Raw genomic sequence first — 70,696 nt, 5'->3', positions numbered from 1 at the left:
AGGTTTTGGTTTTCAAGTTTAGGTTTAGATTTAGGTGAGGGAGTTGAGATTAGGATTAGGTGTAGGTTTAGGTTTAGGGATTTGAGAATACATTTAGGTTTTAGGATTAGGTTTAGGTTATAGGTTACAGGTTTAGGTTAAGGCTATAGGTTATAGGTTTAGGTTAAGGTTTAGGTTAAGGTTTAGATTTAGGTTTAAGGATTTGAGAATACATTTAGATTTTAGGTTTATGTTTAGGTTATAGGTTATAGGTTATAGGTTTAGGTTAAGGTTTAGGTTAAGGTTTAGGTTTAGATTTAAGTTTAGGTTATAAGCAATACGTTTAGGGAATTGAGAATAGGTTAAGGTTTAGGTTTAGGAAATTGGGTTTGGGTTCAGGATCGGGTTTAGGTTTGGGTTATCAAGTTTAGGTTTTGGTTTAGGTTAGGGAGTTTAGATTAGGATTAGGTGTAGGTTTAGGTTTGGGGATTTGAGAATACATTAGGTTTTAGGTTTAGGTTTAGGTTATAGGTTATAGGTTATAGGTTTAGGTTTAGGTTTGGTTTTGGCTTTGATTTAGGTTATAGGTTATAGGTTTAGGTTAAGGTTTAGGGAAAGGTGGTTTTGATTTAGGTTATAGGTTATAGGTTTAGGTTTAGGTTAAGGTATAAGTTTAGCTTTTGGTTTAGGTTATAAGCAATTGGTTTAGGGAATTGAGGATAGGTTAAGGTTTAGGTTTAGGAAATTGGGTTCGGGTTCGGGATCGGGTTTAGGTTTTGGTTTTCAAGTTTAGGTTTAGGTTTAGGTGAGGGAGTTGAGATTACGATTAGGTGTAGGTTTAGGTTTAGGGATTTGAGAATACATTTAGGTTTTAGGTTTAGGTTTAGGTTATAGGTTACAGGTTTAGGTTAAGGTTATAGGTTATAGGTTTAGGTTAAGGTTTAGATTTAGGTTTAAAGATTTGAGAATACATTTAGGTTTTAGGTTTATGTTTAGGTTATAGGTTATAGGTTTAGGTTTAGGTTTAGGTTAAGGTATAGGTTTTGGTTTCGGCTTAGGTTATAAGCTATAGGTTTAGGGAATTGAGAATAGGTTAAGGTTTAGGTTTAGGAGATCGGGTTTGGGTTCAGGATCGGGTTTAGGTTTGGGTTATCAAGTTTAGGTTTAGGTTTAGGTTAAGGAGTTTAGATTAGGATTAGGTGTAGGTTTAGGTTTAGGGATTTGAGAATACATTAGGTTTTAGGTTTAGGTTTAGGTTATAGGTTAGAGGTTTAGGTTTAGGTTTTGATTTGGTTTTGGTTTTGATTTAGGTTATAGGTTATAGGTTTAGGTTAAGGTTTAGGGAAAGGTGGTTTTGATTTAGGTTATAGGTTATAGGTATAGGTTTTCGGTTTAGGTTTAGGTTTTGATTTATGTTATAGGTTATAGGTTTTGGTTAAGGTTTAGGTTTAGGTTTAGGTTATAGGTTTTGGGATTTAAGAATGGGTTCGGGTTTAGGTTATAGGTTTTGGTTATAGGTTATAGGTTTTGGTTAAGGTTTATGTTTAAGTTATAGGTTTTGGGATTTGAGAATGGGTTCGGGTTTAGGTTATAGGTTTTGGTTTTGGTTTAGGTTATAGGTTTTGGGATTTGAGAATGAGTTCGGGTTTAGGTTATATGTTTTGGTTTTAGTTTAGGTTTAAGTTATAGGTTTTTGGATTTGAGAATGGGTTATGGTTTAGGTTTAGGAAATCGGGTTCAGGTTCGGGATTGAGTTTAAGTTTGAGTTTTCAAGTTTATGTTTAGGTTTAGGTTAGGGAGTTGAGATTAGGATTTGGTGTAGGTTTAGCTTTAGGGAATTGAGTTTAGCTTATAGGTTTAGGGAAAGCTTAGGTTTAGGTTATAGGTTTTGGGATTTGGGAATAGTTTTAGGTTATAAGTATAGGTATAGGTTAGGTTATAGGTTAAAGTTTAGGGATTTAATTTTAGGCTATAGGTTTAGGTTTAGGTTTAGGTTTAGGTTTAGGTTGAAGTTTAGGTTATAGGTTAAGGTTTTAGGTCATAGGTTTTGGTTTAGGTTAAGGGTATGGTCCCTGCAAATACAGATATAAACACGGCCATCCGACGTAAATTGCCAGGCCCTTCCAATGCTGTCCATAAAAAATGGACAGCTTCATCATGGTCATAATAGCAATTCCCTCTTTCCAGGGAACCCCGCTCTTCCGGATAGCTCCGACGCACATCCGGGTCTGCTCCATCAATTTCGAGTTAATACATAAACATGGTCTGTCCAAATGGTCAAGCCACTCCAATGTTGTCTATAGGAAATGGACAGCTTCATCATGGTCATAACAGCGGTTCCCACCTTCCAGGGACCCCCGCTCAACATCCGGATAGCTCCGACGTACATCCGAGTCTGCTCCATCAATTTCGATCTAATACATTTAAAAACAACATAATTATATCTAAAAGCATTTGGATACCTGGGGAAGGCCTCCCATATTCGTATTGTTGGTTACTCATCCCTTTGTCTATAAGCCACAATCGACCAACACTTTCTATTGCTACCTGTACTCTGAAACCAACACAAATATAACTGGGAAACAATATAAGGAATAAGAAAAAATGAATTTACCTATACACATCATTAAATGTTTCCCTATAAGGAGGTGATATTATATCTTTGATAGCCACAACCTGTATGACAGAGAAAAATGCAACCGATACAGTCTGTTACAATTCAAAGGAGAAAAAAGATTTGTGGCTGCACCGATATTCTAGTACATTACGAACGGCTGCCTACGTACCCAAAAAGTCAGATTGGGATCAAGCCACTATGTAGTTCTTTTTAATTAACCAAGTTACTAAAGGTCATAAATTTCATATTTAACAAAGTATCATTGAACGTCGTCTCAAATCGTTTCTGGTTGGTGCATTTAAAAAAATTCAAATACACAATCAATGCATATTCTTAACTAAGAAAAAGAATGCCATCATTCATCCACATGCACATCAAAGACGCTTACATATACACATCGTATACATAGGCAACTAGACATCATATATTTTAGCTAATTCATGTATTTTTAGCTACAAAAAGTCAAGGGAGAGCTTTTCCACAAATTTCTATTCTTTTCACAATTTGTTATGATAAATCATTGCTTACTTCTAAAAACTATAGCATTGGCTATAAGAAGAAACATGGTTTTGTTTCAATATACTGTTCATTGCAGATATTGTAATTTATGGTTTCTCCTGCTTCACGATGGGAATACTAGAGATTTAAGCTAAAAGTTCTAAAAACTTGAGGAAGGAAACACTTGATTTTTAAGCTAAAAGTTCTAAAAAGTGTGACCCAGCTTGAGTAGCTTTTGGACATTTTTGTCCCCACAATTAGCTTCCTAGGGCTGAAAACTTTCAATACTCAATGGGTTTTGAAAGAAATTTCAAATGAAGTCAAGGGTATATTAGAAACTAAAAAATGTGGCTGTTGCTGGTTAAACAGTTCCGATTTTCCCTAGAAAAGGCTACAACAGGTTTGGATTTTCCCACAAGAAGCATTTCCCACAAAGGTTTTGATATGGTTGCTCCTTTAACACAATTTGGTGATGGTGGCTGGTTTACACCCCCAAATTGCATCCTTCGATTTATTTATGTCATTCATATTCTCAATACAACCACATAGAAGCTATCTACATGACTGTATCAATCTCTTCTACCTATCTACATGTATTTGCATTTGTATACCTCAATGTCAAACTTCAGGTTCATTTGGATGAACCTACTTTCCAACAAGATTACTTTCCACCAGATGGTTGGTGTAGTTCCTAGACTTGAGAGATTTGTACTCAAGGGGCCAATAAAGTAAAATTCAGCAGATGGAAAGTAATGCTTCATACACAAACTAGTAATGTTGTTGTGCTATCATGTACCAGCAAAATCCCAAAAAAAAAGAAGTAAATATGAGCAAGTACCCGTGAAAGTGTTGCATGATAAGAGAAGTAAGAGCAGTCACAAGCGTCTTTGCATTTGGCCTCTCACGAGGTTCATATTGCAAGCAACGAGAAACCAATCGCACCAACTTAGTTCCATCATCATTTGAGATGTGGCCTTCCAAGCAAGAATCCATTAGCATCAGGAAACTCTTACCGCGTATAAGGTTTGTTGACTTGCTGTTTGTTGTTACTAATTATGAACAATAGAATCATGTCTTCTTGTTCTAAACCCATAATGTCAAACTTCCCAGTAAGATTTGTTGCTGAAAACAAGATAGCTCTATCATCTTCATTCACTGCTTCCTTTCCCAACTCGACCAGATTGATATTAGAATGTTTGCCAGGAAAGCAGGAACTAGTCCAATCATAGAACATCATTAAAAAAAAAAAAAAAGAAAAGAAAAAGAAAGACACCATGTATGGGTGGATGCCAATTACTAACAAAATGCATGCAATAGGTACATGTTTAGAAAAAAGAAGCCAATTTCATAGAAAGAACAAAATAAAACACATTATGGGACATGAAATACTAATTCTTGGCATTATATTTCACAACATCTAATAAGCACTTCATACATGTGTGGCATCCAGGCTTGGATAATGCACTTCATTTGAAGACTTCTCAATAGGGAAAGAACTCCAAACAGGATTAACAATCAAACAACAATGGTAAAGGGAAGAAAACTAACTTCTTTCTTGCTCCACATAATTTGGAAAGGTGTTCCTGTGCCAACGACGACATGTTTACCCCAAGAACATGATGCAACTATACTGGATAGTGAATCCGTGTGACACCTTTCAGCTGCTCTCTCAAAACATTTAATTGGCCTCTGCATCCATAAAAATTATTAAGATTGGCTAAACCCTTACCAATAAAAATTCAGTATGGCACAACGGTATTTCTTCCCTTGAACATCATGGAATTTAATATTAATAGACATTGGCAAGACTCAACATTAATCCATCTTTACTTTAAACAATGGGCTTTAAATCAGGACTTGTTAGGTTGATTCTCGAGTCATATGCCACATGTACAAGGCCAGGCTAGGCCCGGACCTAGGCTCATGCCAGACCAAATTAAATTTTAGTATATAAAAGAAGATTAATTCAAATGCATGGCAAAATAGTGATATTTGTGCTTAACCAAGGGCAAGACTAACTTTTTCAGTTGACTAATTAAGGATCTATTAGTGTAAGCAGCTCCAAGTCATGCATAAAATGAGGTGGAGTTTGGGAAATAGAATAAAAGCAAGAGGTTTCTTTTTTTTGGAATACATTCTAGATTCCTTCCCATCATATTTAGAGATGACGGCTGATACATGCACATTCATTTACTACTTTTTTTTTGGTCAAATTTTAAAGATGTTAGTAAAACCAAGGCATGGTTACCCTTTGTTTCCATCTTATGAACTGCAAATGACATTCACTATCTATAATTCCTTTCTAAATCATGGTAAAATAAAAAGAAAGATTAAATGCTCTTACATCAACTGAATATGCACTTCCGAACAGGAACTTAAGAAGCATGGCCCAAAGAAGCGGAGGGGACTGAAACATGAAGGCCACTGCAATACTCTGAAATAATGAATGAAATATTTATTAGCTTAAGAAGCATGGCCCAAAGAAACGGAGGGAACTGCACATGACCACCCACTTCCTTTCATTGATCATCCAAAAAAATGAAGATCAATCAGCTGATTAATAATCAAACTATTGTAATTATTAGTTTAAGTTACTGCTAAAATAGGATCAACGATATAAACAGTTTTAAGTTGTGACAATGCCACTTGTGCAGTTTTTGACATCATGAATATCACCTTAACAACCTAGTAGAGTAACTAACGTTTTCCAAATCAGAAGGGGCAAAAACTTAATTTGGTAGCTTCGCTAACACTAGTTATGCTATCATCTTAAAACAGTCACAATTTGGGGATTTGTTTATAAATGACAAAAAGGAATGGTGTTATTACAAATATGAAAACTAGAGGGGGCTTTGTCTTCTATTGCTAAAAGGAAGGGTTGTATATGCAAAAACCTCTAAAAAATATTTATCATATGAAATACAGAACCATGGTTGATCAAGGTTTAGCTAAGGATCAGCAACATTACTGCAATGCTTCTATGAGGGTTCTGCTCCATGCCCTTCTAAAGTTGGACTAAGATCTCTCTCCCCTTCTGTCAGCATCTGTTCAAGAACACTGGAGAAGAATCTTTTGACTAGTGAAATGTTCAGAATGCAACCAAGATACAAGTACATACAAGCTGGGTTAATCATGCATGTAAATTTTGTTGCGGAAATCATTTTCCACAACTATAGTTGTGAATTGTAACTAATCCTTGCCATAACTGTCCTAAGAAATCAGAGTTTGGAGGACCCCTGACTCAACCTTTCCATAGTTGATCCTCACAAGTCACACCCATGCTCACCAAAGAGCACACCCTTCAAAACCATATTATAAAGGACAGCTAGGCCTTAAAGATGATACACACCAGACGGCGTCTTGAAAGGTATCTAAAAACATGAAGATTTATGAAAATATAAGAGGAAGTATGGATTCTTGCAACACCTCTTGATTACTTCTTTCCACTGTGTACATTTGGAGATAGACAAGGCTGTCTAGTCTCAGTGACTCATGCACTGAGGATGTTTCTGAACTAGCATTATTGATTCGGGTTTGAGATCTCTTTGATGTCACAGTCTCTTTTTCTTTTCTTTTTTCTTTTCTTTTTTTCCATGTGTCATCACTTAATCAACGTGTTCACTATTTTTTCTACTTTGATTACTTGGGGGCTGTTTGGGGCGAGGGATTTTTGGCAGGGATTTGTGAAATCCATGGATTTCAAATCTCCCCTATTTATCGTTTGCAGGGATTTTCAAATCCGTGGATTTCCTAAATGCAAGCCTCCATAAATCCATGCCCCCTCTGCTGTCTATCAAATGCAAGCCATTGCCCTCTCTGCTGTCTATCAAAGGCAAAAAGAAATAGAAAAAGAAAACTAGAAAATTTATGCATTTCAAAATTTGCTAATTAAACAGCAAATGTAACACGAAAATGCTGAAAATTTAGGCAAATGTAGCATGAAGATCGAAAGTTCTACAATTAAAAATATCAAACTATTACAAGTCAACCAAAGATCCAGCAAAACAGGAAAAAAGAAAAAAGAAAATCCAAACTGATTAAATTCGACTAGATGAGCAAAAAATGCAAGAAATTTTATAAAAATTTATAAATTCATGGTCAAAAGAACCAGATCAAACAAGAACATCTGTTCAATCAAACTAAAATGAATCACCGAAAATTTACAGTAAAAATGTAAAAAAAAAAAGGCCAAAAATACAAGATCAAGATCAAAACAACAAGATCAAGTAAATACAACCAAATTCCACTCAATCTAACTTCGAAATCAAATAGAATAGGGAAAAGAAAAGGATCGATACCTCTGCAACATAGGCGGCGAAAGCATTGCTGGCGAACATTCCCGCGAACGAGATCTCGATCTTGGGCTTGAGATCAGACATGGGAGCTGAGCATTAGCGCCGGAGAATGCCGATCTGGTGTCGGAAAAAGCGATCAATGGGGCCATTTGAATGTGGGTGCTCAATGGAAGATGAAAGATGGAAAAGAGGAAAGGAGGGAAAAGGGGCGCTCGATCGATTTGGGATGGATATGGAAATCCTCTTCCAAATAACATAAAATTTTAAAATCCGTGAGTAATGAGTTTTCTACTAAATAATAACACAAACTTTATTAATGGTCGTACATGTATGGGACCAATTTCTGGATGGTTAAGATTGTATTATATAATAAAAATATACAAATATTTACCATTTACAACTATACCGATTTTTTGGATGGTCTGGATAACTCTATAGCTTAGCCACTGTTGTTATAAACAAGTCACCACTATTTTATATAAAATACAAAACTCACAAAGAAAAAAAAAATGAAAACGTGAAGTCAAGCTTTGGATCTAGTATGGCTTTGTGGCCCCACCATGATCGATTTGTTTCATCCATGCCGTCCATCCATTTCTCAACATAATTTTATCATCGATCCCAAAAAATGAGCATGAACTAAAACTTGGGTGGACGACACAATGCAAAAACAATAGTGATTGGACATCCACCATTAAAAATCTAGCCCATCCATTATGTGTTTCCACTTGGATGAGGAGTCATACCAAGTTTCAGACCCAGCCCCACCAAGTGCTTTTATATATTTTAGGCATGTCTTCACATGATTTTAGATGGTATGGCCCATCAAAGTTCTGTATACGGCTGATTTATGGGATATCTTATAATTTAAAGGGGACCCATCAAATGCATGGAATTGATTTTTGACACACGTCATGGTGGGGCCCACACAGCTCGACCTCATGGGGAGTTCCCATGAGCTCGACGTATAGAACATTTTCTATATATATATATATAATATTTAAAAAATATAAAAACCTATGATGTATTTGTTATATCCACATCGTCCATCCATTTTGAGATATCATTTTAAGTCACGAGCAAAAGAATGAGACCGATAAGAATCTGTAGTGGACCCCACCACAGAAAACAATGGGAGGGTGATTCCCACCATTGAAACTATCCTAAGACCCATCATAATGTTTATTTGAAATCTAATTGGTTCAAAATTAAAAAAAAAAATTTTAAAATGGTTTGTGGGGCCATACATTATGGTGGGGCCCACACAGCACTAACCACCAGCCATTGAATGGTCTAGGGGGAGTAGCCAATCTATTCCCCTTATTTGTGGTGTGGTCCATTTAATCTTTGGATATGATTCATTTTTTAGATAATTCTATAAAATGATCTCGAAAAATGGATGAACGGTGTGTGTTGATCCCAAATTTTCGGTAAATCCAAAATTCAAGTGGACCATGCCACACAAAACAGTGTGGAATAATGATTTCCACCGTTGATACCTTCCTTAGGCCCACAATAATGTTTATTTTCCATCCAACATGTTCATAATATCTAAAAGATATGAATGAAGCAAAAACACAAACATTAGCTTATCCAAAACTTCTATCAAATGCACGGTGTTGATGTTCGACACACATCATGATAGGCCCCACAAAACTTACTAACATTAATTCTTAGAGTCTCAGGGTGTCAATAAGTTGAGTCACAAATTTGTCTAGAATATTTAACCCATTTTACATGTCTAGTCCATTCACTCTATTTTACTGATCATTACCCTTAAATTGACTAGTTACTCGCCCCAATCATGTTACATATGAGAAAGATATTGGGCAAACAAGATTGATCAACAATTTGAGTGAATTTTGATTTAAACATCTGAAGTTATTACTCTTCAATCTAGACTGATCGGATTGTCCAAAAACGGTTAAAGGTTGTTCATAATATCAAAAATATATGAATGAATAAAAAACACAAACATCAGCTGGATCCAAAACTTCTATGGCCTCCAAGAAATTTTAAATGGTAGAGGTTCAATCACACTATTTCCTGTGGTGTGGTCCACTTGAGCTTTGGATATGCTTCCTTTTTGTTCTTTAGACCTCAAATTATCTGTTAACGTGGATGAATGGAGTGGATAAAATAAATAAATAACAGTGGACCCCACAGAGTTTACTCTGGTAAGGGTAACGAGTAACCCAAATGTAGTAGAGAAGGGTTTCCTTAAAACATTTATAATCATATATTGAGCCTGCCTAAATGTGATTCACATATCCAACCCACTCATTATGTGTGTCCCACTTGGATGAAGGATCAGACCAAGTTTCAACCGCATCCATGTCTGTATTAACTTATAAACAGATTGGATCTCAAATAAACATCACGGCCGACCCTAAGAAGGTTTCAATAATGGGGGTGTCACTGTCCCACTCTTTTCTATGGTGGGTCCACTTGAACTTTGGATATGCCCCGTCAATCAGATGCACCATTCCATGGTAGGCCACAAGCTTAAAAATAAAGTCAATCCATGACTTGGGTGGGCCACACCACATACTATAGTTGAGAGAGTTACCCTCCCATTAAAACATTCATAATCATTTATTGGGCCCACCTAGATGTGGTTCATAGATCCAGCCCATTCATTATGTGTGTCTCGCTTGGATGAGGAATCAGACCAAGTTTCATACACATCCAAAACTCATGTGGGCCCCACCAAATACTTTTATATGTTTTAGGGATGTCTTCACATAGTTTTAGATGTCATGGCCCACCTAAGTCTCGTATATGACTGATTTTTGGACTTAAAGGGGACACATCAAATGCATGGTGTTGATGTTCTACACACATCATGGTGGGGCCCACACAGATTAACCTCATGGGAAGTTCCCATGAGGTGACCTTATAGTACTATTTCACTATTTAGGTAACTCCTTCATGGGTGTTACTCTAACCATGTAGGGCCCACCTTAATATATTTTATGTATATTGACATCGTCCATATATTTTTCCATCATATTTTAGGATATGATTTCAAATCACAAGAACTCAATAATCTCAGGTGGGCCATATCAATCAAAACAATGATGAATAACCATTAAAAACCTTTTGAAGGCCACAAAAGTTTTGGATCAATTTAATCTTTGTAGTTTTCCTTCACCTAGATCTCCTTTACATTGTCAACAAGTTGGATTGCAAATAAACATTAGTAAAACCTTATGATGGGCTCTTTATAATTTTTAATGGCGAGGTACTATATTATCATTCTTTTCAATGGTGTGGTCCACTTAAGATTTAAATCTACACAATTTTTTATACCCGACCCAAAAATGGGTTGGCGAAATGTATGGGTGGCAAGGATATACAACACATCATCAAAATCTCACTTTTGTTATCTAACTTTTCAATTTTTCTTGTCAAAATACAAAATTTAGTTTTCTTTTTTAAAAAATATTTTTTTTTACATCATCAAAATCTAGTTTTATCAATTTTTTCACAATTTTGTTTAATTTTTTTAATTTTCTTTTTCAAAATATCATTTTTTTAATCTCACTTTTGTTATATAACTTTTCAATTTTTGTTGTCAAAATACACAATCTAGTTTTCTTTTTTAAAAAATATATTTTTTACATATTATCAATTTTTTCACAATTTTGTTTAATTTTTTTAAATTTTCTTTTTCAAAATATCATTTTTTTATCGAATTTTTTTTTTTTCAAAATTATCAACATTATTCAAAGTTCTTAATTTTATTTTTTTTAAAAATCTAGATTTTTATAAAATTACAATTTTTTTTCAAAATTTAAATTTTTCTTAAACATTGTTAATTATTTTTCTAAGCTTCTTAAATATTTTTTTTTTCAAATTTATAATTTTTTTGAGCTTTTTCATTTTTGACCTGAGCATTAGAGACGGTCTTTGACAGGGCTATAAGACGGTTTAGGACAGTTTCTAATAAAGACGGTCCTTGATAGTCTCTAATAGAGACCGTTTAGGGCCATCTCTAATAGAGACAGTCTTTAACAGGGTTGTAAGACGACTAAGGACCGTCTCTAATAGAGACGGTCTTTGACAGTCTCAAATTACAAGTAAAAGACGGCCAAAGACCGTCTCTAATTCAGACGGCCAATGACCGTCTCAGATGGCGGCATATAAGACGGTCAAGGACTGTTTCAGATGACCCATATAAGACGGTCAACGACCATCTTAAATGATTTGTAGACGTTCAAATTTTTAAGACAATATTAAGGACGGTTAGGGGCCGTCTAAAATTTTAGAGACGGTTTACGGCCGTCTCTAAAGCGTCTTTAAACTAAGCAATTTTAGAGACGGTTCAGAACCGTCTCTAAATCCGTCATTTTTTTCCATTTTTCACGTAGTGCCACCTTGGTAGGCTTTTCCTTAGGGGTGAAGTTAGTCGTTTTAGGCTTACTAGCTCTTTCTAAATCTGGACCTTTCGATTGACCCACTTTACACCATCAATCACAACTAAAATTTAGGTCAAATTTTGACCTCAATGACTATAAGATCATATAAAATTTATACCATGATATACGATCCTACACCGTTGAATATTGATCGTCTTAAAGTCAATTCCTTTCTTTTGGGGCAACAAGTGAAATTTTAGATTTAGGCCTTTTCTACCATCAATCAATCACCAAATTTTACATAATCGTTTACCTATCTTAACTAACATTTCTCTCAAAATTGAGCGATGATAATTAAGCCTGGATCGTTAATTGAGATCATGTCCGTTTTGTCACTTGCTAAAAGAATTTTCAAGATAAACCAATTTAAATTTCTGATCACCATAAAATTAATGTACCGTGTCCTTATTCAACGACTCAGTCACCGTGAGTGAACTAAATTTAAAGAAAGATCACAAGAAGAGACAAATTGGAGAAATCCAATTCAAGTAGGATGTGACACACCCCCTCACACGCATCCCTTTACAAATAGGTATGTGTGTCCCTTCTCCACTAAAAAACCCACCTTCCCACCTCCATGAGAGAGAGAGAGAGAGAGAGAGAGAGAGATCCAAGCCTACACGTTCATCCATTCTCTTTCTTCGTGACATTATGATTCATGTAGAAGCCCTTATGCATCGAGATTTATATAGAGTTTGTATCTAAGGATAAGGTGAGGGATTCTTTTAAGGTTATACCCATTTAAGTTAAATTTAAATATAGTTATTTTATTTACGCCCTTTTATATTTTTGTACAAGCTGAATACTCAACTGTACATCTCAAATTATGACAACTATCTCGTATAGTCTGAGAAATGGATGTTCCTTCCTAATGACCAGTACTAGGCATTGGACTATTGTTTAGATTCAACACCCTAGGGGCCACTTGAACTGGCATGTCCTCAATTGGAGGTGGTGCGGTTGGGGTTGAAGGATTGACCCCAGTAATGCGAACACTTTTTCTATTCATAATTAGCAATTTTGCACCAGTAAATTAGAGACAGGGTCCCACCAGGCGTGCCAAAAACTGTTGCATGGTTCTGTTTTCGGCTGTATATATGTGGGCATGCCAGAATTGAAATTGTGGATCAATTCAGACTGAACAATTCTAACCTTAAGTGCCAAGATAGGTATACATGTAACGTATGACCGAGATCTGATGAGATCGGCCGCCTATTCAGTCACTTACTCAATGTGTAAACAGGATTATGCGATATTTAAAGGGGTGGGGTTTATCCTCTATTGATAGGTTGCACCTTTGCCTTCCTACAAAAAGACTTTTTAATGCAGATAAAAGAGATTAAAAAAAAGGATCCTTACAGTCGATTGTAGAAAACAGTTGCAATTTACCTTTTTAAGTGAAGAACTAACTCCAGCTTGCGAGCGTAGATTCAAGTTACAGCTAAATTTACTAGTTACTTGATTAACACTACAGATTACACTATATAATGTAAACAGAGAGTTGAAAGTAAAGGATTACACTAAGGAATGTAATTTACTTGACAAGTAAAGTAAATGATTATATTATGTAATGTAAATTGACTAATAATTGAAAAGATAATTGAAAGGTAATGTATGGTTTGATTGGGTTGGGATGAGATAAAATTTCTGTATTGCATTACTCTTCTATTTATTGATTTAATCCGGCCATTGGATCCTTCTCATGTTCTGACGGTTGCCATAACTGTTTGTTACTACTTGACTTTATCTATTTTTCTCTTTGCCATATGTCATGTAACCACTTCTTCACAGTTGCTTCTTCATTAGCTGCTTAGACATTGATTGGGCACTGTCTGATATGTCTCAGCTGTTGTTTTGTGAGACCTGACCCGAGTTCACATGTTTGCATGTGTGTGTGTGAGTATGCATCTCATGAATTTTGGTCCCGCGGTCCTACCGGTCAAATTTCGGCGACCCGCGACCTTCGAATAGTGATTGCGGTCACCCTTGAGTTTAGTCACGTAGACCCGACTCGGATTAACCCAAGACCTATGCCATTGTGACCGCATCGTCGCCGCGGTTCCAGCGCCGCTTCTCATGCGTAAATCCGGCATGTCCATCAAAAGTTATGGGCCGCGCATTATTTGGACCGTTGATTGCATTTTTGGTGGGACCCACCTGATTGCACATTTCCCCATGTGCACTATTCCCCATGTAAGCCACCTTAGCCTAGCAATGATGGCTTCTTTTCTCAAGAAAACCATGATGAGATTGGCTTCTCTAGGCAATGATGAGCCACCCTATCCCATGAGCAATGATTATTTTCTCTTTTCAAAACTCATCTTTTCCTAAGAAGCAATCATTTCAAGTTTAGAAACTCTCTCATCTCCCTCTCTCTTTCTTCATTTCTCTCTTCTCCTCTTTGCAAATGTCCTCCATTGCTGAATTTTTCCAGCCCTCTTTCCTCTTCCTTCCCCCTAGATCTAACCATCAAAGATCCATCATCACCATTGAACCTCCTTCCTTGAAGCTTAAGGAGCATGGTGGTTGAAGAATCTTGAAGATCCAACAAGTGGGTGAGCATGTAGGATAGATTGCATGATTCTTATTGTCATAGATCTTTTGTTGCTTCATATGGAGAGTGTAGGACTCACCACATCAATGGTGAAGGTCCACCACTCCTTAGATAAGGTTTTTTTTTTTTAGCCATCACTTGCATGCATGTGATCTTGATGGGGCCATTCTCCATGGACCCCATCTTGATGAGATTTCATTTCTTCTTCTCTTCCCCTTTCTATGGTTTGGATGTAATAATTATGTGGCCCACCTGATGTGCCATGCAACCAGAATTTTTAAAATTTTGGGACATCCAGGCCCAAGTTGTTGGACACCTAGGCCCAACTATGCTGCCTAGTTTTGCTGCTTGATTTGGAAAGCTTTTGGGCCTGATTTTATGGATTTTCTTGGGGAAGGGCTGGGCCTGGGAGTTATGTGACACATCAGGGTGGACCCCACCTTGTGGAATCTATGATTTATTTCCCATTTATTAAGTTTTTGGGCTGATCTAGACAACAACATGTTGCTGTCCAGATTGCTGGAATTTTTTATACTGTAATGTATGTGTTGTAGGCCTTGTTTGTGGTCTCCTTTTTCCTGATTTCTTAGAGTTCTCTTTGAGGTGTGGACCCCACCTAAAAGTATGCTAAACCTCACCTTCTATTGTCCCTATTTGATCACCCAAAAGGGTGGGCCAAGGAGGGTGGACGGTCCAGATTTTTCTGGACTGTCCAGCTACACTGTTTGTTGGAAACTCATAAATATCAGCCTGATTTTGAAATGCTGGGCCACCTTTGTGGACCCCACCTTAATGTATACTTGTATAGGAAGGTTGGCCTTGTATTTTTCCAAACTTACATAGACCTGGGCCCACTCAAATGGGGTGCTAAAGTCAGGGACAGCAGCATTGCTGCAGCAGGAAAATAAAAATCTGGACCTTACTGTCCATAAATTGCATGAGTTAAATAAAATATTTTTACTATCCCAAAAATCCTAAATTTTTGTAGGGAGGTGTCCCACCCATAGTAGGACCTATCCACAAAATTTCAGGGCCAAGGAATCCTATTTGGGCATCCAAAAGGGGGGACCAACATACTAGACTGCCAGAAATTTCTGCTGTGCAGTCCAGCAGCATAGTCCCATAAAAATAATATTAAAAAAATAATTTCTAAGAAGGTGGGCCATATTTCTGGATGCCAACTTGTTTTAGGCTTGATGAGGGACCTTGGGTCCAAATTTCAGGAATTTTGGAGGCCCAGAACCCACCCATTGGATGGCCCAAATTCAGGACAGTTATATTCCAGCAATATTTCACCCTGGATAGATTGTATTCTTTAAATTAATTTAAATACTTCTGAGTATCCTAAAATCATGAAAATTTACAGAGAGGTGGTCCACCCATGGTTGGACCTACCTACAAATTTTTGGGGCCAATGAAGCCCTGTGTACACCGTGACAAGTGCTGGAATAACTCACCACGTCCAGGTGTCCCGATTCACCAGATTTTCTTAATGGTCTGATTTATTTAAATTAATTAAAATACTTCTGATCGTCCAAAAATCACAAAATTTTGAGGATTCGTGGTCCACCTATGGGAGGACCATCTTGTAAATTTTCATGGCCATCGGGCCCCTGTACTGATCGTGGTGTGGCTGCAAACTTGGGTCAGTTTTGGGCCAGATACTCAGGCCCGTAGGACTACCCACCACGGGACGCCCCTACCTTGGGCGGTTGCTGGGCCTGTATTCCAGCGGCATGGCCCACTTCTAATGTGTGTTGTGCATTCCCCTCTCATCCGGTGGGACCCACTGTGATATGTGTGGGTCACCATGGGCCAGTAACCCATCTGAATTAAATAAATTTCTGGATTCCAGCGGGCCCAGGAAGTGGGTGGGCTGGAATTCCAACAAGGGGCCCAAATTTGCTCCATAGTGGATTGTTTTGGAGTTGTTGTGGCCCACCAGATTTAAGGGAGTATTGCACACACTCCTTGCCTTATTTCCTTAGATATTTTTGGCCGTAATTAGTGGCTCTTAAGGCTCACCTTTGTGGTGATGTTGGGGGTTAGCCTTAACCAGATTTTTGAAAGTTTATAGACCCAATGGGCTGAAAACCTATTTCTTGAGCCCAAGATCGTGTAGGGCCTGACCTTATTGTTTCACGGGCCCAACGGGCCGTCTACAGGCTGACCGTGTGTATTTATTAGCCGTGATGCCCTCATGAAATGCTTAATTATGGGCTGACTTGCGGGGCCCACATAAATGTATAGTGTGGAGGGCCTTGCTAAGTCTTTGGGCTGATGTGGCAAGGCCCACACTGCAATATAGGCCTTGCCTATGTGTATTCTTGGGTTTATGGGCTGCCCTCAAGCCCACCATAATGTATGAATTAGATGACTTTTGTTTTGGGCCATTTCTTTAGGGCCCATAATATGATATAGTATATGCATGTTTGTGTTAGCAAGTAGGCCTTGTGGACTCGGTTCTTTTAGATAGGCCCACTGATCTTGAGCCTATACTCTCATATATATTGTGAGGGGCTTAGGGGCAATGATACACAAGAAGTCGGGCCCTTGGCTGCCCATTAAACTGACCCTATACTTAGGCCAAAAGTGAGGCCCAACTCACTTGTGTTAAATGTGAAACTTGCCCATGTAAATGAATTACTGGGCTGCCCATGGAGCCCACCACAATATGTGGAATTATGACCTTTGTGGTTGGGCCCAAACCTTACTTGAGGGCCCACTATATGGCTTATGAGTTGGGCTTGGTGTATGGCCTACTAGTCCACGCATTGCTTAGGCCTTAGATCTTTCATTATATGGGTAGTGGTGAGCTACCTCTTGGAAACCAGTTGAGGTTGGATGTCCTCTTGGGTGATCCTAAGGTAAGCTCATAGGTTTCTCTATGGGTGGTTAAAGGCCCACCATAGACCTTAGGCTATTTATTTAAGGCTCAATGTGCATGTATGTGGAACCTACCTTAATGCATGTTTGGTCCAGGCCGTCCAAGCCTTGGATCGCCCGATTGTGGAAGCACTCTCTGCCTTGGGTTGCTGCTGGACTCACAATCCAGTAACAGGCCCACTTGATCTTTTCATGATATATACACACTCTCCATCTGGTGGGGTTCCCCAGTGAGTATAGTTGGCCTTCATGAGATTATTTCCACATACTCAACTAATTTCTGGACCTTAGCAGGCCCAGGAAGTCAAATGGGCCAAAAGTTTATCAAAGGGCCTTCGATGTACAATTTTATGGTTACAACTTTATTTGGCTGTGGGGCTCACCATATTGAGAACTTGTGTACGTGTTACATGCTTATGCTTTCTTATAATTCTTGGGCTTAATCAGTGCATTCTTTTGGGTCACTTTTAGTGATCTTATGAAGACCCCATCTTAAGATCAGAATTTTGGGACATCCAGTGAGCCCAGATTGGGCAGAGACATCCCAGCTTGGCCCAACCATACATTGGGCCGACTCCCACCATTTTGATGGACTTGTGGGCTGAGGTAAGGATAGTATTGGGCCCTCGGTTGCCTACTTAAATTGCTAATTATTAGGCTGATGTAGTGGGGCCCATTTCATCCAAACTTAAACCTATTTTTGGGCCGTATATTGTGTACGCGGGCTGCCCACCAAGTCCAACTTAATGCATGGATTCTATGGCCATTGGGAATTGGGCCTTGGGCCTTAATTCCCCTCTTAGAGCCATGTTGTTAAAAGTGGTATTATATCTTTTATGACCTATTATGAGGAATATATGTATGTGATTACTTTTATTTTTATCTTAAATGTAGGCCTTGGGCCTTTTATCCATATAGTTCATGGTAGATATGCCTTTTTGGGGAATGGTGGTTAAATGTCCCCATTATGGACCCCTCTAGGTCCGGTTGTATTTAAAGTGATTGGATACTTATCTTAGACAGTTGCTAGGCTCATTTCTATATTACTTAGACCCGTAGTTGTATGCTTAGTCTTGTGGGCTACCCCAGGTAAATGGGCCCCCACTAGAGGTGGGATTCCTTATGGATATTGTCTAAGTACCTAGTCTTGGTTCCTTCTTGGATAGGAGGAATGTAATTTACTTTGTATATCGCCGCATAATGCGCCTAGACCCATCTTCATGACCCATGTGCATCATTGTATGCTTGGATGACACTGTGTGTGTGGTTATGATTGTGCCATTGGGCATTGCATGCTGTCTTCCCGAGGGACATAATATTCCCTCTTGAGCATGTTGGATGCTTGGAATTGATGCATAGTTGATTGTGTGATTCATGCATCTGGCATTGCATAATATGAGCATTATCACCCTTGCTTCATCAGGGTTGTAGCCTCCATAGATACATCATGGATGGCTATGTTTGGACACCGGAAATGTTACTTGAGCATACCGGGTGCATAGGATGCCCATGGGTGAAATTCCCAAAACTTCCATAGTACCAAGGATCTGCTCCAACGCCGTGACCGAGTGGAATATATGAGCGCACGAGGGCCTTATACCATTAGGTCGCGACTCCCACTGTCGTGTAGTCGGTTGGATAGGGTGTGGCCTTACTCACTTGATGTAAGGGGGCATTGCTAGGCTGAGTCTGACCGGCTCGTGAATGGGTCCGCTACAGTTGTCGGTGATTGGTTGTCCACAGCGGGTAGTGAGGTCTCTTACGCTCGTTTGGCTATGCGGGTCTACAGGCGGCAGTCATTCAGCGATGTAATGGACCCTGGTGATTTCCTTATGATTGGAAATATACTTGACATACGGTTTGGTTATGAGCACTGGCATTACTTGCATCGCATTAGTATTGGTTATGTAAGCCCCTTCATGCATTGCCTTGGTATGGCGTCCAGTACTCATTGCATCATATTCATGATAAGCCTTGGTAAGGCTAGTGATATTCTCATTGAGCATGTCTCCTTCCTGTATCTCCTATTATTCTTCTGTGCACTATTATCACACACTTACACCACCCTCTAAGCTTCTATAAGCTTATGCACGATTGATGCGTGCAGGAGACTCTAGGTAGGCGCCAAAGTGGCAGAGTTTGGATTAGAGCTGAGCTTGAGGACCCAGTATTGCATCCTTCCTTTCTTTCTTCTATTATCTTATGTATGTCCTTTTGGACCTTATGTAACTTGTAAAAGTTCAAATTCTTAGTGGATTTTGTGATATGTGCCTTTTTTATTCTCAGATTTACTTGTTATGATCTTGGGTATGCTCGTATTGGAAATGGTTATATTGTTATGGAAATCCTCCTTATAGGATCCCAGGATCGGAACCTACTTCAAGAGCCGAGAATGGGGTACTACGGAGGCTGTTGCGGCCAGAACCGGCCATCTGGTTCCTTGTGAATCCGGTTACCGAGTCTGGGGCGTGACAGGAGTTGGTATCAGAGCATAACAAGTAATTTTGGAATAACTAGGGATAACATCACATATCTGCTGCAATCTTAGGACAAGTAGTGTCCCGAGTGCATTTTCCTCATTCCGTTTGAGCCTTCAAGGATTCTAATTCCTAGTTTCCATTACCTTTGTTCTTTCTGTAAACCATGTCGTCTAGTCGAGGTGCCCATGATTGTGACGCCCGTGGCCGTGGTGCCCATGGACATGGTTCTCTTTCTGCTCCGGCGGTCCGAGTGACTTTTACTCCACCACCTGAGATTCCTGTTTCCCCTCTGAAGCCCATTGTACTTATTACTGAGGCTCCCGCCATACTTGTGCCTCCGCTAGAGGCTAGTGCTACCCCCGCTTATCTGACGATTCTTGTAGGAGCTAAGCATCTCCAGCAGTTGATGCAGGTCATCACTGATGTTCTTCAGACTCGTCAACCCGTTCCTAAGATGCCCGATCAGGCGGAACATGAGCGTGTGAGTCCCCTTTTGCGAGATTTGACTCTACAGCGAGCTCCGTTAGCGATGTTTCTACTTCAGGGCGAGGCCAAGTGGACCAGTTCGCAGAGGGATCGTGATCAGAGGAGAGGCCGGAAGAGGCAGGCCCCCTCTGGTAGCTCCCGGCAGCGTCGACAGCAGCAGAGGTGCATAGCCTATTGAGCCGCCAGAGCATCAGCATCGCATGCAGCAGCTTCTTCTTCTAGGGCATTTACTGGCATTTGCTATGGATGTGGGCAGACAGGGCATCAGAGGCGCGAGTGCCCTCTTCCCTTGCGGCAGCGACAATGGCTCCCGCCACCGAGACCCCGACAGCAGTCGAGACTGCAGTGTAGACCTCCACAACAGTAGAGACCGCAGATGCAGAGGGGACAGACACCTCCCTAGCCACCTCAAGCTTGATTTTGCGCGACTTCGAAGGACCCTTAGTTATTAGGGGAGTCGTTATGGGTATTTTTCTTGTCTCCGTATGTATGTCCTGTGTTTTGGTGCATCGTACCCCTTTTGTATCCAAGGGCTTTTGTTTGATCAGATTGCTATTAGAGTCTGCCGTAGAGGATTCTCAGTATCATTTTTGGAAAGATCGCTGTGTTAGGCCGATGATATTATTGTGTTCCATTTTGGTTGGCGAGATGTTCTTGCCCGCTGAATAGTTTTGTATTGCCGATGTTGAGCTTGTTGGCTTGTTTTGTTGTCAAGCCAGTATTTTTTTTTCTTAGTTGCTAGTTTTGTGGCCGAGTGTGATGCTTGTCAGCGTGTTAAGGCCGATCATCTGAACCCTAGTCCCTTTCAGCTGTTGAGTGTTTCAGAATGGAAATGGGAGCACATATTGATGGATTTCATCGCAGGTTTGTCGAGGACTCAGCACGGGCACGATACCATCTAGGTTATCATTGATCGTTTAACGAAGTTGGCTCATTTCATTCCAGTGTGTGCTTCTTGGTCTATGGATTAGCTTGCAAGGTATTTATTAAGGAGATAGTGAGACTGCATGGCTCCTTTTGAGGCATGTTATGGTAGACCGTGCAGATCTCCTAGTTGTTGGGCCGAGATTAAAGAGCGTTATCCCTATTTGCTTGATGATTGATTGCTTGTATTTATTGCATTTCCTTCTTTTGATTGACGATTGATATATATGAGGAGGCTTATGCATTTTATTGTCTCAGTTTTATCAATTTCGAGGACGAAATTTCTTTGTTGGTGGGGAGGATTGTGAGACCTGACCCGAGTTCACATGTTTGCATGTGTGTGTGTGAGTATGCATCTCATGAATTTTGGTCCCGCGGTCCTACCGGTCAAATTTCGGCGACCCGCGACCTTCGGATAGTGATTGCGGTCACCCTTGAGTTTAGTCACGTAGACCCGACTCGGATTAACCCAAGACCTATGCCATTGTGACCGCATCGTCGCCGCGGTTCCAGCGCCGCTTCTCATGCGTAAATCCGGCGTGTCCATCAAAAGTTATGGGCCGCGCATTATTTGGACCGTTGATTGCATTTTTGGTGGGACCCACCTGATTGCACATTTCCCCATGTGCACTATTCCCCATGTAAGCCACCTTAGCCTAGCAATGATGGCTTCTTTTCTCAAGAAAACCATGATGAGATTGGCTTCTCTAGGCAATGATGAGCCACCCTATCCCATGAGCAATGATTATTTTCTCTTTTCAAAACTCATCTTTTCCTAAGAAGCAATCATTTCAAGTTTAGAAACTCTCTCATCTCCCTCTCTCTTTCTTCATTTCTCTCTTCTCCTCTTTGCAAATGTCCTCCATTGCTGAATTTTTTCAGCCCTCTTTCCTCTTCCTTCCCCCTAGATCTAACCATCAAAGATCCATCATCACCATTGAACCTCCTTCCTTGAAGCTTAAGGAGCATGGTGGTTGAAGAATCTTGAAGATCCAACAAGTGGGTGAGCATGTAGGATAGATTGCATGATTCTTATTGTCATAGATCTTTTGTTGCTTCATATGGAGAGTGTAGGACTCACCACATCAATGGTGAAGGTCCACCACTCCTTGGATAAGGTTTTTTTTAGCCATCACTTGCATGCATGTGATCTTGATGGGGCCATTCTCCATGGACCCCATCTTGATGAGATTTCATTTCTTCTTCTCTTCCCCTTTCTATGGTTTGGATGTAATGATTATGTGGCCCACCTGATGTGCCATGCAACCAGAATTTTTAAAATTTTGGGACATCCAGGCCCAAGTTGTTGGACACCTAGGCCCAACTATGCTGCCTAGTTTTGCTGCTTGATTTGGAAAGCTTTTGGGCCTGATTTTATGGATTTTCTTGGGGAAGGGCTGGGCCTGGGAGTTATGTGACACATCAGGGTGGACCCCACCTTGTGGAATCTATGATTTATTTCCCATTTATTAAGTTTTTGGGCTGATCTAGACAGCAACATGTTGCTGTCCAGATTGTTGGAATTTTTTATACTGTAATGTATGTGTTGTAGGCCTTGTTTGTGGTCTCCTTTTTCCTGATTTCTTAGAGTTCTCTTTGAGGTGTGGACCCCACCTAAAAGTATGCTAAACCTCACCTTCTATTGTCCCTATTTGATCACCCAAAAGGGTGGGCCAAGGAGGGTGGACGGTCCAGATTTTTCTGGACTGTCCAGCTACACTGTTTGTTGGAAACTCATAAATATCAGCCTGATTTTGAAATGCTGGGCCACCTTTGTGGACCCCACCTTAATGTATACTTGTATAGGAAGGTTGGCCTTGTATTTTTCCAAACTTACATAGACCTGGGCCCACTCAAATGGGGTGCTAAAGTCAGGGACAGCAGCATTGCTGCAGCAGGAAAATAAAAATTTGGACCTTGCTGTCCATAAATTGCATGAGTTAAATAAAATATTTTTACTATCCCAAAAATCCTAAATTTTTGTAGGGAGGTGTCCCACCCATAGTAGGACCTATCCACAAAATTTCAGGGCTAAGGAATCCTATTTGGGCATCCAAAAGGGGGGACCAACATACTGGACTGCCAGAAATTTCTGCTGTGCAGTCCAGCAGCATAGTCCCATAAAAATAATATTAAAAAAATAATTTCTAAGAAGGTGGGCCATATTTATGGATGCCAACTTGTTTTAGGCTTGATGAGGGACCTTGGGTCCAAATTTCAGGAATTTTGGAGGCCCAGAACCCACCCATTGGATGGCCCAAATTCAGGACAGTTATATTCCAGCAATATTTCACCCTGGATAGATTGTATTCTTTAAATTAATTTAAATACTTCTAAGTATCCTAAAATCATGAAAATTTACAGAGAGGTGGTCCACCCATGGTGGGACCTACCTACAAATTTTTGGGGCCAATGAAGCCCTGTGTACACCGTGACAAGTGCTGGAATAACTCACCACGTCCAGGTGTCCCGATTCACCAGATTTTCTTAATGGTCTGATTTATTTAAATTAATTAAAATACTTCTGATCGTCCAAAAATCACAAAATTTTGAGGATTCGTGGTCCACCTATGGGAGGACCATCTTGTAAATTTTCATGGCCATCGGGCCCCTGTACTAATCGTGGTGTGGCTGCAAACTTGGGTCAGTTTTGGGCCAGATACTCAGGCCCGTAGGACTACCCACCACGGGACGCCCCTACCTTGGGCGGTTGCTGGGCCTGTATTCCAGCGGCATGGCCCACTTCTAATGTGTGTTGTGCATTCCCCTCTCATCCGGTGGGACCCACTGTGATATGTGTGGGTCACCATGGGCCAGTAACCCATCTGAATTAAATAAATTTCTGGATTCCAGCGGGCCCAGGAAGTGGGTGGGCTGGAATTCCAACAAGGGGCCCAAATTTGCTCCATAGTGGATTGTTTTGGAGTTGTTGTGGCCCACCAGATTTAAGGGAGTATTGCACACACTCCTTGCCTTATTTCCTTAGATATTTTTGGCCGTAATTAGTGGCTCTTAAGGCTCACCTTTGTGGTGATGTTGGGGGTTAGCCTTAACCAGATTTTTGAAAGTTTATAGACCCAATGGGCTGGAAACCTATTTCTTGAGCCCAAGATCGTGTAGGGTCTGACCTTATTGTTTCACGGGCCCAACGGGCCATCTACAGGCTGACCGTGTGTATTTATTAGCCGTGATGCCCTCATGAAATGCTTAATTATGGGCTGACTTGCGGGGCCCACATAAATGTATAGTGTGGAGGGCCTTGCTAAGTCTTTGGGCTGATGTGGCAAGGCCCACACTGTCAGTATAGGCCTTGCCTATGTGTATTCTTGGGTTTATGGGCTGCCCTCAAGCCCACCATAATGTATGAATTGGATGACTTTTGTTTTGGGCCATTTCTTTAGGGCCCATAATATGATATAGTATATGCATGTTTGTGTTAGCAAGTAGGCCTTGTGGACTCGGTTCTTTTAGATAGGCCCACTGATCTTGAGCCTATACTCTCATATATATTGTGAGGGGCTTAGGGGCAATGATACACAAGAAGTCGGGCCCTTGGCTGCCCATTAAACTGACCCTATACTTAGGCCAAAAGTGAGGCCCAACTCACTTGTGTTAAATGTGAAACTTGCCCATGTAAATGAATTACTGGGCTGCCCATGGAGCCCACCACAATATGTGGAATTATGACCTTTGTGGTTGGGCCCAAACCTTACTTGAGGGCCCACTATATGGCTTATGAGTTGGGCTTGGTGTATGGCCTACTAGTCCACGCATTGCTTAGGCCTTAGATCTTTCATTATATGGGTAGTGGTGAGCTACCTCTTGGAAACCAGTTGAGGTTGGATGTCCTCTTGGGTGATCCTAAGGTAAGCTCATAGGTTTCTCTATGGGTGGTTAAAGGCCCACCATAGACCTTAGGCTATTTATTTAAGGCTCAATGTGCATGTATGTGGAACCTACCTTAATGCATGTTTGGTCCAGGCCGTCCAAGCCTTGGATCGCCCGATTGTGGAAGCACTCTCTGCCTTGGGTTGCTGCTGGACTCACAATCCAGTGCCCACTTGATCTTTTCATGATATATACACACTCTCCATCTGATGGGGTCCCCCAATGAGTATAGTTGGCCTTCATGAGATTATTTCCACATACTCAACTAATTTCTGGACCTTAGCAGGCCCAGGAAGTCAAATGGGCCAAAAGTTTATCAAAGGGCCTTCGATGTACAATTTTATGGTTACAACTTTATTTGGCTGTGGGGCTCACCATATTGAGAACTTGTGTACGTGTTACATGCTTATGCTTTCTTATAATTCTTGGGCTTAATCAGTGCATTCTTTTGGGTCACTTTTAGTGATCTTATGAAGACCCCATCTTAAGATCAGAATTTTGGGACATCCAGTGAGCCCAGATTGGGTAGGGACATCCCAGCTTGGCCCAACCATACATTGGGCCGACTCCCACCATTTTGATGGACTTGTGGGCTGAGGTAAGGATAGTATTGGGCCCTCGGTTGCCTACTTAAATTGCTAATTATTAGGCTGATGTAGTGGGGCCCATTTCATCCAAACTTAAACCTATTTTTGGGCCGTATATTGTGTACGCGGGCTGCCCACCAAGTCCAACTTAATGCATGGATTCTATGGCCATTGGGAATTGGGCCTTAGGCCTTAATTCCCCTCTTAGAGCCATGTTGTTAAAAGTGGTATTATATCTTTTTATGGCCTATTATGAGGAATATATGTATGTGATTACTTTTATTTTTATCTTAAATGTAGGCCTTGGGCCTTTTATCCATATAGTTCATGGTAGATATGCCTTTTTGGGGAATGGTGGTTAAATGTCCCCATTATGGACCCCTCTAGGTCCGGTTGTATTTAAAGTGATTGGATACTTATCTTAGACAGTTGCTAGGCTCATTTCTATATTACTTAGACCCGTAGTTGTATGCTTAGTCTTGTGGGCTACCCCAGGTAAATGGGCCCCCACTAGAGGTGGGATTCCTTATGGATATTGTCTAAGTACCTAGTCTTGGTTCCTTCTTGGATAGGAGGAATGTAATTTACTTTGTATATCGCCGCATAATGCGCCTAGACCCATCTTCATGACCCATGTGCATCATTGTATGCTTGGATGACACTGTGTGTGTGGTTATGATTGTGCCATTGGGCATTGCATGCTGTCTTCCCGAGGGACATAATATTCCCTCTTGAGCATGTTGGATGCTTGGAATTGATGCATAGTTGATTGTGTGATTCATGCATCTGGCATTGCATAATATGAGCATTATCACCCTTGCTTCATCAGGGTTGTAGCCTCCATAGATACATCATGGATGGCCATGTTTGGACACCGGAAATGTTACTTGAGCATACCGGGTGCATAGGATGCCCATGGGTGAAATTCCCAAAACTTCCATGGTACCAAGGATCTGCTCCAACGCCGTGACCGAGTGGAATATATGAGCGCACGAGGGCCTTATACCATTAGGTCGCGACTCCCACTGTCGTGTAGTCGGTTGGATAGGGGTGTGGCCTTACTCGCCTGATGTAAGGGGGCATTGCTAGGCTGAGTCTGACCAGCTCGTGAATGGGTCCGCTACCGTCAGGCCTTGCTGGTGATTGGTTGTCCACAGGCGGGTAGTGAGGTCTCTTACGCTCGTTTGACTGTGCGGGGTCTGTAGAGCGGAGCAGTGTAATGGACCCCGGTGATTTCCTTATGATTGGAAATATACTTGACATACGGTTTGGTTATGAACACTGGCATTACTTGCATCGCATTAGTATTGGTTATGTAAGCCCCTTCATGCATTGCCTTGGTATGACGTCCAGTACTCATTGCATCATATTCATGATAAGCCTCGGTAAGGCTAGTGATATTCTCATTGAGCATGTCTCCTTCCTGTATCTCCTATTATTCTTCTGTGCACTATTATCACACACTTACACCACCCTCTAAGCTTCTATAAGCTTATGCACGATTGATGCGTGCAGGAGATCCTAGGCAGGTGTTGTAGCGGCAGAGTTTGGATTAGAGCTGAGCTTGAGGACCCAGTATTGCATCCTTCCTTTCTTTCTTCTATTATCTTATGTATGTCCTTTTGGACCTTATGTAACTTGTAAAAGTTCAAATTCTTAGTGGATTTTGTGATATGTGCCTTTTTTATTCTCAGATTTACTTGTTATGATCTTGGGTATGCTCGTATTGGAAATGGTTATATTGTTATGGAAATCCTCCTTGTAGGATCCCAGGATCGGAACCTGCTTCAGGAGCCGAGAATGGGGTACTACGGAGGCTGTTGCGGCCAGAACCGGCCATCTGGTTCCTTGTGAATCCGGTTACCGAGTCTGGGGCGTGACATGTTTGCTAAGAAATATTTTCAAATCTTCAAATACATCAAGCAAAGTTATATAAATCATATGTAATCTACCGTGATTGGCTATCATGAGGAATGACAACAACTAGGATGAACACTTTCCACATGACAATCTCTCCATCAAAGAAATTGCCACATGGGGGTAACAACTTAGTGGGTGTTACCCTACACCTGATCCACACCCTTAACTTTTGCAGGAAGATCATCCCGACAAAAGGGGAGCGGATTGGGTGTTACCAGGGTAACACCTCAATGGGTGTTAGCCTTATAGTGAAGCCCACCTTGTATATCCATGCATCAATCCATTTCTCCAAGCCATTTTAAGATGTAGTCCCAAAATATAAGTAGATCCAAATCTTAAGTGGAGCAAACCACAAAGAAGAGTTGTGTTTTGAGTGCCTTACCATTGGAAATTTAATAAGACCCATCATAAGGTCTGGTTTATATTTATTTACAACCCAATTGTTGATAATGTTAAGTAGACTTGGCTGAAGGAAAGAATTCAAAGATTTGATCCAAAACTTTTGTAACCCATGAATTTCTTTTTAATAATCATTGCCACTATTTTTACTAGTAGGGAACACCTAAGATTTGGATTTTTTTAGAGTTTAAAATTGCTTTCTAAAATGAGAAGAAAAGAAAAATAAATAAATTGAATTTGGATCTGCTGCTCACCACCACCAATAAATAGTACTTTACTACATAGTGATTGGTCGCAGAGGATCCGGATTACTTTGAAAAATAATGATAATAAGAGTATGGATATATGGAAAGTACAAGGTGGACCCACATAGTTAGACTAACACTCGTGTTATTAGGGGTGTACACGAACAGAGTTAACTGGGTTAGCTTGCTCGACTAGACTCGAAAAAGCTCGATTCAAAGCTAAGTTTGAGCTGAGTCAAGTTGATTTTTTTATCTCGAAAAAATTTTGAACTGAGTTCGAGCTTGCCCAAGCTCGACTCGACTCGGATCAAACTCCAACTCGAATCAAACTTGAATCGAACTAGTTCGGTGACTCAGTTACTTTGATATTGATGTTGCTCACCAAGTGTTTGATGAAATGACTAAATGAACTGTTGGCTAGTGGCAAGGAAGGTATGTATATGAAACAAATATCATTTTTTTAAAATTTTGATATTGCCTACAAGGTGTTGATGAAATACTTGTAAACAATTATTGTTGTTTTACATATAGTGAGAAATTGAAAGTGCACAGCATATGTTTGTGAAAATGCCACAGAGGTTCAATTTTTACTCGAACTCGACTCGAATTGGCTCGAGTTGCTGACCGAACTGAGGCAAGCTGGTCAGTCATGCTCGAAGACCGAGCTGAGCCGAGTTCGACCGGGTTAGCTAGTGGCCAAGCCAAGTCGAGCTGAGGCCAGCTCGACTTTGTTCAACTCTGTGTACACCCCTACGTGTTATCAGGGATGCGGATTGCCCGTCTCTAACTGGAAACAGGCGGGAGCTTTGAGTGGCCATCATGATGTATGGGTCTTATCCACACCGTCCATCCATTTTTTCATATTATTTTAGGATATGGGCATAAAAATAGGCAGATCCAAGGCTCAAGTGGACCACACCAATGGAAGCAGCAGTGATAATGATTCTCACCGTTGAAACTTTTCTGGGGCCCACCGTGATGTTTATTTGTCATAAAAACCTATTCAAAAAGTTACATATACCTGAAGGAGAAAATAAAAAATCAGCTCCATCCAAAACTTTTGTGGCCCCCAAGAAGTTTTCAATGGTAAGAGTTTTATCCCCATTGTGTAGTCCACTTGATCTTTGAATCTCCCTCAATTTTGGGCTTATGCCCTAAAATGATACGAACAAATGGATGGATAGTGTGGATAAGACCAATACATCACAGTGGCCACTCAAAGCTCTTGCCCATTTCTGACTAGAGATGGGCCGGGGTAGGGCCTTCGTTTGTACTGTAACGAGCTTTGTTGAAAACTGATTGGCTACTCCCCCCTGCCACTAGCTCGGTGGCTGTGGTCGGTGCTCTGTGGGCCCACCACGATTTATGTGTTTTATCCATTCCGCTCATCCATTTTTATAGATCATTTTAGGACTTTAACCCAAAACTTAGATGGATATAAATCTCATGTGGATCACACCACAGGAAAACAATAGTGATTGGATATCCACCATTAAAATCCTCTTAAAGCCCACTTTACTGTTTATTTAACATCCAATCCATTGATTAGGTCATATAGACCTAGATTAAGGGAAATAAATGAATATTATCTTGATCCAAAACTTTTATGGGCCCCAAAAAGTTTTGAATGGTCGACGCTCATTCAACACTGCTTCCTATAATGTGGTCCACTTGAGATTGGGATATACCTAATTTTTTATCTCATACCCTAAAATGATCTAGAAAAATATATGGACGGCATGTATGAAACATATACATCATGGTGGGACACCCACATAACACCGACTACTAGCCATTGAAAAAGTGTTGTGTTTGCTTTTGTCCCACGTCGGAAATGATAGGAGAAGATTTGGGGTTTATATGTGGATGTATGTGTAGTATTCTTACTTGGAGTTTTGGAGATTGAGACGTTTGGGTTGCACTGGAACACACGCACGCGAGCGAGGGTGAGGGCAGTGTGGTTGTAGTGGCACTAGTTGGTGCACTTTATAGGCGACTAAGAACGGTCAGATTTTTAATCCGAAACGGTTGGCCATTTCTGAAAATGACTAGCTATCTTGAAAGCCACAATGGTCTAAAAACGAACAGGCCATGATGATCCAACAGTCAAATCTTTCGATTCGACGACCAGAAACGGCTGAAATTAATGATCAACAGTTAGAAATATTTTTCAAATGTTATGAACCATTGATGGCCACCAAGCAATGGTCCACTCCTTGGTGCTTATATAAACTAGACTATTCCAGTCCAAATCTCATCAACTCGAATAGAAATCTCTCCCCTTCCATCAAATTCTCCGTATAACATCTCCTTCATAGAATATTGTAAACACATCCACTATTTGATTCTGCCAGAAGATCTGCTGTGTTGAGTTGTTCCTAAGTGGATCCCTTGTGATTGTTGCATGCCAGATCTAGACAAACTTGTCTTATCTTGGAAACAATTCGCCCGTAATCCATCAGCAATTGATAAGGGTGCGAATCACGCTTTAAGGACATCGTATATTTTACGTGATTTAGCCCAGTGAAACAAAATAATCAAACTTTATTTCATTTTATTTTTCATTTTTTGGTATTTCCAATAATCTTAAAGCGTGATTATAGATACTGAAAGTGTTGCATCAGTCAAACTGATGAACTAGGATCTGATTATATTAGACCGGTTCGACGGTTCAAATTTCACTAGGTGGCAAGACAAGCTGAAATTCCTATTGACTGCTCTGAAGATTTTCTACATCTTGGACCCGAATTTCTAGCCTCTGCCTAAAGTGACGGATGCTGACACACCAGAGCAGATCACTAATAGAATCAAGCGACAAGAAGATGAACTGTTGTGTCGCGGCCATATTCTCAACTCTCTCTCTGATCGGTTGTACGATTTGTACACGGAGACCACATCAGTGAAAGAAATTTGGAACACCCTGGAATACAAGTACAAGGCTGAAGAAGAAGGTACACAAAAATTCATAATTATCAGGTATTTTGACTTCATGATGATAGATAATAAGCCACTACTGGCCCAAATCCATGAATTAGAATTAATTGCAAACAAGATAAAAGCTTTAAAAATAGACCTGCTCGAATCCTTTCAAGTTGGAGCTATTATTGCCAAATTGCCTCTGATCTGGAAAGACTATAGGAAGAAGCTACTGCATAAATTCGAAGAATTCACCCTAGAACAAATCCAAAAGCATCATCGTATTGAAGAAGAATCTTGTAATTGAGACAAGAAGGATAACGCAAATGGTGCACCTCATCTAAGGTGAATGCAATAGAAAGATCATCACAAAATAATAAATATGGGAAAAATGATTCCCTAAAACCTAATAAAGATTAAGGAAAATTCAAGAAAACCTAAAAAAAGAAAAACGGCGAATCCAAAGGTCCTTGCTATGTCTGCCGCAAGATCGGACATTTCGCCCAAGTTTGTAGGGACCGCGAGAAACTTAAGAAGGATGCTAATGTAGTAGAGGATGATATTATAACAATGGTCATAGAAGTGAGCTTAGTTCAAGAGAAAATCTCTGGTTGGTGGTATGATACAGGTGCCACAGTCCATGTATGCAATGATAAATCTGCCTTCAAAACCCATGAAGACGTGACCGATGGTCAAGAGGTTCAAATGAGAAATGAAGGTCAATCGAAAGTCGTAGTCAAAAGAATCATGGAATTACTCTTTACTTCCAGAAAGAAGGTAATCCTGACTAACGTATTGCATGTCCCAGACATAAGAAGAAACTTAGTCTTAGGGGATCTCTTGAGCGAACCTGGGATAAGGGTTGTGTTTGAATCTGGCAAGCTAATCTTATTGAAGAACGGGAACTTTATGGGTAAGGGTTATGCTTGTAATGGGCCATATATAACATCCCAAATTTTCACGGCCAGAGTTTATACTCATGCCTGAGGAAATCAGGTGTTATTAATGTAAGAACTTGGGTGCCTCAAGGTCTCTCCTTGATTTTTTCTTTCGTCGAGGTCACATCCAGTTTCATTCATAAAGGTAGTCATTCATAAGAATAAGACTAATTACATCTATCATTCCATGATAAGTAAATTAATAAAATTTATCAAATGCTCTCTCAATGGAAGCTTATTACAATATCCTGAGTTGCATAGTGGAAGTATAAATAAAATAAACCACAAACTATTTCCTATTCTATTCAGCATAATCTTCCATCGGGAGTTGATCTTTTGGGTCCTCAATCTTACGTTACCTGCATCATCTATATGATTAGAGAGGATCAACGCCCTACTCATAGTGATGGTTATCCTTTAAGATTAATAGTAATTTAAGAAATTCATGAAAGCAATGTCAAAGTTCTGATATGTCTCATACTCCACTGCTACAAGGGGTATCAGCATGCGCAAACAACCTACATGAGATGCATGCCTAGAAAAGTGTGTGCGGCTCATCATACGTAGTGATCATCACAATGTAGAATATAATTTATAGAAAACCCGACTTGACCTACATTCCATAACTATGGATATTCGTCGGCATGTCCAACGCTACCATGAATTTACGTGAACACCTCAAGACGGCACAACACATGAGTCAGATAAATTACGTGACACAATTTGTTCATGGAATGACTATTTGTGACATCCAATCCCAAAAGTAATGTAACACACATTGCGAATTACGTACATCGATTTGTGCACTACTTCTCAAAAACTATGGAATTATGTGTCGACCAAGAGGGTTTCTAGCTAGAGCGCATTACGTCCATGATATAATAATCGAATCACTAGTTGTGACACCTTCAACACATCACTTACATTAAAGAAAATGTAGCTGAACCATGGGAGTTCTGGAATACTAAGACACATGGCCAAGCTTTAAAGGTAAATAGCACAAGGCTAGTAAAGTAAGGAAGAGAGTAGCAATGACCAACTCACTAAAGAGGAGAGTGGCAATGGCGAACTCAATAAAGAGGAGAGTGGCAATGGCCAACTCAATAATAAGAAGAGAGGTAATGGCCAACTCAATAAAGAGAAGAGTAGCAAGGGCTAACTTAACAAGTTGGTAAAGGTAAGGGCAAGGCTTGTATCCATGGCCTCATGTAAATTCATAAAGATCGTGTATTATTAAAGTCATACCAAAATTCTCAAAGGATAAATAATTGATGTTGGCAAATTAAACAAGTGGAGGGAAGTTCACACTACAAGAAATATCATAATCAACGGTGGATTCTCACTGGCGGCCCCAGCGAAATGCCCGTGTAGATACAAAATGTGCGGCGTTTTTACGTGGCCGCCCGTGTACGGATAAGCCACCGCCGCTGGAATTAAAACAAAAAAAAAAGAGGGTCTTTTGCCTCCCAAATTTCATCCTCAAATCGCGCCCGCCTTCTTTCTCTCTGAAACCCATTTTTCCCTCCTCCCAAATTGCCCCATCTCTGAATCGCGCGCTCCAATATTTCTCTCCCAAAAACCCTTCTTCTTTCTTCTCTCCCAAATCGCCCCATCCCCAAATCGTGCGCCCCATCCCCAAATCCTGAAAGTCTCTCTCTCTCTAACGTCCCTCCACTCCGGCCTCTCTTGAAAGAAGAGAAAATCGAAGGTACTCTCTCTCGATCTCTCTCCCTTCATCTCTCTCTCTCTCTCTCTCTCTCTCTCTCTCTCTCTCTCTCTCTCACACACTTCCCCTTTCAATTATCAAGCAGCGGCAACCATATCCGTAGTTGTCCATGGCTGCTAACATCTGCTGGTTAGTTGTTTGGAGAAATGCTTCAACCAATAATGTGTACCACTGTTGTACATTTAATCTATCTGTTTCTTTTATACTTTTTTGGCCCATCCATGAGTGGACTAACCTGATATATGGGAGGGGAACAATCAACATAGATCCACCTCATTAGGAAGGGCTTTTGCAAACTCATCATCTCTTTCCTTGAGGTGGGAATTGAGTGGTTGTGAGAAGCTGGCATATTGGAAAGAGAGTGACAGTTCGGAAAGGTCTGAGTCCTCTTGGGAGTGGTTTTTGGTTTTGCAAAATGCAACAGGACTGGTAACAACAAATTAATCCTTTTGATGTCCATCTTTAATCATTTAATTTTTGATATGATTTTTCTTTGTTTTAATGAATGCAGTAGTTGGCTTCATTTGTAGAATTGTTACAAAGGTTTAGCCTCACGAGGATATTTACTATGTTCAGGAACCTATAATGATGTTGTTGCCCTGTTCTCAAATTGTTTCACCTGGACCCGTGTAAAGCATTTCTCTAACCTGTAGGGAAAAACACCTGCTATTTCTCAACTACTGTTTGAAACTGATTTTTGGTGTAGCTGATTGGAAATTCAAACGATTTTATTTTTTGGATTTTTAAATTTTTTTTTTAAATTTTAAAGTTTGAGTACTGTTTCTGTGATGGGTTTGGCTGAATTCGTATGTTGTTGAATTTTTAGTAACAAAGTTTGATTTTAAAAAAAATAAAATAAAATTTCCTACATCATTTGATTTCCAACCTCCCCAGGGAGTAGATTGATTAGATTGAACGGGCTACTTCTTTTACACTTCCGTTCTATTCCAAGAATTAGATCCAGGACCTATCCCCTGTTATGACTCCTCTCACTTCAGTTAAGGAGGTGCTTGTGATTGCCCTCGAGCATGGTATTTCCATATGGCCCATCTTCAAGAACTAACTGTATATGCAACCCACGTGCCAATGTAGCATCTATGTATCATCCATCATGCATATTCTAGATGACCCTTACAGTGAACGATCCTCAACTTAAATTTTTTATTTTTTATTTTTAATGGATGATTCAATTTTTGGGTGGGCTACGTGCATACCTAGATATGGACAGCTAGAAAATTATATCCAATGGTTGATGTTAAATATGCATTTGTTGCTCAGCTGATGAGTGGGCTAGTCTGATTTTCACGATGGAAAGATATGCATTGAGAGGAAACCACCCTATGAATGTCTGGATCTTAAGCATTTTCAACCTTAGCACGTGTGTTGCATTCTTATTTGGTGATTGAAGATGACATGGTATGTGTAACAAGCACTCCCCACTATCTAATATATGCATGTAGGTATCATTTTTGATCGAAGAAGACATGGTGTGTGTAACTAACACTCTCCACTATCTAATATATGCATGTACGTATCATTTTTAAAGAGGCAGATGGGTTTTTTTAAGGAGCGGAGCATTTTCATAATGGTGGGACACTCCACCTCATATCCCATGCATGTATTGACTGTTTGAATTAGATCTTCCATGGGATCGATACTTACACATGTTTTGACTTTGTGTAATATAATTTTTTGGGCTACACAATGTAGATTGACTGTGAATATCCTTATCATGCTCTTATTTCGATTCGTATGATCGGGGCTCATGTTCTACTGATCAAGACCATTGATATTATGGCCCTGACATCGTTAACCAGTGTGCTAGAAATCTCTTGGATTGAAATAATAGAGCATCATCATCATTGTCGTCATTTAAACCTTATCATGAATCATGTTTAGCCATTCCACTCCATGAAAGGTCATAACATTAGTTAGAACATAATTCATCATGTCTTTTATTACTAACTTTGCAACTCCTTTTTTGGGCTTGCCCCTTACTCTTTTAAACCCTTCAAACTGAAACAAAGATAGAGTAATTGGACAAATTTTTAGCTAAATGTCTGACTGTTGCTTCTTCTTCTTCTTCTTCTTTTCTTCCTTAAAGGTTCATTAGAGACCATCAATTGAAGGGTTAGGATTTTTTTCCATATGCAAGTTTTAATGACTGATCAAGACCATTGATATTATGGCCCTGACGTCGTTAACCAGTGTGCCAGAAACCTCTTAGATTGCAATAATAGAGCATCATCACCATTGTCGTCATTTAAACCTTATCATGAATCATGTTTAGCCATTCCACTCCATGAAAGGTCATAACATTAGTTAGAACATAATTCATCATGTCTTTTATTACTAACTTTGCAACTCCTTTTTTGGGCCTGCCCCTTACTCTTTTAAACCCTTCAGACTGAAACAAAGATAGAGTAATTGGACAAATTTTCAGCTAAATGTCTAACTGTTGCTTCTTCTTCTTCTTCTTCTTCTTTTTCCTTAAAGGTTCATTAGAGACCATCAATTGAAGGGTTAGGATTTTTTTCCATATGCAAGTTTTAATGACTAGGCATCCATTGGTTGGATTAGAGAACTATTGGACTGGTAACTGTCTCATTCAATGGATTGTCTCTGCCTTTTGGTGCATTTACTTTCTATTATTTCTTTGGTGCCCATTTCATTTTTTACTAGTTCTGCTAATGTCATCACAGCAACAATATCCCTACACATTCTGATTTTTGTGCATTTATTTATTTATTTATTAAGTCGTCATCATCATCTAAGCCTAAGCCTTTATCATAGCTAGTTGTGTTAGGCTTTGTCACAAGCTTAAATATGTTCGACTAATGCTCATCATGACTTGAAAATGTAAAGCATCTAGCAATATTGATATATAACATTGATTTCTTTGTGACGTTCATGAGGAAGTAGGACTAATTTACATTAACAGATCAACTGAGTTGTTGAACATCTAATTATAATTTATAGTTGTTAATTGATCTTGCTTAATAATATTTTTATTGCTTTATTTATAGTTGGTTGGATGATGAATATACTTGCGATTGAGAATAGAAATAAACAACTTACAATATATATATATACCCTGGGGGATTTATTTTTTAGGGGGACATGTTATTATTGTAACTTGGCTTCCTTTGCTAAATGAACAGATGATAATGGGGCTTGTTTAAATTATATTAGGAAGCTTTGTCAGGCCCAGAGTGTATTTTCACTAACCCGTCTGAGTGGTTAAGGAAGATACTTATGGATAAGAGTTGGATTCATCTGCCAAGGTATCTATTTAGAAACTTCTCATTTCAGTTGTTGTGGCTTAGTGGTCAAGATGTGTTCTTTTGACATATCCTCTAATTTCATTGTCTAATTTAGGGTCAGCGACGCATACTTAAATAGAGCTACGAAATTTATAGATTTTGCATTTGCAAATGCAAGTAATAGAGGGAGGATCCGATGTCCGTGTAAGAACTGTAACAATAACTTCTGGGTGTCTCGAGAAGTAGCATATGATCATATCGTGTGTGACGGATTTAATACAAGTTACACCTACTGGCGTTTCCATGGGGAGGTTACGTCTTCTTCCATGCCTGCTACCACAAATGTCGTAGGTGATAATCCAGATCCACACGATGATATGCACGGATTGTTACATGATGTGTTCGGTATTTCAAATCTAAATGGTGAAGACAGTGATGTGGGCCACACGTCATACGGACCTACACAGGGGCAGAATACTAAAGCACAACAATTTTTCAAATTGGTAGAAGATGCTAATCAGGAATTGTACCCAGGTTGTAAGAAATTCACTATGCTTTCTTTCGTTGTGAAACTATATCACATAAAGTGCCTTGGTGGATGGAGTAATAAATTATTCACCATGTTACTTGAATTGTTGAAGGAGGCTCTTCCTGAGGGTGAAATGTTGCCAAAGTCTTTCTATGAAACCAAGAAGATTATTGGGGAGTTAGGCCTCAAATATAATAAAATTGATGCATGTCCCAATGATTGTATGTTGTACTGAAAGGAGGCCATCAATGAGCAATCATGTGTTATATGTGGTACTTCCAGATGGAAAATGACTGAACATCAGTCAGATGAAGAGGGATCTTCTTCATTTGCAAAGGATCAAAAAATTCCAGCTAAGATATTGCATCATTTTCCTTTGAAACCAAGGCTTCAAAGGTTGTTTATGTCATCAAAAACAGCTTCCTCTATGAAATTGCATGAAGTAGGACGCACCGACAATGGAATATTAAGGCATCCTACTGATTCCCCAACGTGGAAAACTTTTGACCACAACCAGTCAAGCTTTTCTTCGGACGGTCGTAATGTTAGACTTGGGTTAGCAGTTGACGGTTTCAATCCATTCAAGACAATGAGTATTGCTCACAACACATGGCCTATTATTTTGATACTATATAACTTACCACCATGGATGTATATGAAGCAACCTAATCTCATGTCGTCCTTACTTATTCCTAGCCCTTATGGACCCGGTAATGACATTGACGTGTATATGCAACCTTTAATAGATGAGTTGAAGGAATTGTGGGAGGTTGGTGCAGACACTTATGATGCCTCAAGTAATGAGACGTTTCGATTATGTGCGGCATTATTGTGGATTATTAATGACTTCCCTACATATGCAAACTTGTCTGGATGGAGCACTAAAGGACGTCTCGCTTATCCTTGTTGTAATAAGGACACTTCGTCTAAATGGTTAAAACATGGTCGAAAGTTTTTTTATATGGGTCATCGTCAATTTTTAGAACATAATCATAAGTTTAGAACTGATAGCAGATCCTTTGATGACACGAAAGAATTTGGTGAGGCGCCAACTCCACTATTTGGTTCTAATGTGTTGGCCCAGTTGCAGGGAATTAATGTCACCTTTGGGAAGAAGACTGTAGGCAGTCATGGGCATAAGAGAAGACGAGAAGATAATGAGGAAGAAAGATATAACTGGAAAAAGAAGAGCATTTTCTTTGATTTGCCGTATTGGGAGCATAATCTATTGCATCATAATTTGGACATGATGTATATTGAAAAGAATATATGTGACAATGTGCTTGCGACACTGTTGAATATTGCAGGGAAAACAAAGGATAGTGTAAAGGCACATCTTGACATATAAGATATGGGTATAAGACAAACATTACACCCAAAACAGCTTTCATTTAACAAGATTATTTGCCACCCATATGCTTTACTATGTCACCAAGCAAGAAGAATGATTTTTGTAAAATCTTAAAGCGGGTGAAAGTTCCAAATGGTTATGCAGCCAATATTTCACGTTATGTGCATCTCAAAGAGCATAAAATTTCAGGACTCAAGGGCCACGACTGTCATATTATGATGCAACAACTACTTCCAATTGCGATACGAACAACATTACCTAAGAACATAACCTCAGTCTTACTTGAATTGAGCGGATTCTTTAGAGAATTATGTTCCAAAGTTGGTCGAGTAAGAGATTTTCACCAATTGGAATCTTGAATTGTGTTAACACTTTGCCATTTAGAAAAGATCTTTCCACCAGCTTTTTGTGATATTATGGTGCATTTGACCATTCATTTAGTGGTGAGGCAAAAATAGCTGGACCGGTACAATATCGATGGATGTACCCCATTGAGAAGTGCGTGTTAATGTTTAGAAATTAAAATTATTTGCCATGCTATGCTAGTCATGCTAATCGACCATAGATTTTTAAACTTTTTAATATTGGTGATCATAGATATCTACTCACATTAAAGTCGTATGTGCATAATAGAAGTCGGCCCGAGGGATCAATTGCGGAAGGGTACTTAGCAGAAGAATGCTTAACATTCTACTCTAGGTACCTGCATGGTACAAAGACAAGGTTCAATCGGCCAATACGGAATGATGACTATGGTAACACTGTTATAGAAGAATAATCCTCTATTTTCCACTAGTAGGTCATGCATTAGGGAAGTCTGAGGATTTTATACTGGATAACGTTACATCTGCACAGGCACATCGATATGTCCTTTTTAACTGCCATGAACTCAGCCCATTTCTTGAGTAAGCCAACTATAGGACTTAATTTATACATAGATAAATTTACTCTCTTTTTTTTTTGCTAAAACTAATGACTTTTACAGAGAACATATGAATGTTGTTAAGCGGATGAATTGTCGCGCACGGCGAAGGGACATAGAATGCATTTATAATGATACATTTTATAAATGGTTTAGTGCTTGTGTAAGTAGTCGATTTGATAAGTTTAAGGACATGTGCATGTTTTTTTTTGTTTTTTTTATTCAAACATGAGCTTTTGAATGAATATTTTTGGTATCTGGATAGGTTGAACAATTGCGCCATGAAAGGAATGAGCAAGTTTCAGAAGACCTTAGATGGCTAGCTCGGGGTCCTAGTATGGCAAGAAGATATAAAGGTTTTATTGTAAATGACTTCAGATTTCACACCAAAGATCGTGAGGAAAAAAGAAAAACTCAACATAGTGAAGTTGTTATGACTGCAAAGACATCAAGCTTCGCAAGTGCCAATGACATAAATCCCATTGCAGGAGATGTAACATACTATGGTGTATTGACGGACATCATAGAACTGGAATATTGTGGTACTCAGAAGGTTGTATTATTTAGGTGTGATTGGGTTGATGTTCGATCTCAAGGCAGGGGTGTTAAGAAGGATGGGTTGGGGTTCACGCTTGTGAATTTGAAACAATTATGCCATACAGGTTAACATTTGTCTGATGAACCATTTGTGTTTACATCTCAAGCTGAGCAGGTGTTTTACGTACAAGACCTCATCGAGAAGGATTGGCATGTTGTAGTGAGGACAAAACCTAGAGACTTATTTGAGATGCATGGGCAAGAGTCTGCAGATGATGTTGATACATTCTTAGGCATGTCGCCCTACGATGATCAATGTTTGGAGGACCCGAGTGATGACACTATTAGCTGGGAAGGACAGATGTCGATGGTACAATAGTTGTCACATATTTACCACCCACCCAGCCGATGGTAGAAGAATAGATAGATGATACTGAGTTATCTGATCCTATTGGAGATGACATTTTGTACAATAATTGATTTCTTAAGTACCATGTTTTCCTAATGTCTGAAATAGAAATTAAAATGTCTTTTTTCATATGGTTCTGTTATTTATTTATTCAAAATTGAATCGTCTTATCAACATGCATCTGTTCACTAATGTGACTCAAGTTCTTCTTAAGACATGAAACGTGCTCGTTCTAAATGCATGATTAGGCTACCGATAAGCCTTATGACTGGTGGCATCAATCAGCCTCAGCTACCCGAGACTAATGTGGGTCCCTCGCAGCCTCAATTGCCCTAGCCTATAACGGGTCCCTCCCAGCATCAACCTTCCCCAGCTACATCGGGTCCAGTCCAGCCTTTGTTGCCCGAGTCTACAGCGGGTCCTTCTCATCCCCAGCTTCCCCTGCCTACGGCGGGTCTCTCCTAAAGTTTGCCTCAGGATCCACACCAGATAGTTGATTCATTAGAGGATACTTCTAGTGGTATGTTATGCATTGGTTCTAATATCCTTAAAAATTTAATATATTTTTTGCTAATGAACTATACAAGTCTGCATATAATTTATGTGTATTTTTTTTTTCAACAGATTTGTTGTTCACAAAGAGAAGGAGTCGAGGCCCCACACAATGCCATCAAGTTTGGAACATGCATGAAGGGCAACACATTTTTATTACCACCAACAATCTAGGGTAGCCCGTTAATGAAAATGTTAGCAAGCTAACAAACTTTTTGGGGACAATAGCACATAATGGGGATTACGCACCCCTTACATATTCTAATTGGAGGGTAGTGCCAAACGAGAAGAAGGATCATATGTACAAACTTGTCATGGTAATGGTGACTTGTTTTATGTATTTTATTATTTTATTATTTATTCTTTGTTCAATATGTGATTGTCTACTTTGTTCATGTGATGCAGTCCAGGTTTTAGTTTGACAAAGAGATTAAATCTTGGGTGTTGATGTCGATTGGAAAAAAATGGAGGGACTGGAAGTGCAAACTGAAGAAATTCCACTACTCGCCTCATGATAATGATGAGGCACGGCTAGCAGACCTCAATGAGCGTGTCCAAATGGATCAGTGGAAGGCCCTCATTGAGTTTTGGAATTCTGAAGAGGGAAAGGTATGTGATGAGTAACTACTAAAACCTTCACATTATGAAATTACACAACTATCTTAAGTTAAAATTTCATAAATTACTCTATTGATGTGTCACATTTAGGTCCGTAATAAGATAAATATGAAAAATCAGAGAAAACAATGCATTGGCCACGCTGCAGGCACGAAGAGCTTTGAGCGAATACGTGAAGAAGAGGTAATTTTTTATTAATCACCTAATAATTTGATGTCAATCTATTTCTCATATATAACTTATTTAAATAATGATAGAGAAATAAGAGGGCCAATGGGGAGGATTTGACCCGAGTAGATATGTTCTTGTTGACATATAGACGCAAGAACGGGATGCTTGTGGATGAGGCCTCAGCAAAAGCAATGGTATGTATATGTATCTTTTTATTTTGTTTAATCTTTTAGCAATATCAAATCTAAATTGGTGATTTTTAATTGTAGGAACAATTAAATGAACGAACTTCGCAGCAGCCAGAGGCTTCACATAACAGCACTGCGAGGAAAGATATATTCTCGGAAGTCATGAGTGACAAACGATATGGCCATGTCCGCACTTACGGGTTAGGTCCCTCTCCTTCTGATATATGGGGCACAACATCCTATAGTGTCCAGTCCCAAGGGATGACCTCCAATGCTCAGAAGATAGATGAACAATATGAAGAATTGCATGCTAAAATATCTTCCCTAAGAGAAACTATGGCTGATAGAGATGTTCAAATATCTTCACTAAGAGAAACTATGGCTGATAGAGATGTTCAAATATTTTCACTAAGAGAAACTATGACAACATTGATGGCTGCCATAACGAATCCAAGCATTAATCTAGCTACATTATTAGGTGTTTCAACTAATCCCAACTTGAACCAACCCTCCTCATCATCAAGCCACTTGGTTCCAACCCCTCAAGTAATTATAATATATACATGTATATTTTTATGTGTAATATGTTTTCAATTATATATAGTTCGAGCTGTATATAAGAATTGACATTGATTTATCATTTGTAGAGAGACTTGGTGAATAAGGGGAATTCTACGAGTTGCACTAATGTGACTCAAGTTCTTCTTAAGAGTATTGTAAAGCCTGGGGATACTGTAGCTAAAGGAACCGTTTTGAGTAGGGATCCATTGATAAAAGTAGGGGGGCAAAAACTTAGAGTTGGTTTCTGGGAAGTATCTGTTCAAGTGTGGCAATGGTACGTGATAAGGATTTGATAAGGACCCATGGACGATATAAAACAATTGGGGATGCAATTGGAACAAGTATTGCTTGGCCCACTACTTTATGTATGGTAAGTTTTTATTTTTTATTTTTATTTTTTTTTTATTATTTTTTAAGCAATAGAACTTATTGTATGAGATTGTGAATAGTAATTGATTTATTTTTATTATTTTTTATAGGTTGCAGACAAAAATGGATGATGACTACATGAGAGAAGTTTTTATTAAGTATTTGGAACTGTAAACATCTTTTGTAAGTGGACGTAGTAGGGATCTGTGGTTTCAGACTTTTGGATTAAGTTAAACACATCTAAACAGTTTATTTTTATCTTAATTTAATTATAGAGGGCACTTCTAAGCTCATCTAATCTCTTTAATTTAATCTTAGTTTTATAAGATTATGATTTGTGATTTGAATTTTGCATTTGCATGTCTTTAATTTAATCTCTTCTGTTTCTTTTTCTTTTCTTTTTTTTACATGTGGTCACTTAGTCATCATATTTGTAGGGTAAGAGTTCCTATCATACCTTTTAGTAAATTTGCATATAAGTCTTAGGCTCCATTTGGTCATCACATCAATCTTTATGAATATAATTTTTTCTCAAACCAAACGGAGCTTAAGCCCTTTTTTAACTCCGCCAATGCAACTTCTTGCATTGCCGGTCCCAGGCCCAGGTAAAGGAGGAGGGAAAAGGGTGTCAAGGTGAGTTGTGTCATTTTCTTCCATTTTATGTCTTTTGTGATAGTATTTAATTAAGTTTAAGTTTAATACACTCATAAAATGTTTCTTCATGGTAGCCTTACGTTGACTTGGCAAATAGCTATGGCACTGGGAAAATGTCAAAATTAGAGAGTTGTCTTGAGACAAACATGGAGAAGTTCAAAACTATGAGTTCTCTATCTTGAATTAGTTTTCCTTACTTTTTGCCGAAGCTTGGTAATCAACATGTTGCTGAGCTTCTCTTTGTATAACTTGCCATAGTCATGTGAGATTTAGAGGGTTGGCCACACTTATACCATTGGGGGGCATCCTATAATGACATGATGTTTAGGTTACTAAAAGGCAGGCCACACTTATACCATTGGTGGGCAGAACATGACATGATGTTTCTTCTGTTAATCATTTTATAATGCCTATTTGTATTTGTGTGTATATAATTTTATGCTGCTTCAATGGTTATTAGTTTAGAGTACATTTGGTTGCCACTGAAGAGATTTTTCTTCATATTTCATAATTTAAAGAAACCTACTAAGAGCCTAAGAGTAGAAATTCCAAAGTCATAAATTTGTTCTTCTATGCCTGTGAAATGCTCATGAGCCAAATGCAGGCTGAATGACTTTCTGATGTAAGATGTTAGAAAATATTCATGAAATGTAGGTTCTAGGGTGTGTTTAGCAGTTCAAAGAGTGGTTGGTGAATAAGGGGAATTCTATGACAGGAAGAATCAAGAACTGCTTTATATGCAGGACTTACTGAACCAGGAAATGCTGTAAATGGCCAATTGATTCTTCTTGAAGTTAACTTTGCGCAAAAGTATTTCCTTCATCGATTCCCATGAAGAGTTGTTGCTCTGACAAGAATCAAGAACTGCTTTATATGGAGGATTTGATACTGCAGTAGCAGCTAATACACCAACCGGTTCACCAGCAAGAGAACTTCCAAGACTATTTTTGTCCACCTGTCCATACTCAAATTGAATTATAGAATTATTGCAGAGGTTTCTCACTGTCCCATCATAACAAATAACGACATCTCTAAGTGTGGCCATTAGATTTTTAAACAAAGTTCCTGGTTCAGTAAGTCCTCTGGAAGAATGGATCAACACTTCCCTGGATGATATGGAATGGACCAACTCTTCATAGGGGGTTAGACCTTGAAAAAAGGAGCTCTTAACTAACCCAAATGCCTTAGAAGGATAGTCAACACCATTAACAGAATACTTATTTTGGAAGTGGAAACTCATATCCTCAACCAAACGCCTTGAATAAAACCTCCCTCGGTCATATAGTTGAAGCCCCAAAAAGCCAAGTTGTTGAACAACCTTACTGATAGCTGAATCATTTTTAGAATCTATCAAATTACCCAAAGCAGATAACTTTAGAATACAAGTCATGATAGGTAGTTTTACAATTTTCAGGTAACTTTCCACTTGCAACTCTACAAGTTCATTGTAATTTGATCTCAAGTGAAGCAGCAAAGGTGATATGTCCTGAATCTTCTTCTTTTTATCTTCAGTAACAGCCTTGGGAATGTCAAAATCATTCAAGCCAACACTATATCCTTCTAAAAAGAGAATCTCCATCAGCAATGGCTGCAACATATTAAAGAACTTAACAGCATCTTCTGTTCCCTTCTTGTCAAGAACAGAAGTAACAATCTCTGTGAATGATGATTGTAGTAAATCTCTATTGAAATCAATCCTCACCATTTCACTTTTACTGATCAAATGCCTCTCCCCAAAGCAGTCAAAAAATGCAGGTAAAGCACTATGTACTATTTGTAAAATAGTCCACAGAGGACCTGTACGGTGAGCCTTAAGCAAAGCAGGTTTTAGTAAAACTGGTGAAATACACAGCCAATTGTTGTGCAGTCGCTTTGTTCAAGAAAAAAGTCCTAAACATGAGTTTAAGTGACAATAAAGAATCATGCACCGTTGTAAATTCAGACTACCACTATGAGAACTACGGATTTGCTTTTCAACACTAAACAGCTCCAAAACTTCTGCCTTTGCTGGTAGAGACTATGGATAAAATATATGAACACAATCCCCATCAAAATCCGCACCTAGGGGAGCACAAATAAGAGGATTGATCTTAATAGTATGGTCGTCATGCACATAGACAAAAAATGCTTGTAATGAATGTTTATGAGTACTAGGTGGCCTATTAATGAAAACAATGTCTCCGTCCATAATACGCCTATTTATGATTTGACCAACTTTCAAATCTGATTTAGTTTACTTTGATTCTCTTTTTTCCAATTCGGTTTTGAAAAATTTGAATGTTAGAGAAGTTCTACTGTGATTTGTCTGGATGTATTTAAGTAACTATTTTGTGTGTTCTCTACACCATAATGAAGGACCATAGCTGTTCACAGAAAGTTGTGAGGTGCATTGGACACAGAAAGCTGAAATATTATGCTTTTGTACTATTTCAATTCCCAAATGGAAAAATTAACTATATGCTAATGACAAAGGTGGGTGTAAATTGTGGCTGCTCCCTTTTTGAAATTATTGCTTAGTAGCTTCCTCTGTCAAACATACTTCCTTAACATGGGTTTTATAAGATAGTTCCATAATATACTTGTACTATACTGCATTCGGTTCCACAAGAAAGAGGCGTTCAACTATCAGGCCTATCTTTCTTTCAGGTTTGATGTGTTAAAAACTAAATCAGCAAACTGAAGAATGCAACCGGCGCAGTAAACTGCAGTTAATTTGAATGGAAAAAAAATATTTGTTTTGTATACAAGAATCCAGGTTGTATACACTAAAATGATTATAAAAAAAAAGAAAATCTTTTCATGCACTAGATGATAACTAAACCAACCCATCGGTGCAAACTTTTAAATGGTTACATGATTTTGCATCTCCATGGATTACACGAAGAACATGTGAAATCCAAGGCGAAAGAAGGGGGAAAAAAAACAATAATCATCCAATGATGATTTTCAAGAGAATTATTGAAAGATGGATTCCAATTTTGAGTTCTTGTTTGGGTAATAAGTGGAAATCTCATGTTCCTCTCACAATGCTCACCTAGTTTCTTCTGCCAAGAATCCAAATTTTGGAAAAGTGTAATGATTGCTTGTTGGAGTCCACCATTTTCTCATCAACAATAATTGGGGGTGGAACCTACACCTCTGCTTCATCAACAGGAACTAGGAGAAGGCACAGACTTTTTCCTTATCAACAACTGTAGGGTGGACACCACATGGTTTCTTCATCAACAGGAATGGGAGGCGAAGCCCATGCATGAATGTATTCATCATCAACAAAAATTAGGAGGCGAACCCACTTTTTCTTCTTTGACATTTCAGAGCAGACCCTCGCAGATCCTCTTTGTCAACAAAAGCCAAAAGCACACCCACACATGTATCTTCTTCATCAACAAAAAGTAGGAAAAGACCCTTCAACATGTTTTTCCATCAGAAAAAGCTCACATTATTAGTATTGACATGCTTAAACAGTAACTGCTTACATCTGAAGTGTACATCCTCACAAAAATAATACAACCCTTCTCTATGAAGGGGAAATTTGATGACAATGGATGCTCACATGTGCGTGTGTGTGCATTACACATCTTCATCTCAATGCTTAATTCTCATTGTGAGTTGCTGCTGCATTCAAGGAGTTGTTGCAGAAATAATTTTCAAATGGATACAAAAAAGGTTGCTGATACTCGTGCGAAAGAGGAAGCAGTGAGAAGGTCACTCACCGTGGATTCCTTGTTGCCTCTCCCTTAATGTTGTTTTGTTCTCACCCTTTTCTCTCTCTTTATAAAGCTTTGGTTATCTTTAAAAGATGGGGATAAAAAAAGGAAAAAGAAAGAAAGAAAGGAAAAGAAAAAGAAGAGATTTTTTTTTTTTTTTTTATTTAATGAAAGCTGAATCTTCTTTTGGTTATTAAAAGATAAAATGTCTTCTTTACATAGCCAGGCAAGGAAAAGCAGATTGCAAGCATTATAATATTGTATTAGGTTTTAACTTCTTTCAACATGTTAATGGTCACATCCCTTGTTGGTTCTGTTTATTATATGCAATTTCTTAGATGACTTGATGCTTGTTTGTTCCTATAGAAGATCTCATGTGCTTGTTAGCCTAAAGCTGCAAATGTTATTTTCCACAATTGATGCACCGACATCGCATGGGTTCTTGAAAGTGAAGGCACTTTTGTCGTTGCTCATGCCGATGGAAACTTATATGTGTATGAAAGAGTAAGTCCTAACATTGGCCAATAGCTAGCTTTCTTTTAACAGTTTGTGAATCTACATGGACTGCATGATACTTAAGTTTCTTATTTGTCTTAGAACAAGGATTGCATTGGCGATTCTTCATTCCCTATCATCAATGACCAATCTCAGTTTTCTGTTGCACATGCATGGTCCAACAAGGTAATTTGGCCCTGATCTTTTCCAGCCATTTTGAGTTGTCAAAATATATCATCAGCCCTGGTGCATCAAATCAAATGAGTGCCAGTTAGACAATTGTTTTTGCACCATGCATCTAGGTACTAATATCTTTTGACCTTTCAAAAAACAAGCCTAGATTTTGTTCTAACTGAATATTAAGATGCATGTTTGCATTTTTAGGAATAATAAATTTTCCCTTAATGGGGCCTAAAAGCACATATCGTTGACTCAGGGAAACATGGAGAAAATTGTGGATCCATCCATCCATCATGATGCGTGCATACACACATTCACAAACACACCTCATCCATCCATCCGTGCAAGCATACATACATCCATCCATACTCCATCCATTCATGCATGCACATACACATAAAAACATGGATTTCATCATACAACCATGCACTCATTAAAAAATGAAATGGAAAATCAGGTTGCTTGTTTTAAAAACCAGTTACTTCCATTTTTTGTTTTTTAAAGACTAGAATTTATTCCTCATTGTGGCAGGCATACACGAACAAGCTGGAGAACAAGGTTTCACATCTGGAAGAAGAGAATGAAAGGCTCAAGAAGCAGAAGGTTGGCATTTCATCTCTCCTTGCGAATTTTTTTTTTCTAAATGGGGTTGCAGGACCATACAGAGTTGGTTATATCTAAGTTTTCCTAAGAATTAGATTGTGTTTGTTTTCCTTTCGGTTACATTTTAAGGCATCTTATGTTAAAAAAGCTAGGATTCAGTGGCCTTATTGTTGTTTTTTGTTTGTTTTTCATTAGTTTCTCATAGCAAGTTGCGATTTTGGTTCGTTTCCTTTTGCTATTGAAATGCTAGGAATTTACTTAGCATTTAGAAACTGCAGGCGACTCCTTGTTTATTTTTCTTTGTTGGATAGACTTGGTAGAAGAGAAGTATCTTCTCGCAGCTTCTTAAGGTCTGCTTCAAGGATCTTTTTTTTCTTGGTTGCCAAAATTCCTATCTAGGACCCTATCTTGTGCAAGTGAAAATTCCATCTTGTCCATTATCACCACCTCTATCATGGTCCTGTTAGAGTATCTAAGGGCCCGTTTGGCCGGGTGGATTGGAAGGGATTGAATGGTATTAGGATGGATGGCATGGATTTCTAGGTAATGATGGTGTTGTCAGTGGATTGTCTTGAGATCCATGGGATTGCTATATCCAGTCTGTTTGGCACACCTGGCCAATCTGGGGATTAAACCTTCCCATCCCTTCCAATCCCACGAACCGAACATGTCCCAGGCAAATTTGAACGAATTAGGGTGGATTGGATGGGATTTAAAGGTAATGATGGTGTTGTCAGTGGATTGTCTTAAGATCCATGGGATTGGGATCAGATTACCGACTCTGTTTGGCACGCCCGGCCAATCCCGGGATTTAACTTCCAATACCATCCAATCCCTTCCAATCCGATCGGCCAAACGGGCCCTAAGGTAAATTAATGGAATCTTATGAATATGAATGAACTGAATCAATCATATTTATCATCTACATTCTGACTGTTGAGTTTTCTTATTTCTTCAGGTTTTGGATGCTTCTTGTACATGCCTAACTTGTAACGAAATCCACTTCAAGAATATCAGGTGATGACTTTTGTTTGCTTTTTCTTTCTAAACTTTTTTATACTTGGTGTGTTTTTCTTACTGGTTTTCTTTTACAAGGCCAATTTTTGTTTCCTTTGTTGCTTATGATTTGCAACACCTGCCAGCAAGCAATTGAGTAGGGGTTGTATTATGGTGCTTGTAAGCCTTGTAGCACCGTATAGTTTGATACAATGACAATTTATTAATGTGATTGAAGTTCCAATTGAAGGCAAATCATTAAGAAAAAAGGAAATTAAAAAAGAAAGAGGAGAGAAGAAAAGTTCCAATTGATACAATGACAAATTTATTTTTTTACTGTGACACTTTCCCAACTATAGAGGTGACTTGTGAAGTTGATTGTCCTCTTATTTTCTTGTTTATCATGGGCCTTGATTGTTTATAAAGGTTCAAGTCTTCAACAAATAGAAGGCTTGGTTCTGCAGCACTCTACAGCTCCAAGCAGTATAATCTCAATGTTATGCCACTTACCGAATCAGCTATATGCTTCTCAGCCCATTGCAAGGAAACTTCTCAGGGAGGAATTTAGGCTCATTGCAAGAAAAGGGCCTACATCACACATAGTGGACGCGTGATCATGGCCAGTGAGGTTGGTGTTGTAGACATTTGTCAGAAGATGTGGCTAGGAAAGGAAGACATTTGATCGGTCTAGAAGGGGACCATACTGAAATAGTTCATGTGAAAGGCTAGGAAAGGAAGACATTTATAATTTGTTTTGAAAACTTTAAATAGACGATTAATTGTTTTGTTGATATTGTGCTAATTGTTGTCTTGATGAATGTTAGATTATCGGGTAATTCAAATTCTTGTCATTCAATCATAGGTTTTTGATAGTTATGCAGATAGAAATTTGATAGTTAGATTGATGGAGATTTAATTGTAGGACAACAATTATAGGAAAGGATTAGTCAGAATCAATAGGAATTTGTGTGAAAGGATTAGTAAAGAATCAAGAGGAATTTCTATTATCGGCACTTTTACCGGCGTTTTTCAAAGATTTTTATCGGCGTTTCTCTAATCTTTTAAAAGCACTTGTTACATTTTTACCGACGTTTTTAGTACCTTTAGCGGCATTTCTAACAAAATTTACATTCGTTTCTTATCACTTTAACGGCGTCTTTATAGTTTTTAGCGGCATTTTTTATCGCTTTTAACTAGCGTTTGTCGATGTTTGTACAATTTTTACCTATGCTTGGAGGTTTTTTAGTGGCGCTTTTACTGTTTTTCCCGGCGCTTTTATAGTTTTTAGCGGCAATCACAGAAGCGCCGCTAAAGTATAGAAAGCGCCGCTAAAGAACTATTGGCGGCGGCCGTTAAAAATGCTGCTAAAGTCGACTATTGGTGGCGGCCGTTAAAAACGCTGCTAGAAATAGGAGACCGCCGGTAAAAGATACAGCAACGCCCCTTTAGTGGCACATGCTCGACTGCCGGTGATTCTTCTACCGACGGTTTTTTGGACTTTTAGGGGCGGATTCGGCCGCCGGTAAAGGTCATTTTTCTTGTAGTGACAATATTATGAAAGCACATAAAAGGCAAGATACTATCATCTTAAATCAAGTAAGCTTAAAGGAGAAAACCTCACCTTTGTTTGTCAAATCATCCCCTACTAAAGTTAAATGCTCAAAGACGCACTTTAAGAATCAAGATCATATTTTTATCCTAATCCACCTGGTTTGAATTGGTTAAGGTGAATGTCAGATTTAACTAGGCTTAGTGAATATGAGAAACTTGAATTAATATTATAGCCTAGATGTGCTATATATTGCCTACATTGCTGAGGTTCAGCTTAAAAGGTTTAGGCATGTTCTTCCACTGAGTTGGCTTGGTCTGATACAGTGGAGTTTCTCCACTTCTATTGCCGAAAATTGAAGGGTAAAGGAAAGAAAAATAAAAGAACCCAGACTTGAGCCTTACTCGGGCAACAACTCAACAAGTTGTTGCACACACCGGCTTCTCTTCTCCTCTTCTTTGCTACTTGGTGGTTGATCGAGATTTGCTCCAATAGGCTTTTGTTCTCGCTCAGACTGGTGTTATCTTCTAGCGCCTGTCCTTCTCTCACTCTCATTTCTTTCTCTCTTGCTCGCTCTTTCTCTCATTTTGTTATGCTGGAAGGCCTATAGGGAGGTGTCTTTTATAGAGTTTCTAGCAAGGCCATTAGAGGGGTTTCCAATTTTGATAACAACAACGTGCGGAGTTGCTCCATAAAAACCGCACGCACCTACGTTCGGCTGGCCGTTTTTAGACCGTGGTGTTCTCCTTTCTCTCTTTCATTCTCAGAAATCTTCTTTCAGACTACCGAGCATGGTCATGATTGGATGGGACTGGAGGATTGAGGTCGGATGACCTTCTTTGGCCGTTATCTTCCTGACGAAGAGGATGACCTGCGTTAATGGTGGGTTTTATCATGGCCAACCATCTCTCGAAATGGTTCAACTGGGTGGTCCGAAATGCTTTCTTAGTGCTTGCTGGGCCACCAGATCGAAGGTCTCAATCTCTCTGGTGGGTTTCCTTTCTCGTCAAATTGGCAGTTTCCCATACGTTGCCACAACCGAGTCCGCAAGAATCGGCGATCTAATGTGTGTAACATCCCCCGGTTCTTCTGGACTTCCAAGCCTGGGTTGGAATCCTCCCTGGAAGAGTTTGGACAATTGGGATGGGGTAATGGGTTGTGTAAGAAGGTGTAGGACGGAGGAAAGATCGCAAGTCGCAATTTCCACATTGTTACAGCACAGGGAGGGTCGACTTGAATGAGTTGCTAGATCAGGTGGGGTCCACTTGTGATATCGCTTGAGGAAATCCACTCCCTTCATTTGTTTTGTGTAGTAATGTTAGGCCATGGGCCAAAATATGAAGTAAATCAGAGTTCCGAATAGCTCACATGATCATTTGGTGGTAAGCCGATGCTCACCATTGGACTAAGCTAATATGGGAAGTCAGTTAAGTGTGATTGCATGTAACTTCTTGATTTTATTTACATGTGATAGGTGGGGTCCACTTGTTATGTCCTTTGAGAGATCCTCACCATTCATCTGATTTGTGTGATGGTACTAGGTCGTGGGCCAAAATATAGGATGGATCCAAGTCCCATGTGGGCCACACACTGTAAAAACGTGTGAGTGAAAAACTCAACGTAAAACCTTCTGTTGAAATACACATTGCTATGTATATAGAGCTTGGTTTTTAACTTACGACATTGCCCTTCTTTTTCCTTTGAACTTCTCCTGTTCGAAATTCCTAACTGCATCGGCCATATGTGTGTAGTATTTTTGGTTATGTTATTAAGGAACACATAACGAAGAAGCTATTTTGTGTGTAGTATTTTTGGTTATGTCATTAAGGAACACATAACGGAGAATCTATTATGTGTGTAGTATTTTTTGTTATGTTATTAAGGAATAACAGGTTCAATGTTGCGGCAACCAGAAATTTCAAAATAACTTTAAAATACTTACACTAAGGAAATATTCAAATCGCAAGATATCTTTCTCTATGTATAATAACTATTCTTCACCTCTGGTAGATATCTTTCTATTGTTTTAGAAACTAGGGGGGGATGGATGAGATTTGTGGTTTTTTGAAAAAAAATATTTCAAAATTTTGGGATTTTGCTACCAAAACGATTTTTGGGAATTTCAAATGGAAAAGTGCGATGTGTGCTTCTATCCCACATCGGAAATGATAGGAGAAGATTTGGAGTTTATATGTGGATATGCGTGTAGTATTCTTACTTGAAGCTTTGGAGATTAAGACGCTTGGGTTGTGTGTTCCAATGCTAACACACGCATGCATGCTCGTGCACTTGGGTACGGCACGATCGTGGGCATGAGCAACGGTGGGGGCATGGGTAGTGTGGCTGTAGTGGTGCTAGTTAGCGCACTTTGTTTGCGCTCGCGCTTAGGCATGGGCATAAGCGTGGGCGTAGGCGAGGGCGTGGGTAATGTGGTTGTAGTGCACTTTGCATTTTGCACATCCGCAGAGTAGTCGCCCCCTCGTGACCTTACGCAAGACGGTGTGAGTGGTTTAATAAGAGCCTAGGCGCGATGGATCTGAAATGAGTCAGGGCTTTATAGGCGATTGAGAATGGTTGGATTTTTAATTCGAGACGGTTAGCCTTTCTGAAAATGGGTAGCTGCCTTAAAAGCTACAATGGTCTAAAAACAGACGGGACATGATGATCCAACGATCAGATCTTCCGATCCAACGACCAGAGACAACTGAAATTAATGATCAATGATTAGAAACATTTTTCAAATGTTCTGAACCATTGATGGCCACCAAGCAACTATCCACTCTTTAGTGCCTATATAACTGGACCATTCCAGTTCAAATTTCATCAACTTGAACAGAAATCTCTCCCCTTCCATCAAATCCTCCGTATAAAATCTCTTTCTTAAAACATTGTAAACACATCCGCTATTTGATTCTGCCAGAAGATCTAATGCGTCGAATTGTTCCCAAGTGGACCCATTGTGATTGCAGCACACCAGATGCAGATGGACTTGTTTTATTTTGGAAGCAATTCACTTGTAATCTATCAGCAATTAATAAGGGGGCGAATCACGCTTAAAGAACAACATATATTTTACGTAATTCATAATAGTGAAATGAAATAACCGAACTTTATGTCATGTTATTTTTCATTTTTCGGTATTTCCAAAGCATTTTTCCAACATCCAGTGACGCTGACTCTACTACGTGGGCCTGTTTGGGCAAAAGATCATGCGCACAGCTTCGGGTGAGATGCGGAAACGAGCCACGTGGGTGAGAGACCCTAATTAAAGTGCCTGTTGATGTATGCATACATCCACACCGTCCATCTGTTTTCACGGCTTATTTTTGGTCAGTGCTCTATGGGCCCACCAAATGTTTGTGTTTCATCCATGTCGTGCAAATATTTTTCTAGATTATTTTACGGCATGAGACCGAAAATGAGGTATATCATAATTTCAAGTGGACCACGTTATAGAAAACGGTGTTGACTGAACTTCAACTGTTAATAACTTTTTGGGACCATAAAAGTTTTGGACAAGCTGATCTTTGTTTTTTACCTTCATCTAGGCCTGTATGACATAATCAACAGATTGAATGTCAAATAAACAGTACAATGGGACTCAGGAGGATTTTAATGGTTGATATCTAATCAGTATTGTTTTCCTTATGATTGAACCACCTGATATTTATATTCTTTTCATTTTTTTTGTTTCAACTGCTAAAATGATACGTAAAAATGGACGATAGAATGGATTAAACGCATACATCGCGGTGGAGCCCACGGAGCACCGACCAGCAGCCACCGGGCTAGTACTAGCGAACCCCATAGAGTTTGCGTACTGAGTTACTCAGTACGCAATCGGCTTCCGGCAGGACTATACCACGTCACTAAATGCTGGACATCGACATGACATTGTCAGGTCCCAATTGGCTGAACCCACGTTCCACTGCATCTGGCAGCATGGGTGAAATTACTGGCAAGACTATGTATCCACCGTGCTACTCTTTTTCATTTTGTACAAGTGCAGCATACGGCTTATGATCCAAATTTTTAGTCTAGTAGGTCCCACTGTGGATGGACGATGCACCGAAAATAATCTCAATATGCCAGCCATAACATATGAAATTCTGACCTTTAAATCAACAGTGAATACAAAAATAAAGCAATAGTCATCGTTCAAACTGGAAAAATGTTCAAAGTTGGTGGCCAGGCTCCTCCAATCTGTGTCAAACTATGTGAATGGCCTATTGACCCTGGATTACATCATATGGACAATCCACATGACCGGACCATGGGATTCACTTGCACAAACTGAACACCTACCGATACCACACAATATTTTTCAGTGAGGCCGACTTTACTTCAGTCGCTCAGTGGGCCCTTTAACAGTATCTTGAGAGCAAATTTGGGAAAACGGATTGGCTACTGCCCCTGACACCAGCCAATGGCTGATGGTCGGTGCTCTGTGGGCCCCATCATGATGTATGTGTTTCATCCATGCTGTCCATCTATTTTTACAGATCATTTTATAGTATGAGACAAAAAATGAGATATATTCCAATCTCAAATGGACCACATTACAGGAAACAGTGTTGAATGAGAGTACCATCAAAAACATTTTAGGGGCCACAAAAGCTTTGGATCAAACTGATTTTTGTTTTTTCCTTTCATCTGGGCATGTATGACCTACTCAACAGATTGGATAACAAATAAACAGTACAGTGGGCCTTAGGAAGATTTTAATGGTGGATATCCAATTACTATTGTTTTCGTGTGGTGTGGACTACGTTAGATTCATGTAACTCTAATTTTTGTGATCAAGCCCTAAAATGATCTTTAAAAATGGATGAAACACATACATCATGGTAGGGACCACAGAGCACCAACCACCAGGCACGGGGCTCGTGGCAGGGGGAGTAGCCAATCCGTTCCCAACTTTGGAGGGGGCTCTAGAGCCATCCATGTTTTTTTTTTTTCTCTCTCTTCCTAAGGGGTACAGAGCCACCATTGTTGAATTAAGTAAACAAGTGTACAGCCAATCGGGCATACCCGGATACAAAAAGGCCAACCGTTCGTGCCTATCACATGTTGAAAAACAAACTATGGGATGAAAGGAGAGGGGAGCCAGGGCAACAAGAGCGGAGGGAGGCAGGGCCAGCAACAACAGGGATCAGCCGTAGAGAAGCGAAATCAGCAGCTGCTGTAGATTGGAGCAGGAAGAGCTAGCAGCGCCCAGAGATCGACATTATCAAGGTGGCCAAAAACATATAGGTAGGCAGCCAGAAAATTGGAACCAGTATTAGCATCAGGCAAGGGCGCAAGGATCAAGCTGAGAGAAAAGAGGGGCAACTGGGCCAGAAAAAATGGCCTGAAAAATGGGCCAGGCAGAGGCAGATTAGTTGATCCCTTTCTTAACTTGATAGTGTCTGATGAGACCTACCCCTGTTTTGTTTAGGACCATGGATCCTCTGATGGGCTTGGGAAGCTTAGCGCAATTAAGGAAGAGCTTATTAGAGGCGCCGTTGCTTGCGATATTGGTGAGACTATCTGCCACAGAATTACCTTCCCTGTATGTGTGGTTGAATCTAAGATTGAGGCCTAGAGAGAGCTGAATGATTTCTAGATGGTACCAGAGTTCCTAGCCGCATGAGCCGGAGTAGTTGAAGACAGCTTCGAAAAGAGTACGGGAATCTGTTTCGACTATGATGAAGGAAAGCCCCATATCCTTGTAGAGCTTAAGGCCATCAACCATCGCTCTGGCTTCTGCTACCATGTTAGAAACCTGGCCGTAGTTGTTGTGGAAGGTGAAGATTAGATTCCTTGCAATATCTCGACAAATACCACCTCCACCACCAGCCCCTGGGTTTCCCTGAGCCGAGCTGTCAATATTCAGTTTACTCCAGTTCCTGGTTGGTCTTACCCATGTTACAATCTTGGCCTTGACAACTGGAAAATAGGGGGAAGGGGAAGCCATGATGGAACCTTGGAGAGCTTCCCCAATCCATTTCGAATTGCTAGCGTTAGTAAGTTGAGTACCAATTTCCAAAAGTCAGTTTGAAACTCTGCTAATAATGGGGCCAGTGTAGAAGTGTCTATTCTCAAATCTGGCTCCATTTCTACTGAGCTAAATCTCCCATATTATGATATATGGGGCGAGCCCCCTAAGAAATTTTCGGGCTGAGGATCTAGATGCTGAAGCAGTCCATTGTTGGATCTGGGATTGGATGGGTTGGTTGGGGTCGATGGGGATTTGGAAGAGGCAAGCAAAGTGGTTCCAAACTTGTACAGAAATCCCGCCATGGCAGAGGAGGTGATGTAGGTCTTCCACATGAGGTGCGGGGACTTGTGGAAGCATGTTGCCATGATTGGTCCTAGACTACTGGATCTGCCTGGAAGGATAGGCTGAAGTTTGGAGTGAAAGGCTTAAGTGAAGAGGTTAGGGAGGATGGGCGTTGCTGCTACAGTCCTGCAGTTGGTGGGCGTTGATACGCAACAAGTGTAGGTTGGAGCAAGGCAGGTTGATAAAATAGTGGTTGCTACTGGCCATGGGAGGGCATTGGTCCTGCTGATGGGTGTGATGGTAGGGGTGGACGTGTTGGGGGCCTGCTGGAATTTGTATAGAAACTGGGTCAAACAGAGATGGACGAGCTGCGGGTGGTTAGGGTAGAAGGGAATCAATAGGCAAGGCAGTTGTGTCACCAGTAGGTTGGTCACAGCAGACAAAAACAGAGGCCGGGCTAATCCCAATATCTTGGGAGGGGGGAGAAATTTGTTCCATGCCCATAGAGCCCAACGTCATTTGGGTCTGGTTATGCAAATAGCATTCCGGGCTGATTTGGTTGAGAACTGGCCATTCGGTGATAGATTCCAGATAAGTTTATCTCTCCGATCCGATTTGAAAACATCGCTATGAATGATATCATTGATGGCTTTGGCTGTGAGAATGTCTTGAACTTGGGCCAGATTTGAAAACACCACTATGAAGGATATCATTGATCGCTTTGGCTGGGAGAATGTCTTGAACTTGGGCCAGATCCCAGTTGCCAGAAGAATCCCAAAAGTTAGAGAGGATTTCATCTTTGTAGTGGGGCTGTGGTGGAGAGATTGCTGCACCAATCAGTAGACCTTTTCTTGTCCAATTTTGGAGCTAAAACTTGACGTCCCCTTTTCCAACTAACCATCTAGAATTGAGAATAATGAATGAAAGCTTGCTTTTGATGTCTTTCTAAATACTTGAACCGAAGTTCCTACTAAGCTTAATGTGGTTAAGATGCCTCTACATATATTTAGCTTAAAAGAGTTTAGCCCAAACTGATTTTCCTTGTATCAGGCACCAAGCCATCTTGCAGGGAAAGGCTCGTATGACTTCGCTTATCCGATGGATCCTTAGGCCCCCCTTGGTTACCGGCTAACACATCTCTGCCTAGCTAACCTAGTGGTGTTTCTTGGAGCCTTCCGGGGATCCCTAGAAGAAGTATGCAATTGTTTTTTCAATGAGCTTGATGGCTTTCTTTGGGATGTTAACTGCTGAGAGGATATGCATTGGAATTCTCGATAGAACGTGTTTGGTAAGAACTAGCCTGGCTGCCTAGTTCAAAAGCTTTCCTTTCCAGTAGGGAATCCTACGTTCAATCTTCTGGATGAGAGGAATCAGGTAGATGTATCGGATCCTTCCTTTGAGGAGAAGGACGCCAAGGTAAAGGATGGGAAGCGTCGATGACTAAAAGCCCTAGATGTTTGTTATTTGCATGGCTTTTACAGGTCTTGCTCTTTTTGGGAGGATGAAGTAGCTTTTGGACAAATCGAGTTTCTGTCCGGACATCTCCTCATATGACTGGATGAATGATATGAGAGACCGAATCGAAGAGGCCCTGGCATTCAAAAAGATTATGGTGTCATTAGCAAATAAGAGACGGGAGATGAAGGGGCAGTTCCTAGGGAGATTGTATGGGAGGCATTTCCCAACAAGGAAGAACTCCTTCAGGCCTCTACTGAGAACCTTTGCCGCAATGACTAATATTACTGGAGATAGAGGATCTCCTTGGTGGAGGCCTCTGGAGGACTGAAAGAATCCATACGAGTTCCCATTGATAAGGATGGAGAACCAGCATCCCTCCCAGCATTGCTTAGGTATCTGAATCCAATTTGGATGAAAGCCAAATTTGAGGAGGACAGCATAGATGAATGACCATTCCATCTTATCATAGGCCTTCTCCATGTCAAGTTTAATGATGATATTGTTTCCATGGGCTTTCCGATCTATGCACTACATGAAAAATGAAAAAAAAAAGGATGGATTTCGGGACGGTTCTAGACCGCCTCTAAAATTGCTTAGTTTAAAGAGGCTTTAGAGACGGCTGTAAACCGTCTCTAAAATTTTGGACGGCCCCTGACCGTCCTTAATAGTCTTAAAAATTTGAACGTCCATAAATCATTTAAGACAGTCGTTGACCGTCTTATATGCGGTCATTTGAGACGGTCATTGGCCCTCCGCATTAGAGATGGTCTTTGACCGTCTTATATGCGGTCATCTGAGACGCTCATTGGCCGTCTGCATTAGAGACGGTCATTGGCCGTCTTTTACTTATAATCTGAGACCGTCAAAGATTAGAGACGGTCCTTAACCATCTTATAGCCCTGCCAAGGCCGTCTCTATTAGAGACTGTCAAAGACCATCTCTATTAGAGACGGTCTTAAACTGTCTCTTTTAGAGACTGTAAAAGACTGTCTCAATTAGAGACGGTCCTAAACCGTCTCTACTGCTCAGGTAAAAAAATTAAGAAACTCAAAAAAATTATGAATTTTGAAAAAAATTATTTTCGAAGCTTAGAAAAATAATTAACAATGTTTAAGAAAAATTTAAATTTTGAAAAAAAAAAAACTGTAATTTTATAAAAATCTAGATTTTGAAAAAAAAAATTAAGAACTTTGAATAATGTTGATAATTTTGATAAAAAAAATGATATTTTGAAAAAGAAAATTTTAAAAATTAAACAAAATTGTGAAAAAATTGAGAAATTGTAAAAATATATATATTTTTTTAAAAAGAAAACTAGATTTTGTATTTTGACAAGAAAAATTAAAAAGTTATATAACAAAAGTGAGATTTAAAAAATGATATTTTGAAAAAGAAAATTTTAAAAATTAAACAAAATTGTGAAAAAATTAACAAATTGTAAAAGAAATATTTTTTTAAAAAAAGAAAATTAGATTTTGTATTTTGACAAGAAATTTTAAAAAGTTATATAACAAAAGTGAGATTAAAAAAAATGATATGTTGAAAAATAAAATTTTAAAAATTAAATGAAATTGTGAAAAAATTGATAAATTGTATATATATATATATATATATATATATATATATATATATATATATATATATATATATATATATATAAAAATAAAACTAAATTTTGTAAAAAAAAATGTTAAATTTATTTAGTTAAAAATGATATTTAGTTAAAAGAGTTTTGGATGTGGTTAAAACTTGGTCTGACCCCTCATCCAAGTGGGACACACATAATGAGTGGGTTGGATATGTGAATCACATTTAGGCAGGCCCAATATATGATTATGAATGTTTTAAAGAAACCTTTCTCCACTACATTTAAGAGAGTTACTCGTTACCTTCACCAGAGTAAACTCTGTGGGGTTCACCGTTATTTATTTATTTTATCCACTCCATTCATCCATGTTAACAGATAATTTGAGGTCTAAAGAACAAAAGGAAGCATATCCAAAGCTTAAGTGGACCACACCACAGGAAATAGTGTGATTGAACCTCTACCATTTAAAATTTCTTGGAGGCCATAGAAGTTTTGGATCAAGCTGATGTTTGTGTTTTCTATTCATTGATATATATTTTTGATATTATGAATAACCTTTAACTATTTTTGGACAATCTGATCAGTCCGGACATGAAGAGTAAATTACTTTAGATGTTAAAATCAAAATTCACTCAAATTGTTGATCAATCTTTTTTGCCCAATATAATTCTCATATGTAGTATGATCGAGGTGAGTAACTAGTCAAATTGAGGGTAATGATCAGTAAAATAGAGTGAATGGACCAGACATGTAAAATGGGCCCATCATGATGTGTATCGAACATCAACTCCGTGCATTTGATGTCTCCCCTTTAGCTTATGAGATATCTCAAAAATCATCCGTATACGAAACTCATGTGTTGATTACCATCTAAAACTATGTGAAGACATCTAAAAAAATATAAACAGTACAATATTGGATGTCATACCATTTTGGGGCCATAAAAGTTTTGGATCAAGCTGATTTTTGTTTTTTCCCTTCATCTGGCCCTGTATGACCTAATCAACATATTGGATGTCAAATAAATAGTATAGTAAGCCTTAGGAAGATTTTAATGATGGATATCCAATTACTATTGATTTCATGTGGTGTGGTGCACCTAAGATTTCTGTGGTAGGGTCCACTATAGATTTTTATCTGCCTCATTCTTTGGCTCATGACATAAAATGATATCTCAAAATGGATGGATGGTGTGGATATAACAAATACATCATAGTGAGGCCCACAAAACTTGGTGGATGTTGGTCGGTGCTCTATGGGTCCCACCATGATGTATGTGTTTCATCCAAGTGGGACACACATAATGAATGGGCTGGATCTATGAACCACATCTAGGTGGGCCCAATAAATGATTATTTTTAAGGTCATGGCCCACCATGGAATGGTGCATCTGATTGACGGGGCAGATCCAAAGTTCAAGTGGACCCACCATAGAAAAGAGTGGGATAGTGACACTCACTATTGAAACCTTCTTAGGGCCCGCTGCAATGTTTATTTGAGATCCAACCTGTTTATAAGTTAATACAGACATGGATGCAATTGAAAATTGGTCCGACCCCTCATCTAAGTGGGACACACGTAATGAGTGGGTTGGATATGTGAATCACATTTAGGCGGACCCAATATATGATTATGAATATTCTAAGGAAACCCCTCCATTATATTATGTGGTGTGACCCACATTTACACTGATGTTTGTGTTTTCCCTTCACTTATATTTTTTTGATATTATGAACATGTTGGATGACAAATAAACATTACTATGGACCCAAGGAAGGTATTAATGGTGGCAATCATTATTCCACACTGTTTTGTGTGAGCATTTGGTGGGGCCCACATGAATTTTGGATGTGTATGAAACTTGGTCTGACTCCTCATCCAAGTGGGACAAACATAATGAATGGGCTGGATCTATGAACCACATCTAGGTGGGCCTAATAAATGATTATAAATGTTTTAATGGGAGGGCAACCCTCTCAACTATAGTATGTGGTGTGGACCACCCAAGTCATGGATTGATTTTATTTTTAAGCTCGTAGCCCACCATGGAATGGTGCATCTAACTGATGGGGCAGATCCAAAGTTCAAGTGGACCCACCATAGAAAAGAGTGGGAATAATGATTTTCGCCGTTGAAATCTTCCTATGGCCCACAGTGATGTTTATTTGTCATCCAACCTATTCATGGGGCCCATTGGAATATATGTGTTTTATCTAAGCCGCCCATAAATTCTGATATATAATTTCAGTGGATGAGCCTAAAAAGTAAGTAGATTGAAGGTCTAAGTGGACCACACCATAAAAAATAATAAAAAATAAATTTCTATCGTTAATATTTTATCTGGTCCATTTACAGCTTTGATATGACTCCTTTTCTGGATCAACCCTTAAAATGATCATTTAAAATGAATGGACAAAGTAGATAAATAACATACATCATGGTGGGCCCCACAAGACCTAAAACTCAAGACTTAAAATGCCCTCCGTCACCCCCACCCTCAAAATATAATTGGCCCGCGCACGTCCCTCTCCCAAATCCCTCACTCTCACGCTCCTGCCCCTCCTAAAACCCAAACCCTCTCTCTCTCACCCGCCCCTCCCCAAAAACCCATGGTCAAATCGAGAGTCCTCGTCACTGCCATCCTTCTCGAATCTGACACAGGTGGTTTCTTCCTCATGGCTGAGAGAAGAAGCATACACCTACAACCATGACAATGGCTGCCACGGCTGAAGACGAAGAGGATGAGCGCGACAAGGTTTATAAGGCCATGTGTGGAGGCAAAAGAAACCCGATTGGGATGAATCGGAGATTATACACACTACCGGTGTTGGACAGAGCATCCATGGCTGCCTCCATCGATAACATAGGTAAGGGTATAGAAATCCCCAATTTGGGATTATCAGTTTTGAATCTGGGCTTTGAAATCACAAATCTGGAATCCCTAATTGAATGTCTGCATTTAGGGGTTCAAATCCCAAATCCCTAATTTAACTGGATTTAGGGATTTTGAATCTGAAATCCCTAATTAATCTGGATTTGGGGATCTGGATTCCGAAAGTCCCTAATTTCTTATTTCTAAAGTCAGGGATTCAAAAATCCCTGATTGACTCGATTGATTTAGGGTTTCGAATAATCCCAAATTTCTGATTTGGGGATTCTAAATTCAAAAATCCCTAATTGATGATTTGGGGATTCCGAGTTCAAAATCCATAATCTAGATGTCTTAATTTCTGAATTCAGGGAAAAATCCCTTAAAAAAAAAAAAACTAAATTCGAAATCCCAATTTGCCTGATTTGGGAATTCAAAAATCTGAAATTTTGAATATGAATCTATAATGGGTGACTCTGAATCTAATCACCCATGCCTTTACACAGTGGCTCTGATACCAACTATGGGAATTAATAGTGTTGGCCTAATCATCCATCTAATTTGGGCTATTTAATTGAATATGCACATGTGTTGGCTTGCCATTTATCTTGAATTTGATTTTTTTTTCATCACTCATTCCCATTTTCTGTTAGCAAATTACTGTGCCCCCAATTTGAACCTTTTGTGATAAGATATATCACATGTTAAATCTCGTTGACCTCCTTTGCATGCATCTTTTATAGCTTGTAGATGACAATGATTACTATACATATTCCATTAAAAAAAAATCTCTTATATGGAATTCATTTCTCAACTGTACTGTCTAATTTTATGTAAGCATCAACAGGCTGAAATTGTTCTCTCCAATGACATTGGGAACAGATTTATATAGAAGATTTGCAGTTTCCCTTACTCTAGAAATATAATAGTACAAGGACCTTTTACAATCCATCAAAATTAAATCTCTACTATCTTGTGAGTTGACCATCGTCAAGTCTTGCACTCATTGAAGGCCATGCCTGTTCTCTTACCCCCCAAGGAAGCTTTTTCTGGCTGTTCACTTGGTGAGTTGACCATCGTCAAGTCCCAAAAAACTTGATGCAATTGGTTGAAAACGAGGCAATGTCGGGTGTCAGTTTACATGAAAATTTTGTAATGTTGGGTTTTTTATATGTTGTGGACAGCTTTTTTGCTTTTAGAATTTGACACTGCACAATCGAGGCCCTAAACTTCCATTTCCTTGTAAAAGACTCTAACAACATTCCTTTTTCACCCATCAATGCTCCTAAAATACTTTCTAATATTTATGATCTTCTAAAATTTACTATAATATCTTGCAATTCTACTTTTGGGATTTTCATCCTAAAGGATAGGAAATATTTGCAGTTTCATCCTGATTTGAACCCATAAATATGCAATTCCAGCCCCTGCATCAATGCTTGGTTTGTTATAATTTGATATCATTTAAATATCCCACATTTAGCAATTTAGCTCTCTTGGACCTTTCTTTATACATTCTTGCAATAAATCACATGCATATAGCATGGTCATGGCATAAGTTATTTCTTACTTTATTTTCTAAACCATAACAATGCTTTCCAGAAGATGATCAATCTACATTTGCAAGGCCACGTACTGAAGATCTTAGTCTGGTCAGGAGTTCATCCAAAGCTATTGAATGCACCTTAAATAACAACATGCATGCATCTAATAAGCGTCTCATTGAATATTCAAGTCCTGTCAAGGTTTCACTGCCTGCTGGAGGTGGCAATAGTGAGAGATACCAAGGGTAATTATTAAAGATGGGAGTCCATTTAAACTCGTACAGGATTATGCTTCTGATGACAGTGCTGACGATGATAAAGGCACATGCCTAGAAGATGTCAGGCCCATAAGGGTTTCGCTACTAGTTACATAGGATATCTCATGTGTGAATGAAGATAAGAGGAACGATATGGATTCAAATTTAGATGTTCCACAACTAAAATATGATTCAACATTGCCACTGGGTTGACAGAAGCTGCCCAAAATTTAGAAGCACATTATGTGCAACGATATGGAGATGCTCATTATGCTATGGAGGCACATGAAGCTAAGAATAGCATGGGATCGAAATTGAGTGCTGATAAACATGATTTTTCACATGAGGAAGGAAAGAGCTTAGATGTGCAAAACGGACCAGATATGTTGTTTATATGTTGCTAACAGAAATTATGTGTCAGAGATTAAGATCTCTAATACATAATTACTGCTAAGTAAAATGAGGTGAACTCATTTTTAGGCATCTATCAGACAGGGTCTAAGCTTGTCTGACATAGCCCATCCATGCTAAACACAACTAAACGATGGTCTGGAACTGGTTCCAATGACAATAAGTACAAAGCAGCGCAGTCTCCAACATGGTTAATATTTATCTTCACACTACAGGAAAATACCCTTTTATGGGCTTTTCTTAGCATCTGCCCCTCTATCTGCATTATAAAACTTTTTGAATAGGAAGATTTTGTTTCATTTAAACAACAGGAATAAAAGATTCAAACACTAGGTTAGTTGCATCCAGCTAATGGAATCTTGTTTCTGATAAACAAATGATGCAAGAGGAGCAGCCTCTTCAGGTAATCTTTATGAGGGCTGCCTGTTGTTGTGATTATGACTACATGGTATGTTGTTTGACCTTACATATGTATTTATTTATGTTTTCAGCAGGTTGCAAGATGCACAAAAATAATAAACCAGAATTCTGAGGAAGCAAAGTATGTAATAAATGTTAAGCAAATTGCCAAGGTATATTTTCTATGCGATGTTTTGTTATTTCAGATTGGTATAACTTAAGACTCTTGGCACATTTTGATGGACCTAATTCTTTCTGTGCCCGCAGTTTGTTTTTGGTTTGAGCAATTAAGTTTCACCAACAGATATTGAAGAAGGCATGCGTGTCAGGTAAGTTCAATTTTTGACTCTATATATAGTTTCCATTATTTATTTCTTTGACTTTGTTTCCTCTTTTCTTTTGGGAAATGGCTTTCCAATGTTTTGTTTATCTTGGATTTAATTAGGATGTTTCATTCATGATAAGACATGCAATTGTAATTGACATGACTAATACTCTTTTACCCTGGCTTTGGGACCAGCCATGGTAGAGGCACACATTGACATCACTCACAGCGCAAGCCACCACTTCTTTTGAAAGATAGCAAGAAACTTTCATTGAAAGGCGTTGAGGTGGTGCCAAAAAACCTACACAAGCCATACAAGGCAAGAAGCACAAACCACCACTTGTAATTGCAAAAGCAGAATCCTAGTGTGGAAACATAGAACTGCACCAAAAATGAAAACTGGAAATGAAAAATCAAGGTAAATGCCTCTCATAAGGTCTACTTTATTTAGAGTAGAATTAGATAGATAAAAACTGATTACCAAAAAAAATCCTTTCCATATTAGTTTTGAAGGAAGATCCAGAATGCATTTAGCTAATGTTTTTGAAGTAGAAATTACATTATTCAAGAAGTGGGTAATGAGTATTTTAATTCGCATATAAGAATGCTTTTGCATAAGCATTTTTCCAATTCCAGGATAAGCGCCTGATGACCCAATGCCGTAAGGGTGATATAACATTCAAATTCATAAGTTACCAAGGATATTTGTGCATGTGTTGTTGTTTTTAGATACATGCATACCAAGACATGTATTCTATGTTATTATGTAAAACATCAATGATCAATAATATTTGTTGTGTCCCCACATGATATTTCGGTGATTGAACTAGTAATGATCCAAAGTAAAACAGATAACTCTAACTAATGTATTAACATTCATCACTAGGGACATGTTGTAGTCACAAAAATCACAAAGGTAAACTTATAAACTAAACCTATAACCTACAACATTAACCTAAACCTAAACCTATAACCTAAACCTAAACCATTGTTAGATATATTTTGTTCCTTTCTTTTCCTTGGACTCCACATTTCCAAACATGACCTAAAAAGTGCAGATAGTTTTGACGGTTAATTCCCATTTGATTAAAGCTTTATAAATTTATTTTATCCTTTTTTTTGAAAGGTAAATTCATTTTTTCTTATTCCTTATATTGTTTCTCAGTTATATTTGTGTTGGTTTCAGAGTACAGGTAGTGATAGAAATTGTTGGTCGATTGTGGCTTGTAAACAAAGGGATAAGTAACCAACAATACGAATATGGGAGGCCTTCCCCAGGTATCCAGATGCTTTTAAATATAATTATGTTGTTTTCAAATGTATTAGCTTGAAATTGATGGAGTAGACCCGGATGTGCGTCAAAGCTATCCGGATGTTGAGCGGGGGTCCCTAGAAGGTGAGAACTGCTGTTATGACCATGATGAAGCTGTCGATTTCCTATGGATAGCATTTGAGTGGCCTGGCCATTTGGACAAGCCATGTTTATGTATTTACTCAAAATTGATGGAGCAGACCCGGATGTGCGTCGGAGGTATCCGGATGTTGAGCGGGGATCCATGGAAGATGGGAACCGCTGTTATGACCATGATGAAGCTTTCCATTTCCTATGGACAGCATTGGAAGGGCCTAACCAATTGGAGCAGGCCGTGTTTATATCTGTATTTGCAAGGACCACACCCTTAACCTATAACCTAAACCTATTCTCAAATCCCAAAACCTATAACTACAACCTAAACCTATAACCTAAACCTATAACCTATAACCTATAATCTATAACCTAAACCTATAACCTAAACTCAATTCCCTAAACTTTAACCTACAACCTAACCTAAACCTATACTCATAACCTAAACCTATTCTCAAATCCCAAAACCTATAACCTAAACCTATAACATATAACCTATAACCTGAACCTATTACCTAAACTCAATTCCCTAAACCTTAACCCATAACCTAACCTAAACCTATAACATATAACCTATAACCTGAACCTATTACCTAAACTCAATTCCCTAAACCTTAACCCATAACCTAACCTAAACCTATACTTATAACGTCAACCTATTCTCAAATCCCAAAACCTATAACTATAACCTAAACCTTAACCAAAAAGCTATAAACTAATATAAACCTAAACCTATAACCTTAACCTAACCTAAACCTATAACCTTAACCTTAACTAAAACCTATAACCTAAACCTATTCTCAAATCCCTAAACCAAAACCTAAACCTATAACCTAAACTTATTCTCAAATCCCTAAACCTTTGACCTATAACCTAAACCTATAACCTATAACCTAAAACTAAACCTATAAGCTAAACCTAAAACCTAAACCTAAACCTACACTTATAACCTATAACCTAAACCTATAACCTGAAACCCAAACGTAAACCCGATCTCGAATCCAAACCCAATTTCCTAAGCCTAAGCCTTAATGTATTCTCAAATCCCTAAACCTAAACCTACACATAATCCTAATCTCAACTCCCAAACCTAAACCTAAACTAAAACTTGAATACCCAAACCTAAACCTGATCCTAAACTCGAACCTGATTTCCTAAACCTAAACTTTAACCTATTCTCAATTCCCTAAACCTATGGCTTATAACCTAAACCTAAACCTAAACCTAAAATCAAAATGTATTTGCAAATCCCTAAACGTAAACCTACACCTAATCCTAATCTCAACTCCTTAACATAAACCTAAACATAAACTTAAAAACCCAAACCTAAACCCGATCCCAAACCAGAACCCGATTTCTTAAACCTAAACATTAACCTATTCTCAATTCCCTAAACCTATAGCTTATAACCTAAACCTAAACCTATAACCTATAACCTATAACCTAAACCTAGAACCTAAATGTATTCTTAAATCCCTAAACCTAAACCTACACCTAATCCTAATCTCAACACCCTAACCTAAACCTAAACCTAAACTTGAAAACCCAAACCTAAACCCGAACGCGATTTTCTAAACCTAAACCTTAACCTATTCTCAATTCCCTAAAGCTATAGCTTATAACCTAAACCTAAACCTCAACCTAAATCTAAACCTAAACCTATAACCTACAACTTAAACCTAAACCTAAAACCTAATGTATTCTTAAATCCCTAAACCTAAACCTACACTAAATCTTAATCTCAACTCCCTAAGCTAAACTTAAACCTAAACTTGAAAATCCAAACCTAAACCCGATCCCGAACCCGAACCTGATTTCCTAAACCTAAACCTATTCTCAATTCCCTAAACCTATAGATTATATTCTAAACTGAAACCTAAACCTATACCTTAACCTAAACCTAAACATAAACCGATAACCTATAACCTAAACCCAAACCTTAAACCTAAATGTATTCTCAAATCCCTAAACATAAACCTACACCTAATCCTAATCTCAACTCCCTAACTGAAACCTAAACCTAAACTTGAAAACCCAAACCTAAACCCGATCCCGAACCCGAACTCAATTTCCTAAACCTAAACATTAAACTATTGTCAATTCCCTAAACATATAGCTTATAACCTAAACCTAAACCTAAACCTATAACCTATAACATAAACCTAAATCTAAAACCTAATGTATTCTCAAATTCCTAAACCTAAACCGATACCTAATCCTAATCTCAACTCCCTAACCTAAACTAAACCTAAACTTGAAATCTCAAACCTAAACCCCATCCCGAACTTGAACCTGATTTCCTAAACCTAAACCTTAACATATTCTCAATTCCCTAAACCAATAGCTTATAACCTAAACCGAAACCTAAACCTAAACCTAAACCTAAACCTAAACTTATAACCTAAACCTAAACCTAAAACCTAATGTATTCTCAAATCCTAAAACCTAAACCTACAGCTAATCCTAATCTCAACTTCCTAACCTAAACCTAAACCTAAACTTGAAAACCCAAACCTAAACCTGATCTCGAACCCGAACCCGATTTCCTAAACCTAAACCTTAACCTATTCTCAATTCCCTAAAGCTATAGCTTATAACCTAAACCTTAACCAAAACCTAAACCTAAACCTACAACCTATAACCTAAACCTAAACCTAAAACCTAATGTATTCTCAAATCCCTAAACCTAAACCTACACCTAATCCTAATCTCAACTCTCTAACCTAAACCTAAACCTAAACTTGAAAACCCAAACCTAAACCCAA

The 70,696-nt window shown here is 39.0% G+C and overlaps 3 long non-coding RNA genes and 1 pseudogene across 3 annotated transcripts; 3 read left to right on the top strand and 1 right to left on the bottom strand.

The window, feature by feature from the left end:
- Positions 1-42,065: 42,065 nt before the first annotated feature.
- Positions 42,066-42,842, top strand: LOC131218895 (uncharacterized). Its single transcript, XR_009157907.1, has 3 exons — positions 42,066-42,305; positions 42,381-42,499; positions 42,778-42,842. It is a non-coding gene; the product is annotated as an uncharacterized LOC131218895 (long non-coding RNA).
- Positions 42,843-44,616: 1,774 nt separating this feature from the next.
- LOC131218043 (DNA-directed RNA polymerase V subunit 1-like) lies at positions 44,617-46,277 on the bottom strand (annotated as a pseudogene).
- Positions 46,278-48,154: 1,877 nt separating this feature from the next.
- LOC131218286 (uncharacterized) lies at positions 48,155-50,700 on the top strand. Its single transcript, XR_009157609.1, has 4 exons — positions 48,155-48,271; positions 48,797-48,868; positions 49,827-49,885; positions 50,291-50,700. It is a non-coding gene; the product is annotated as an uncharacterized LOC131218286 (long non-coding RNA).
- A 15,210-nt stretch (positions 50,701-65,910) lies between these two features.
- On the top strand, positions 65,911-66,585 carry LOC131218290 (uncharacterized). The gene is made up of 3 exons (XR_009157613.1): positions 65,911-66,205; positions 66,297-66,374; positions 66,494-66,585. It is a non-coding gene; the product is annotated as an uncharacterized LOC131218290 (long non-coding RNA).
- The last annotated feature ends 4,111 nt before the right edge of the window (positions 66,586-70,696 follow it).

Source organism: Magnolia sinica, chromosome 11 (genome assembly GCF_029962835.1).
Source record: "Magnolia sinica isolate HGM2019 chromosome 11, MsV1, whole genome shotgun sequence".
Lineage (NCBI taxonomy): Eukaryota > Viridiplantae > Streptophyta > Magnoliopsida > Magnoliales > Magnoliaceae > Magnolia > Magnolia sinica.
The sequence above is the reverse complement of the archived record's forward strand: the minus strand, read 5'-3'. Positions and strand labels throughout refer to the sequence as shown.